The sequence below is a fragment of the Miscanthus floridulus genome, chromosome 3 (genome assembly GCF_019320115.1).
Source record: "Miscanthus floridulus cultivar M001 chromosome 3, ASM1932011v1, whole genome shotgun sequence".
Taxonomy (NCBI): Eukaryota; Viridiplantae; Streptophyta; class Magnoliopsida; order Poales; family Poaceae; genus Miscanthus; species Miscanthus floridulus.
In genome coordinates, this window is record NC_089582.1 from 131892558 (window position 1) to 131962378 (window position 69821).

At 45.7% G+C, this 69821-nt stretch overlaps 6 protein-coding genes and 1 pseudogene across 38 annotated transcripts; 5 read left to right on the forward strand and 2 right to left on the reverse strand.

Moving 5' to 3' along the window:
• Positions 1-9412: 9412 nt before the first annotated feature.
• On the forward strand, positions 9413-13616 carry LOC136542461 (protein FAR1-RELATED SEQUENCE 5-like). 23 transcript variants are annotated; one of them, XM_066534900.1, is made up of 6 exons: positions 9414-9648; positions 9764-10104; positions 10200-12624; positions 12704-12865; positions 12957-13059; positions 13174-13616. In XM_066534900.1, exons 2-4 carry the CDS (start codon positions 9889-9891, stop codon positions 12754-12756), a joined length of 2694 nt encoding a protein of 897 aa, XP_066390997.1. In that variant the 5' UTR covers positions 9414-9648; positions 9764-9888; the 3' UTR covers positions 12757-12865; positions 12957-13059; positions 13174-13616. The 23 variants fall into 23 exon arrangements, with proteins under 23 accessions (XP_066391015.1, XP_066390997.1, XP_066391002.1 ...); XM_066534905.1 differs by having other exon boundaries at positions 12957-13051; XM_066534899.1 differs by having other exon boundaries at positions 12961-13059.
• A 360-nt stretch (positions 13617-13976) lies between these two features.
• On the reverse strand, positions 13977-18806 carry LOC136546978 (ADP-ribosylation factor GTPase-activating protein AGD5-like). The gene is made up of 11 exons (XM_066538936.1): positions 18484-18806; positions 17619-17677; positions 17080-17170; positions 16452-16506; positions 16263-16353; positions 15956-16151; positions 15507-15744; positions 15176-15354; positions 14836-15072; positions 14678-14733; positions 13977-14544 (listed from the first exon to the last, which is right to left on the reverse strand). Exons 1-11 carry the CDS (start codon positions 18532-18534, stop codon positions 14385-14387), a joined length of 1413 nt encoding a protein of 470 aa, XP_066395033.1. The 5' UTR covers positions 18535-18806; the 3' UTR covers positions 13977-14384.
• Positions 18807-23659: 4853 nt separating this feature from the next.
• Positions 23660-27665, forward strand: LOC136546979 (uncharacterized). 2 transcript variants are annotated; one of them, XM_066538938.1, is made up of 8 exons: positions 23660-23887; positions 24128-24292; positions 24783-24974; positions 25703-25781; positions 25883-26007; positions 26183-26264; positions 26460-26533; positions 27087-27665. In XM_066538938.1, exons 1-8 carry the CDS (start codon positions 23783-23785, stop codon positions 27393-27395), a joined length of 1131 nt encoding a protein of 376 aa, XP_066395035.1. In that variant the 5' UTR covers positions 23660-23782; the 3' UTR covers positions 27396-27665. The 2 variants fall into 2 exon arrangements, with proteins under 2 accessions (XP_066395035.1, XP_066395034.1); XM_066538937.1 differs by lacking the exon at positions 23660-23887 and having other exon boundaries at positions 24140-24302; positions 25883-26106.
• A 637-nt stretch (positions 27666-28302) lies between these two features.
• On the forward strand, positions 28303-54108 carry LOC136544455 (wall-associated receptor kinase-like 8; annotated as a pseudogene).
• Positions 54109-57280: 3172 nt separating this feature from the next.
• On the reverse strand, positions 57281-57976 carry LOC136546980 (uncharacterized). Its single transcript, XM_066538939.1, has one exon. The coding sequence runs from the start codon at positions 57765-57767 to the stop codon at positions 57543-57545; it is 225 nt and encodes a 74-aa protein (XP_066395036.1). The 5' UTR covers positions 57768-57976; the 3' UTR covers positions 57281-57542.
• Positions 57977-64107: 6131 nt separating this feature from the next.
• On the forward strand, positions 64108-67156 carry LOC136546981 (uncharacterized). 10 transcript variants are annotated; one of them, XM_066538941.1, is made up of 4 exons: positions 64108-65750; positions 65890-65994; positions 66269-66397; positions 66624-67155. In XM_066538941.1, exon 1 carries the CDS (start codon positions 64141-64143, stop codon positions 65386-65388), a length of 1248 nt encoding a protein of 415 aa, XP_066395038.1. In that variant the 5' UTR covers positions 64108-64140; the 3' UTR covers positions 65389-65750; positions 65890-65994; positions 66269-66397; positions 66624-67155. The 10 variants fall into 10 exon arrangements, with proteins under 10 accessions (XP_066395038.1, XP_066395043.1, XP_066395040.1 ...); XM_066538946.1 differs by lacking the exon at positions 66269-66397 and having other exon boundaries at positions 66636-67156; XM_066538943.1 differs by lacking the exon at positions 65890-65994.
• A 1125-nt stretch (positions 67157-68281) lies between these two features.
• LOC136546983 (uncharacterized) lies at positions 68282-69286 on the forward strand. The gene is made up of 2 exons (XM_066538951.1): positions 68282-68414; positions 68591-69286. The coding sequence occupies exons 1-2, from the start codon at positions 68403-68405 to the stop codon at positions 69110-69112; spliced, it is 534 nt and encodes a 177-aa protein (XP_066395048.1). The 5' UTR covers positions 68282-68402; the 3' UTR covers positions 69113-69286.
• The last annotated feature ends 535 nt before the right edge of the window (positions 69287-69821 follow it).

Consider the following 69821-nt stretch of genomic DNA (forward strand, 5'->3'; position numbering starts at 1 on the left):
ATGACCTACGGTTACAAGTAGCCAAGCCCTACGGGCCATGCCCAGGCTCTTAAAAAAGCTACAGCCTACGGAACTAACGGGCAGGTACAAAAAAGAAAGGACAAAAAACAAAAGATATGCTAGGATAAAAACAAGGAACAGATAGTGATTTCTATCAAAAAATAGTACTGATGTATTCATTGATATAAGAAACACACTGAGAGACAGGTAGGGAGCGAAGGGATGCCCCCATGTAGGCCATGTCAACTCCGTCACGAACGACAAGCACGAGTCCCGATCAGACATTTTCGACTCGAGCTCTCCAAACCCCATCACTTGGGTCGTCAAGGTAACACTACCAAACCCCCTCTATTTCTTTATAATTATTTTATATATCCATATGCGCATTCATTCCATACGCCCATGACTCCCTGACGATTTGGGCCCTGAACCGCCTGGGGGCTCGAGAACTAAGCATCGCAATGTAGCGAAATACATCACAACGCTCTGTGTTGCATCACGAAGCGGCAGTTGCCTCATTCAACATGAGCAACAACAGAGCTAGGGGAGAAAAATGCAGATAAGCCCCATGCAGCCCTTGCCTAGTCTGGCAGATAGGGTCATCTCAACCTTCTTGTTCGATCCTGAACCTCTTGCTAAGCCCACAGAATCTCCATCGAGGGCAGGTCGTTAGGCCACCTGGGTCGGTCTCCAGAACAACCTAGGTATCTGTTGGGTTGCAGGTAAAGGAGTAGTGGAATGTCACAAGAGGGCTATGCCGACCCCGTCACGAATGATGGACCCGGATTCCACTCAATCATATCCGTTAGCGAACTCACCGAGCGCGTCACTCGAGCTCGAGCGATCGGGACAAGCGACAAAACCCAGCCCCTCTGGTTGTGAGGAACCGAGCACGGGGTAACGCACACAACTCAAACCAAACCCTACTAAAGCCCAACGGGGCTCGGGGGCTCAAGACACAAAACACTTGGGTCTGCGACCCTGAACTCGCCTCATTAGGATCCACAACTCTGACTTTGCCCGATCCCATGGCGCGCGCCGACACCAGGATCAGCGAGCTCTGTCTCACCTGATCCCTAAACTAACTAACAAACTACCTCGGCTACGTGGGCTGCACCGACACCAAGATCCACGAGCACCACCTTGCTGCCTCGTTCGATCCCAAAAAATAACTGCTTCGGCTGCGCAGGCTGCACCGGGGCCAGGATCCATGACTCCGACTCGACCGATCCCACAGCATGCACCGACACCAGGATCCACAAGCTCTACCTCGTTCGATCCCTAAGACTAACTGCCTCGCCCGGTCCCACGGCGCGCATCGACGCCTGGACCCGCAAGCTCCGTCTCACCCAATCCCTCGAAACTAACCGCCTTGGCTGCGCAACAACGACTTAGTTGACGACTCCCTCTCAACTAAAAAACATGCACACACGCCTAGTAAACAAACACCCCCCAGACAGTTCTGCCCGAACCACCCGGGGGCTCGGGGGCTACACCCGCGGGTGCGCTCGCGTGCACCCACCGATGAAACAAAAACCTCCCCCGCTGGCAACACAGAAAACCCCCTAGATGGTTCTGCTAGAACCGCTCAGGGGCTACACCCATGGGTGTGCTCATGCGTACCCACCATCGAGATAAAAAACCCCAGATGATTCTGCCCGAATCGCCTGGGGGCTCCTGTCAGGTTCATAAACCCAGGGTCCCTCACGGACCGGCTTCCCCGCAAAGGCTCAGCCCAAGCAGACAGTGCGCAACTCATGGGCCAGCCCAAGTGTCTAAAACAATAGGCTAGGAGGGCAGTCTAGTCACCGACCAGAAAGTCAGGCCAAGGAGGAACAGCGCCCGCTTGTCGACTCCGGCCCACCTCTCCGACCGGAGCGCTCACTTCGGTCTCTAGCGCCTCCGGACAGTCTCTCCAACCAGAAGGCCTGGCAAAGCACTACCTCCGACTTCGACCCCATGTCTCTGACTAGGGTATGCAAAGACCCTACTCACTGCTCTTCTCCGATTAGCGCAACCAGAGCCAACTGGGACCAACCGACCGGGGATGCCCGCTCGGAAGGGATAAGGGAATGAACAGAGAAAGCAAGGCAAGGCGCTCAAGTCAAACCATGATACCAGGGACCGTACCCTATCACCTACAAGAATAGTACTCTATAACCGCCCTGACACAAACAGTATTGTAGGCGCCGACATTTTCCTCTATAGTATTGTGGGCGCCGTTAACTCCCATACGGTAAGGCCCCCCACATGCCTCTGGGCATCGACAATTTTGCGGGCGCCGGGATTTATCGTACCAAGTGAACATGGTGAGACTCCTCACATGCCTCTAGGCATCAACAGTATATGTAGGTGCCGACATCTGCCATACCCGAAACAAGACGACGTAACCTCCCACATACAACCGACATCCAATAGTGTTATGGGCACCTACCATCCTCTTGTACCCGCCGGCGTGGGCAACAAGACTTAGAAGCATACGAACTCTCTCCCTCTCACTTGTAAGGCCATCCCCTTCATCTATATAAGGGGATGCGCTCTCTCCCAAGAGACTAAGTTGATTCAAGTTCATACAAGTTAATCCAGATCGATCAAGTTCACTAGCTCACAACCATAGAACCGCCAGGTTCGGACCTCAAACACACGCTTGAATACTTAGCTCATAGAGGAGCTCCTGTCGCTCTCGGCCCTTCCGACCAGACCTCTCGTGCACCCTATCTTTCTCCTTCTTGTTTGTAACCCTACTACAAACTTTGAGCACCTGGGCTCAGGAATAAAGTCACCGATCGACTCAAACTGGACGTAGGGCACGTTGCCTGAACCAGTATAAACCCTATGTCATTGAGTGCCAGGCCACCTCCAATCACAACGTACGGTAAAACTACAAATATTTATTTGTTGGTCACTTTCTGCACCGACAAATAGTCTAATGATATTTTATTGGACGGAAGGAAGACAACAGACAAGAGGGAATAATATCTAGTCTCACACTTCGATGTCCTTTTTTTATTGTTTTTGAGCTTAAGTCGCTAGCAATTTCTTTCGTCCCGTTGAGGACGCCATAACAATCTCTAAGTTGATGTTTGTTGCTGATGTTTACTGCTGCTGCTGCTGGAATAGCCTTGTGCACAGTTAATGTGCTGCTGCTATCATCGTTGCGTATATATTAGTCTGAATATATAGTTATGTGCTAGATAAATAGCCTTTTCCATAGTATTTAGATATAGGTTTCAATGCACGTAAACTAATTATGCAGCATCATCTTATGGCTACATTATAGGAATTTGAAGTGCTAACCACTCGAATCAACTTAGAGGACATTAGAGACAAGATTGCCATGTTCATTGTGTCGTAAATCATTGACCAAAAAGGCGAGTTTCATAAAGCAGTTGTTTAAATGCATTGGAATCATATGCACAGGACTTTATATGGGTGTTTGGGAGCTTGATCTGTTTGGTTTGAGCTACTGTGAATCTGTTTAATTTGTTTGTGTGATGAACATAGCGGTAACAGTTTTTGTTCTTATTAAGTGAACAATTTTTAAATGTGATGTCATTTTTGTGAGGTCTGCGGGCCTGATTTATATGTATATTAATTGTGATATCAGTGGTCTACTTTGGGCAGACATGTGTAGGTTGTAGACGCATCTATGGTAAATAAATACTACAGACCCGTGCTAAGTATACACGTCTGTAGTATTCTTCGTAATGCAGTCGAATGTAACGAAAGAGTGTCTATAGTATTCTGAAACTCTGCATACGCATTACGAGAACGAGCGTATGTAGTATTCTGAAAGTCCGCAGACGCGTTTTTAGAAAGCGCGTCTATAGTTTTCTGAGAGTCATGCGTCAGCAGTATTCTTAAACTCTTCAGACGCGTTGTGACATAGCACGTCTATAGTATTTATTGTACTACAGTTGCTCAGACACAACGCGCGTCTGTAGCATTTGAAAATCTACATACGCTTTTCTGCAACACGCATCGGAAATAACTTTCGGTACAGACGCGTGTTCAGTTTATTTCAAACGCACGTCTGTAATAAGATCTTATTATAGATATCTTATTACAGACGCGCTTTTTTGCATCTTTAATGTCTCTTAACGCGTGTATGTGATGTGGTTTTTTTACATAACATAGTGTAAGCTTGATATTAAGGAACATGGAGGTGCAGGTTAGTGCCCGGACGTCTAGATAGAACCAAGAAGGTCACAAGTTTTTTTAAGTGCAAGGTGGAAGAAAGGAGAAAAAAGAAGAAAGAGGGTTGAGGAGAAGACGAGCCCACTCACCAACACCCAACTAATGAGTATGACAAGAAGAACGTCATGCCCTGCCTATTCAAAAAGAAGAAGAATGACAAGATCATGGCTCACAAGGTCGACAAGCAAGACAAGAAAGAAGTGGATCAAGCCAATTTGAGTGTCAAGGAGAGATCATATCAACCATGAAGAGCACAAAAAAGGTTGAGTTTCAAAGAAGAAGTTGAGTCCAGGGGACTAGGATTTTGGAGACTTGGCATAATTGGGATTTATACCATGGGGTGGGTTAGTGAAGATTACGGACCTAAATTCTCCAACCCATGTCGGGTAAGCCTAATCGAAATACATGGAGTCCCGGATAAGTTGGTTTCTATCTATGCATATCTATTCTTTGTCTGCCAAGTCGGTGAAGTATCCAGGTCCATTCCCATCCTCGGCTAATCGGCCCGACCCACCCCTTGATAGGGTCTCGGTGAGGGTACCCGCCTACCCGGGGCCACGTACTCGACGATGAGGGCATTAATATGTATGAAGTCTTTGTCTTGCGTTGCCACCGAACTCTCAGCCCGACGTATAGTTTCATAATCATTGTCGATGGCAAAACACTGGCAATGGGTTATATGTATGTATGTTTTGATTTTTTTTCTTTTTGCAGGTTATAGGTCTCTTCAGGTTTTGGAGCTCTAGAACTGAAACTTAAATCATACCTTGAACTAAACTGCCTTTTGCACCAAACTAAACCCTAAAATCCAAATATACCAACAGTTTGGGTTGTACAGGTTCATTTTGATTATGATTTGAATTTCAAATTGTGTACTCCTACAAATGGTTATCTTTATTATTATCTGGCAAAACCCAGCCAATTTCAGCTTATAGACGACAAAAAGACCTTTTCGCCCTCCCAGCAAACTCAACTGATGTAGCAAGATATATAGGCCCGTTCGGCTGACAGAATTTTGGCTGAAACTGGCTGAAAAATACTGTTCCGGCTGAAAAAAAGAAGCCGAACAAGCCGAATATGAAGTAAGCTAGCCGAATATGGAGTAAGCCGAACGAGGCCAATAGAATGCAACAACCCTAATAAATGCATGTGCGATCACTCCAACCACCTATTCGTTGTTTTGGATCCTCCAAACCGGCAAAAATCTCTAACTAATAGTAGTTAGCAAGTTACTGCAGTAGTTAACTTGTCTAAGTGTATTGCCAGAGCTATGTTTTTTTTTGGAAGAGCTAGCAATAGTCAGTTCGTCTCTTAATTAGCGCAGCTAATAAGATACTGATCTAGCAAACTTGGGAAAGCACGGTAACCTACGTGCATGGTGCAGCGAAGCAGAGGAGGACCCGAACGTCCAAACATCGCCGTCAAGTCGCAGCGATAAGGATCACGCTCCATGCGCATACGGCATGCAAATGCATATCTATCTATCTATCCGCCTACCGCGTGCGGGCGGTGGCCGGTGCGAGTGTGAACATACCTCATTGACCATGGAAACTCCACTAGTAAAGCATACTACTAGCAGCTCTCGGGCGCGTTGCATAAGCGAATCAGCTGTAAAGCATATGGCGCATCTCTATCCAGTCGAATTACTACATGATGCAGATGGATAATCTTATCGACGCTGCTGTCATTGTTTCCTGATCCAGTCCAGGTCGCCGGCGAGCCAAAACCCGCTCGACACATGCGCAAGCGGCCGAGAGCCGGGATCTTGCGCGTCCGGGCACTCCGGAGCCGGCCACCTGGTCGACGACGTCGGGACGATCCGAATACAGCAAAGCCACTAACCAACCAACCCGGGTCTTGCGCGTTTCAGAGGAAATTTCTACACGACCTGTCACGAGAGTGCACCGGCGGCCTGCACGCACTACCAGCACCAGCTCCCAGCTGCATGCACCCCTCTCTCTGTCTCTGTTTGAATAAGGAGCACTGCTTCATCAACTTACTTTTTGTCATATCCCCTACACACGATGTCACGATGAGACATGCACATTGTTACTAGGTTTGTGCCGACTATATATATCTATATTCGTGAATGTAGACTGTAGTAGTAGCCCAACGTGTATGACTCATTGTTCATGTACTGGGAATCTTGGACTGCTGTAGTGCTACTCGCCGGTGCATAGTACGTGTATACAGAGAACAAGCTGTCACGTCAGGGCCGTCAATGCTCACGTCTCGGGATTAAAGAGGGTGCACGTCGCTGAAAAGGATTGCAGCGGTGGACAGAGATCCCTCCTCCATCACCCCTGCCTGGCCAGCGGCGCCTAGCAAATCCAATATCATATCATAACAATGAACTCGTATACGTGCCGCTCACAAATCTAGAGAGATGGTCTATATATTCTTTTGTCTCTAGTCTACGCTACGTAGGAATCACGTATAATTGGTAAGAGAATACTAGTATGAAGACAACAATGGCGCCATGGAGTCAGGGACGACGACTTTCATGCAAAGCTGACGCCATATATAGCTCCATATGCCTCCAAAACGATAAGGCAGTGTGGCTTTATTAGCCAGGTCCATACCTATCTATTCACAACGCCGTACATGACCCGTTGACCATGGAAATGATCGAACCTTATTATTATGACCTTAACTAATTAAATTTCACCTGAGAGCACTTAACTTGCATCAGCAAATCAAGCGTACGTAGCGCACACAGCAGGCTTATCCGAATCTCACATGGATTCTTAATCTTACCGACATGGACACTTGCTAGTTGCTAGAATTGCCACCTAACTTCCCGGCTAACCACCACGTCGCCAGCGAGCTAAACCCTGCTCGACACTTGCGCATGCCGCCGGCCATGCACCGGTTGACCGCGACCGGAGGCGCCTGGACACATCCAACGACCAACCAACGCGAGGGCGCAAGGCTTTGCGCGTTGCAACGACTCGTCAAGTCGCCGGTCACTAGCTATCTAGCTTGTCAGAGGTCAGGTCAGTCGGCAGAGTACACCTGCAGTATCTGATCCTGATCCCTGCAGCAGCGAATGGTGCCCCAACCCCACAAGAGACACGAACGATCAGACGACTGGCAGTGGCCGTGTCGGTTGTACTGCCACAGTAAAAAAACAATTTTAGCTCACGTTTTCCTACCTTAAGTTTAATCAATTATAAATAAAAAAATATCCATGTTAATGATATCAAATAAGTACTATCAGATTAATTATAAAATATATTTTGATAATAAATTAATTTAAAGACATAACTGTAAATATTATCTATTAAAAATTTGGTGAACCACTTTTCGTGACACGCAACTCATAGTTGCATTCTTTTCACCACGAAGGTAGTATACTACTGTAGTAGGTTTGTACCGACTACTGTACAGATGCATGTATGGTACAGTGGTCGGGCCAGTGCCCTCTGAATCTCCTGTGCACAAGAACTGTCATTGTTCATGGAAACGCATGGAGTGTCCTGTAGTACTCCTCTTCAGAGAGTATGTACAGAAAGTAACTGCCATGTTAGCGTGCCTCGATCGTTAGGAAAACACTGTTTTGGCTTATTTGTTGTGAGAGAAAAACACTGTTCCCGCTAAAAAAATAAGCTGAAAAGACGGATTATAAGATAAGCGAACAGGGCCAAAGGATTGAAGTCGACGCAGTATTAAAGCCGGCTGATAAGCCGGCTGATTTGTTGTGAGAGAAAAATACTGTAGATTCTAGCTGATAAGCCGGCTAATAAGTTCAAGCGAACAGGCCGTGGGACATAGACCGGATAAACAAGGATATATGACAATACAAGGACAACTAACATGGTGCCTTTGACAAAATCAGAATCAGAATATGGTTAAAGATCTAACAATGTCTCAAAGTGCTATAAAAATGTAGTGAAAGGAGGAAGTTGCTAGTTTTTTTTTTTTTTTTTTTTTGCTTCCAAAATTATATTAGTTTCCTCTATAAGTTGTGAACTTCGTCTCTCTAGGAATATTCGTGTAGAGAAAGTGATTGTGTGAGGCTTCAGGCTTGTAGTGTTCTAACGAAAATGTTGTACACACCGACACACGCGGTTTCACATATACATGCATGCTGATGAATCTGAGTGACGCGTTTGCTGGAAATAAACCTGCGAGGCGCTTTTAATTTGCATGAGCACATCAAGTGTGTAAAAAATTGTCTTCGTTCAAGTGCTCCGCAGAGTATGCACAGGACGAAGCAACCGTCATGTCAGCATCGGCGAGAAGGATTGAAGTCGACATAGAGATAATCTTAGGATGGAGACTGTCTAACAAGAAGTCAAGGATGACAGGATAAGTATAAGCTACTAGCTAGCTAGGTAGCTTGGCGCTCAATGTCAGGTCATGGCCAAATAATAACTTCGCAAGTGTTAAGACTTCAGGCTTTCAGCTTTTGGGGGCATCGTCTCTTAGTTCTGAATTTATTTCCTGCAGAACTAGCGTTTGTAAGAGTGATTGTAATAAAGTGGCACATGCTCTTGCCACAGTTGGGTGTAGCCTTCCTAGTGGCATAAAAACCACTTGGGATCATGTACCTCAGGAGTTTGAGGGGTTGGTGACCACCGATTTGGCTGTGTCCGATGAGTAGTAGATTTGCTCTAAATTCAAAAAAAAAATGTATTAGTAAGAAAATTGAAAGTAACTTCCGAAAACTGTTTTCCACTCCATATTTAGCAAATGTTACCTTTGTTAGCACTACACGCTAATTTCCCCAATAGGTAACACAAAGTGACTCCCATTATATATATCATCTCTAGAATTTTTCTTAGAACTTTTAGAAGCTTGGAGATATTTTTTGATGGTTTAAAAATCTTATTTGGCTTTTACCATTTTTTTAATAAAAATGATGAGACCACCTTAAGGACCATTTTAAACCGAGGTAAAGAGGTAATTTAAACAATTTTAATAGTTGGAGGAGGTACTTCCTTCGTTCCAAATTGTAAGACATATATTGCTTTTACTATGCTACATATAGTGTATATCAAGTGCATAGTAAAATCTATGTATCTAAAAACTCAAAAGTTTTATAATGTAGAATGAAGGGAGTAACATGTTTAATTTAAAAATTCAAAAAATAAAATCAAAGACACTTTTTCCAACCGGTCTGGCAAAATGGGCCGAAAGTGGCCGGGTCCACTTCCCGTGCGCAGACGCGGCTGGTCTATGCAAATGCAATGCCGGCGCAGCCCATCGACTTTTTTTTCTAGCCTTGTTTTTTTCCGTCAGTCTAGCTCATCGACGGGGGCTGGTCCAATCCATCAGAGTATGACACCATCATCGCCGTCTTCTTCTTCGCCGTCGCCCGACGCCGCCGCTGACACCAGCCTCCCCGAGTGAGCTCTTCCAGTCGTAGTTGTAAATCGCCCCACTATTCCGCTACTGGTATTAGGTTCGTGTTGACTGGAGATTCTAAATTCATTTTTTTTTTCGTTGGTAAGGAACCCTAACTTGCTTGTTCCCCGATGAGCAATCACATCCGATTTTCCACTCCTCCATCAGTGGCGTGGTACTAATCCAATCGAGCGTCCGTTTTCTTTTCTGGGTTCAGTGACAGCGGGTGCTTCGCGTGCTCTAGGTTCGGTCTCGGACTCTCAATTGGCCCCGGAGGACTTGGGTTCCGTGTTGAGGGCGTTCAAATTACTCCCAAAAGATTGGGAGTTCAAGACACCCCCGATGCCGTCAGAACCTGGGGAGAAGGATCCACAAGTTACTCCGAGGCCTGCGACGGGGCCTCCTCTGGCTCTCACGCGTGTTAATGCCACAGGAAGTCCTGCCATAGACCCGAGGTTGGCGCAGCAGTCTTGGCCCGGCCATGTAGTACTCCTGCGACCTTGTGCACCTTGGCCTCCTCATGTGCCAGTCCCGCTGCTGCTTCCGCAGCAAAATGTGGTTCGCTCTCTGACGTTGCCGATTTCAACTCCTTTCTGTTAGTGAGGAACAATGCCTTGTTGCAGACTGTCCTTATGCTGTTTCTTGATGGGCAGGATGCTATGGCAGATGTGGCTGCAGCAGATGTTAATCCTGCGATCGATAGCTGTGATGAGAAGATGTTGCCCAAGGTGAATATGTTGTTCGATGGTGAAAGCGATGCGTATGAGTTCTACAATGCATATGCGGAAAAGGTGGGCTTCTTTGTCCGAAGGTCAACGCTCTGGACGACGTCAAAGAATATAATCACTAGGAGAACTTTTGTGTGCTCGAGAGAGGGTTTCCGGGAGAAGAAGAAGGGAGCAAAGGAAGCAAAGTGTCCACGTCCTGAAACACGAATTGGATGCCCAGCAAGCTTGACCATTAGACTCACTGCTAATGGAAAGTACCGTTTGACAGAGTTTGTGCCGAATCACAACCATCAGCTGGCAACGGCATCTACAGTTCATATGCTGAAAGCAAAGAAAATCAGGCGCAAAGCACGGGCTGCGAGAGAAAATCTGGCAGATGATACTGTGAGTACACCAGAATTTGAGAATGAAGATGAGGCATATGAATTTTACAGCATGTATGCGGGGAAAATTGGGTTTAGTGTGCGTAGGGCTAGCATGACGGTGAATACTGAGAATGTTATAACCAGAAGAATGTTTGTTTGTTCAAAAGAAGGGTTCCGTGAGAAGAAAAGAGGAGCGAAAAGAGTAAAGAACCCTCGACCAGAAACGCGGACTGGCTGTCCGGCATGTATGGTCATCAGGCTTGGAACTAATGGCAAATATCAAGTCACAGAATTTGTTACCTGCCACAATCACCAGCTTGGGGCTGCAGCAGCTTCTGATCTTGTCATGGCATCTGGGAGTACAGAAAATGATCAAGATGATGGAGTTGATCAGGCACATAGATCACCCGATGATTCTGTTCACAAGCAAAATCTGATTAATGGAAGTGGCACTCTAAATTCCCTAGAAGGTAGAAGTTGCAAAAGATACAAGTGTACAAAGACTCCACACTCAGGTGATGTTGGTGCTACACTAGAGTACCTGCAAAAGGTGCAGCATGATAACCCGTCATTCTTCTATGCTGTAAAATCTGATGAGGATGAGAACTTCACGAATTTTTTCTGGGCAGATTCAAAATCTATTGTGGACTTTTCCCATTTTGGTGATGTAGTATGTTTTGATTCAGGATATGCATTGCAAGGCTATGATAGGCCATTTGCTTTGTTTACAGGTGTGAATCATCATAAGCAGACAGTTATCTTTGGTGCTGCAATTATGTATGATGAAAGTAAAGAAGCTTTCAAATGGTTATTAGATACTTTCAAGATGGCAATGAATGGAACACATCCCAAGACATTGTTAACTGATAGATCTGTTGCCTTAAGTGAAGCTGTTGCAGCCACGTTGCCTGCTACGGCCCATCGTTATTGTGTGTGGCAAATTTACCAAAATGCTCTGCAGCAGCTGAGTCAAGCTTTCCATGGTTCGAAAACTCTAGAATGCAACTTCAAGAGATGCCTATTTGATTGTGAGGATGAGGATGAGTTTGTGACAGCATGGAAGGAAATGTTGGAAAAGTATGACCTAGAAGATAATCAATGGCTAGAAGATTTGTTCTCAATAAAGGAGAAATGGGCACTGGCATATGGCCGTGATGCATTTTATGCTGATATGAAAAGTGTCCAGCAAAAGGAAAGTTTGACAAGTGAGCTGAAGAAACATCTATCCTTGGAATGTGACCTTTTGAACTTCTTTGAGCAGTTTGAAAGACTGTTATGTGATCGTCGATCTGCAGAGATGGAGGCTGATGTGAATGCTAATCAGAGTACAAAGAAGCCACCTTCTATGCGAATGTTAAGGCAAGCTGCCAATGTATATACACCTTCTGCCTTTAAAATGTTTGAGAGGGAATTTGAATTATACATGGATTGCATGCTCTACATCTGTGGTGAGATGGGCACAATTTTCGAGTACAGAATAAGTGTCGAGGACAAACCAAGAGATCACTTTGTTAAATTTGATTCACTCAATTCCATGATGAATTGTACTTGTAAGACGTTTGAATTTATTGGCATCCCATGTCGCCATATGCTGAAGGTACTTGACACGAGGAATATCAAGGACCTTCCTATTCAGTATATCGTGAAAAGGTGGAGGAAGGATGCCAAATCAGGATCCTCAAATGGTGGTGGTGCTTTCTCATTTGATGGTGATCCCGATTCTGCTCACATAAAACGTTATAATTTTTTGTGTCGTATGTTCAGTATAGCAGCGGCTAGGGCTGCAACTTCAGCTGAATCATTTGCATATATGGAAAACCAGTCAAACATACTGATGGATCAAATAGAGCAAGTTATTCAAACCAGGCCCCCTGACATAGCTGATCTTATTGGTCCTAATTGTGACAGAACTCAAAATTCAGTTGACAATATTGTCGCTGAAGGCATTCACAGTCATACTAATTTTCCTAATGGCTGCACTGATGGTATGTGCTGAAGTATTGGTTTTCTTTCCATTTAAATACTTCTTGTTGCCACCCAATAAGGGCATTATGTGCATTGCAGGCTCTCTAACATTTCCGTTCACATTGGGTGCTGGCACATTGGATTACCGCTGACTGGTACCTACTACTGTTAGGATGGTACTGCAGTACAGGACAAAGTATTTCTGTCTCGCTATGCACAACATGATGTGTCATTTTAATATTTCACAATGAAACCATGCTTGTATGGCTGCATCATTTACTCGCTACTCTTTTACTTGACCTTCTGCCAGAAGATATTTTGTTTAATTCATTTGCTGACCAAGTCTTTTTAGGCAGGCAGAATGACATAATGGATGTTCTACTAATCTGTTGGTGACTTCACATTAACTGCAGAGCTGCAAATAACAATGACACGCCTATATCACAGGTTGGCAGGTAGACTTTACAATTGCTGGAGATCCGTTTAGTTGTCCTTAGGAAGTAATCTCAGAGATTATTACTTATACACAACAAAAGCTTACCTCCCTGCGAAACTACTCAACATTGCAGGCCTTATATTTTACCCAAAGAAGAAGTCATTTTCCCTCCTTCGCCAGCACTAATTGTATATACTTGCTGGGAAAGGATCTTTCATGAGGTCACATCACATCACCTGGTTTTCCAGCCTGGTTATTGTGCATAGGATGTTCCTGGTAATTTGAGGGACTACGTGTGTGTTGCCAGTTAACAAGGTGATGCTGCTGTGCTTTAACCAAGCGAGCCCATCTGAGCTGTTTTTAACCCGTGTTGTGCTGTGCATGCTGGTTCAGTAGCCTTGTCATCCCAGCTCTGTAATGTACAGGTTTTTGTAACTCATTACGTTAATATAATAGCTTGTACGTGAGAGTGGCACATGAATTCGGGAAATAAGAATGAGGATGTGAGGCAATCTGTATACTTAGAAATGTAGGCTTATCAGCCTACGAGCCTACTTATCAGCCTGTTCGCTTGAACTTATCAGTCGGGTTTATCAGACATGCACAGTGTTTTTCTCTTACAACAAATCAGCGAACAGTATAAATTCAGCTTCTAACTTTTTTTAGAATAGAATTGTTTATAAAATTCCAACGTAATTTGTTCTAAATCCACTAGAATCTTTTGAAATAGTCGAATACCCCATGGAACCATTTCTATGGGGTACCTGTTGAATCCTTTCAACAAATCAGTTCAAAACTTTTTAACAAAAAATTAAAAAAATGAACTCTGAAGTTTTCCGAGAGATGCCTGATAAAAATTGTTTCAATGGTGACAAGTGTATATGAAATGTTGGAAGAGTATGATCGGTTCAATGCCATGAAGAGGTCGCCTCAGTCTCTCAACAATACACAAATGTGGAAATAAATAAAAATCCAATCGTCGTTTACAGTACAATAAAAATAATCGGTAATCAGTATCGGCATCGCAGCTAAGTCACGACCATGATAATGAAAAGGCTGCATTAGACTTGTATAACTGACAAGGTGTAGTCCTCGAGTAAAAGCCGTTGACATAACCGGCAAGGAATCCTTCACTTGTAGAAACAACATGAGCTATTTTGCGGCATATTTTCACTCTTATTTTCCGACAGCTACAAGGTCATGTAATAACTATATAATATATATCCACCGGAAGAAAAGCTGCCTCAAAATAAGCATGTGCAAGCCCCTTGTGCTCCGTAAATGAATATATGCCTCGTCCAACATGACCCGGTGGTCTGTTTGGTTTCCAAGCTCACTAGGCACTCATCGTTTGGTGAAAAATCCTTGAGTTAACGAGGAAAAATCGTAATCTTTGCCAGATTGTGAAGGGAGAGTAGAAGATGCAGTTGATGCAGTGCCGTTGTTGCTAGCACCTGCTGCCGTGGCCCCATTTGCTGGGACAGCTGAACTAGTGTTGTACACCCTGCAATCAACAAAATGGACATATGATCAATTACTGAGTTCAATACACATCTAAATTTTGTTTACAACTCCAATTTGGTGCAGCATGAAATTCCAACGACCGCAATCTGCAACTAGCAGACAGTATAGCTTACCCAGGTGTGCCAAAACCAAAGGTACCAGAAGAAAAGTCCTGATTGTTGTTCGCAACCTGTCAAATAGAAAAACAAAGAAAGATATAACACGTGGTAAAATATTATCCTGATATTATTGTGCCAAAAAAATTACATATAACATCTTCAAGTCTCTTTACCTTGGTGGCACCATTCTGTGCTGCTGCTGGAGTCAACCCAGGATTTTGATAACCAAGATTTGTCCAGTTTTGGAAAGGCAAGGTTCCAAGAGGGGGATTAGAACCATTAGCATTGGCATTCCCTGGAATCATCTGTGGTGCATTTCCAGCTTTAAGAGCAGCCATTAGAAGAGCTTGCTGCTGAGACATAAACGCCAGCTGCTGCTGATGGGCAGCAAATGGAGATACCATATTGGACTGCAAAACATAACTATTTCTTAGATAGACCATAGATGTGCCCTTTCTTTTAGGTAGAGCCATTTTTCAAGAACAGTGTTTTAAAAGGACTGTTGGTGCTCACCTTCTCAAACAAACTCATGATATCATTCTTCGCATTTACTTGGGAAACAGCTGGAGCTGAGGATATTGACACAGCTGGTGAGTCTTTAAATAAGTCTTCTATTCCAGATGTTGACTGGGTCTTGCTTTCTGCTGGTTTGGCAGAATCTTTTTTCTCTGAGCTAGGTACTGGTTGTGCAGCTGAACAATTTTGAATATTCCATGAGCAACAGTAAAAAAAGTGACATGGAAATCCATAAATATTGTACTAAGATCCAAGAAAGTGAGGAAGGCACAATAAAGTTCCCATGTAAATAGAATAACTCATCAGTCGAATAGTCACAAGAACTCACACTGGAAGCCATCCCAGGCATTATCATCGTTTGAAGATGATTCTGACTCTCTCTCTGTTGTTCCATCCATTGATAACATGTTAAAGAGATCAGTAGCATAATCAACTTTAGGAGGTGGCGCAACAGATGGCTTCTCAACTCTAGGGGGTGTTGCCTCAACTTTGGCAGGAGATTTCTGTGGCTGAGGTGAAACCACCTTAGGAACTGGTGGTTCTACCTTTGGGGGCTGAGGTGATGCCTGCTTCCCATGCAATCATGCCAGATTAGAAGGGGTTACATTGATGTGTTAAAGTGATTGATAACTAAGAATTATACAATGTGGATTACTCAGTCTGACTTAAAAGAACAAGAGCTAAAATTTCAAAAGAACTATGTCTAAAGACACATCCGCCAGTTTCACATTGACAGATTGATTGTTGTTTAGGAAAGTTTTGGTAGTGAAGGATTACCTGAGAGGGTATCCTTGAAGCTACAGGTGCAACTTTGCTCAGAAGAGCTGGTGAACCACGGTTTTGCTCGAATGAAGATCTATGACCATGTCCACTCCTATTAGCACTAGCCGGAGACTCTTGGCTCTTCTCATCTCGAACACCGGAGGAAGGTTGTGATGTTCCATTCCTCGGTACCCATCTCTTGTCCTCGTATCTACATTTCAGACATAATATGTCACGTGTTGACATTAGTGTTTGAAGAGCAGGAGGATAAGAATAAAGAATGATATATTCAAGGTACTGAAAGATCTGGAAAGAAACATACTTTGCACGGATGAAATTCTCTATCCCAACCCTATCATAGTTAGGAGGCAGCTCTGCTTCCCAATAGCTATTTGCTTTTTCGTTTCCCATTGCTGCAAGAAGATGAATACAATCAATCATGAGAAATGCCATCGTGGTTTTATACAACTAAAAATGTCCTTCAAGTTTCACACCAGATAGTAATTCATACATTGAATAAATGCAACTTGCTCTGGCAGCCATGTATCCAGGGTGGCAGATCTTACCTGTGTAAGAAAATGCTTTAGTAAAATAGTAAACGTGGTGGATTATTTGGTAACACGGTATGTATAATAGCCAATACAAAATGAAAGAAAGCAAAAACATGTTTTGTTAAGGCATCAAAAGGATTGTTGTCTTCTATCTGGCTTTCACAAGCAATTTGTTATCCACAAAATTAAACAAACTCGAATGCAATAAGATAATGATAGAAGCAATGTAACCCAAAAAAAAAAAAAAACATAAGCACAACTAGATGCTAAGGTTCTTGCATGATAAGTATAGTTAAGCATTTAAGCTGATACTCCAAGATCGGATAGTGCTGTAGTGATTCATGATTGCTGTGATGTCAGCGAGTTAATGTAGGCAACATAGTACACAATTAAAGCGTAAACATTTGACGCTGTAAACAACAGGTCAACAGCTAAATTGTCCACAAATGCAGATCACCCTATGTCAGAAATCAGCGTTGCGGCTTCAAATCAATTCAGTGAGAACATCTATGCATAATAAAATGTCTCTAGTGGCGGTGATGCTGAGTTCGAAAAAACGGTGAAGCTCAGCCAGGGCCAGTCACTGACCTTAGATATGTGCACCCCCAGGCTTCTATGAATTCCAGAACATGTCATACATATAAAGATCCCTAGATTCACACTTGCCCATCGAGGACCCCTGCAATATGGTCACAGATAGGAGTGTCAGCATGAACAAGAGTTGTAAGAAGTATCTACCCATAGTCATGGAATGGAAAGCAGTCAAGGAGGCTTTCCTACATTCACTAGGGGCCTAGGATAAAACCAAAACTACAAACCACCAACTCCATTAAACTCCTTTGAGCTGACATAAAAATTTCATTTTAGGCCCTTCTCCTGAAAGCAAAGGTCTGTACATGTAACATATATGCCTAAACAAATGGTAGATGTTTTGAGATGTAAAATAGTGCTCCTCTATATAAATGGTAGATGTTTTGAGACGTAAAATAGTGCTCCCTCTATATAAAATATCAAAATGCCATGTCCTCAAGCGGCAACTGGTGACACTTGTAACACAGCTATTTGACATCTAGCTATGCCTAATGTACCATTTTCTTGGAACAACCAAATGGCACAGTTCCACTCACTTCGACTTGCAGTCCGCGCATTCTCTATTCTCAGGCAGCCGAAGAAGACTTTCCAATATCTGGAACAAGAAAATACAATTAGTTTTAAAAAAGGATAAAGGTCTCAGATAAGGCCAACATGCATACGTGAATGATGCAAAACAACATAAACACCGCATGGTACCACTAAGCGTGTCGACAAAATGGCGAATTTTAGGCTTGACATCAAAGACAGCTAGTGAGTTTACTTGTTCTGTGAACTAAACAAAAGTGAGCCACAAATCATTTTCCTTTTCTTATGTACTCCCTCCGTTCCAAATTATAAGTTGCTTTGACTTTTTTTTTTATACATCCATTTTGCTATGCATCTAGATATAATAATATATCTAGATACATAGCAAAATAGATGAAAAGCGACTTATAATTTGGAACCGAGGGAGTACACAACAAGAGAAAGGTAATACAATCTGTAAAAATCCGAGACCATACTGGTTAGAAAATTCGGGAATCAGACCGCTGAATCGTAACTCGTATAGGTTGGATGAATTCAGCAAAGCACTAAACATCACCAACAGTAAGCGTCGGCTCCTTGGTTCCCACATGGCCCTTAGCAAAACGGAACGGAGCAGAGCTCGGATCTGCCACCTCGCATCAACTCACTAGCGGAACCACAAAGCAATCACAGAGGTCAGCGCAACGGCGCATGGGAAATCAAGGGCCGGCACAACCGCAGATCCCGAATCTCCGACTCAGGACAGGACAATTAACCGCACAACAAGAAACGGCTTGCCCCTCATTCCTCCTACCAATTGAGGCAGCAGCAGCGCGCGGTCCCGATCTAAGAAAAACTCGGAGAAGGACAAGGAGCAGGAATCAACAACCGGACCTTCTTGTGCTTGGCGTTGAGCTCCTTGGAGACGGACGCCTTCCCGTTCATGGCTGCGCCCGCCGAATCCTCCGACCTGAACAGCCCTAGGATCCCCTGATTGAGAGATTATTGGGCAAGGATTTGGGGGAGGGGGAGGGGATTTCGGCCTCCTCCTCTTTCCTTTCTCCCTCCTCTCCTCTCCTCCCTGTGTTTTTGCTTTGCCGCGTCGGGAGGGTCGAGGAGAGAGAAAGGGAGAAACAGGGGGAGAGGGATCTGTGCCGTGCGTCTCTTCTCTTCGCGGCTTGACCTTCTTCTCGCTCGCTTTCACTCTCTCTCTCCCTCTGAATTCCCTTGTTTTATTTATCTAATTTTTCTCGTTCTGTCTATGAGCGGAGTAATTTATTTCTGTGGTTTGACAATGATGTGTGGCGCGAGGGTTTGCTGGCCTAACCACGGTTAAGGGGGTGTTAGGTTCCCGGAACTAAATTTTAGTGCATGTCCCATCGGATGTTTGACACATGTATAGAGTATTAAATATAGACGAAAAAATAACTAATTACACAGATTGCGACTAATTTGCAAGACGAAAAATTTTTAAGCCAGTCCATGATTTGACAATGTGGTGCTACAGTAAATGTGTGCTAATGATGGATTAATTAGGCTTAATAAATTCATCTTGTAAATTAGTCTCCATCTGTGTAATTAGTTTTATAATTAACTCATGTTTAGTCCTCCTAAATAGCATCCGAACGTCCGATGTGATATGGACTAAAATTTAGTCCGTGGAACCAAACACCCCCTAAGCCCGGATATATTTGCTCCGCTCACACTAGCTAGAGTATATCGTTTGGAGCCAAAATCTCAGTAAAGGCTTGTTCGGTTGCTTAGGAACGAGGGTCTAGAATAATTTCTAGTTAGAATAGTTCACTAATTTGTATAATTATTGAGAAGCTGGAATTGTTCCTAGGTCCATTCCTAAGCAACCGAAGTGACCCTAAATCATCAACACTTTCACAGACATTGATCTTTTCTTTACTAAGCAGCAAAGAAAAAAATGCTCTATTTTGATAGGGTTTTTATAAGCAAGTCTAATTACATAGGGCAACGACATATACTCGTCGAGTAGCGTCATCTCATTCCACTCCATATGTCATCATTTTCATAATACCAGTAATCTAGGCGAGATTATCCCATAGGATTCGTAGGGTCCCATATACATGATTCTATTTTTGAATATGTGAACATCTTTAACCATATATTTATCTATTTTCTATCATAATACAATAGTATCAAAAGAAGCCACCATATTCTCCAAGAGGGTTTACAAATTATCACATTCATTAACTGAGAAAAAGAAAATAACTTACACCATTATATTTTATGGTAATTTAACGTCTTAAATTAAACCAAAGAACACATATCTACTAAAATTAAGAAAAGTAGACTCTGACTAAAAATAACAATTTGATCCATAAGACACAATTAGTAAATGGCAAATTTGAACAAAAATAGTTTGATCGCCAAGTGATTTGGGAAGGAAAAATACCCAAATAAAGTATCATTAGAAAATATATAACTTCAACATTAAAAATAGAAAAGAAAGTAGTAATTTGATTGCCGTCTGTTGGAAAACACATAAATAAAAATGTCAAAGTATTACTATAAATGAAGTTAAAAAGTCATCTCTTTCACTCTCAAATGATAAAAGCTAAGATCATATTTGATACGGCTCCAGCTCCAGCTCAATCAGCAATTTTTGTGGAGGAACCGGAGGAGCCATACCAAATATTTTGGGAGGAGTCATTTTCTGGTGAATAGTAAAGGAGACAAAGCCGTTTTGAGGCCTAGAGGAGGAGATGCAATTTGTACTTGTGCTTCGATTTCTTCAGAGGGGCACTTGAGGAGGAGCCCATGCCAAACATTCCATAACACATTGATCCTATATATCTAGATTGTAATAGTCTATAACTATTAAAAATAAAGATTCAATACATATTCAAGTATAGAAATAGATGATGGTGTTAAATTCAAATAGAATTACAACTGAATTTTGTCATGGTAATAAAAACAAGAAAACCACACGGAATGTCTATGGAAGGTATTACACTAATGTACATACAAGAGCTATCTGAACCGAGCAATAATGTCATGCTCATAAAAATCATAAAATACTCCTGATACCCATGCCACTCCTTCCCTCGCCATGCTCTACACATCAAGATCTTAGCTTATTCTTCTCATCCCAAAGCTCACCAAGACATTCATTCCTTGTAGCCATGACCGAAATGTTTTGGCATCGTCACAAGATAGGAGTGAGCAATGGCTTTAAGCCATTAAGTTGTTGGCGGTAGTATGCAAAATTTATGCCGATCGATGGATATGGTGTAGGAGCAGAAGAGAAGACAATTACATACAATAAATCAAATAAACAAACTATTTAAAAATCAATTAAAGACATCTGGATGAAAGCTAGCTACATCCTATACATGTGCTATTTGCGGGATCACTTTACTAGTTGGTTAAAACTTAACATATATGAGATATTATTAAGTTTTAGCGATTTGTAGTTTGACAGATGTTTGTGTTGCGATGTATTAAGTATTTTAATAAATATTATATTGGATATTTTAAATGATTAGTTATGTTTTAAAATCAGATTAGATTGGAAATAAAAAGGATTTACAGAAGTAAATAATTTATCAAAACCAGTGTTCAAGACTTCAACTATTTAGTACACGTCAACTGTTAAATTAAAAAGCATACTTAAATAAATCTTAGAGCGTATGGTTCTTATATCCGGCCACTTTAGTAAAAAACGATCAAACACATAGCATCCTTGTTCTAAGAATTCTACGCCAAAGCACAGGTATAAGGTCCGGCCCTGTCATGGTTGTTCTTACATGGGCTACACTACTGATGTATATAGGTGGGGCAGATGTTTGGGGTTTTCTCGACCTGGATGAGGTATTCTTCTTAATGCAATGTCCTAGGACTATCTTGCCTCCTACTTGAGTTTTTTTTTTTTTGCATAACATCCTCATCCTAAGAATATTGCTCTTGGTATGTACAACTCACCCAAAGAAACTATAATAATCCTACATTTTACAAAATATTTTTTCATCCAAATTATAAGGCTTTTAGATATTTTTTTAGATATATTATTTTGAGTATATATCTAGATAGTGTTATCTAAGTGCATAATAAAAATCTATGTATCTAAAAAATCAAAACCTATAATTTAGAATTGAGGGAGCAGAATACAGGCCAACACATCTATATCTTTTAGCCGCGGTGGTACTGGTGGTACCCACTTGCAAACGGGGGAAAAGATACCATGAGCGAAGACGTGGCTAAATTAAATTGCAAAAATGACAGGAGGATGCAGATTGTGTGGCTGGCTAGAATGGGCACTCCGCCTGGCGCCTCACACTGATTATGTTACCACGGTTAGCATCGTCGTAATGATGTATGCTGGTGGTAAGCCGGTGCTATTGTATTGACAGCCTTTTGATCAACCCCTCAAGTCAACCATTCCTTTTAGTATTAAAAAGAATAGCACGATGATAATTGCAACGTGGCCGTCTGAATGTATCGACCCCAATCTCCGATGCAGATCGCAGTTATCGTTGACCTTAGGAGGCAATAGCCCACATAGAGTGATAAAGAGATCATAGAGAGAGACGTATACTAGGTCTGTGACCGTACGTGGTAATAAGAAAAACATATAATTAAAAAAAGGGGTATCCAGTGCAGAGAGCTCTCGCTCTATGCGGGTCTGGGAAAGGGTGTTAGTGGCGAGCCTTACCCTCGCCTGTGCAATGTGAGGAGACCGCGACTCGAATCCGGGGCCTTCTGGTCACAGACGGTAAGACTCTACCGCTTACACCAGACCCGTCCTTCTAGAAAAACATATAATAAAGATAACAAAAATTTACACGTGTACTATAGCATGAAGAAAACATGCCAAATGTAGTTTCGAGTTGGACCTTCGCACCATGACAAGCGTTAAATAGGCCGTCTTCATGGGTTCACATGGCAAAAGGTTTGGCAAAAGAGTACCATAGAATGTCACAGGAGTTACTGTTGGCTCTCTGCATGCATGATTTCTTCATCTCTTCATCGGTTGACATGGCAAACGGGAAGAAACAACAATCGGACTTCAGTGCGTGGTCTTCTTTGCCATGCCAACTGATGAAGACATGTGACTAAACTTTAGGCTACTTCATCTCTTGAGACTTTAAATAGGTACTCTAGCTAACATCATAAAAAAGACCATTAGATTATTAGACCACACAAATAAGCTAAAATGATCTTAAATTTGGCTCTAACTTTAGTCAACTAAACCTTAGACCATAAGATCTAAACAGAGAATAAGTATTCCCCGACCCGTTTGGGCCCTTTGGTGCTAAATCCGTTTGATGGGATCCTATTGTTGGCATGCTGACTCAGTGGCTCTGCTCTGCATGCATGATTAGTGGGTGAAGTGTGACAGTTGTTTCTTTCCATTTTGGCCCCGTTCGCTGGTCTGAAACTTGGCTAAAACTGGCTGAAAAATACTGTTCCTGCTGAATTATTGTGAGGGAAAAACACTGTTCCGGCTGAAAAAAGAAGTCGAACAAGCCATTTTTAAGACAAGCGAACGGAACGTTTGTTCTGGTTTACCGAACACAGGGCTTATTGGCCAATTCGGGGATGCATTGTTCCTTCTATCTGGCACTCGTCGGAATGGATTCCACTGTGTATACAGTCGAATTCTTCGTGTACGCGACGGAGACACGAGGCAGCTAGCCAGTCCCCCGTCCCCGGCTGGTAGCAACTCTTTGTCCGTTTGCTTTTGTATACCACGCTGAAATTGGTAGATGCCACGAGCCCACGAGTTACTATGAACCTGAACGCGTAGTCCCTTCATGCATACTCTGACAGAATGTTTTTGCAGCATTTTCGTCCGCCGACTCGAGCAAAACAGAACTCGGAACGCATTTCAGATCTCATCAAAGGAAGAAAAGAAAAGGACATGGACATCCATGCAAGCTGAGGCATGCTGGACTCAGGCCCTCTGGACCACTCTAACTCTAGCACGGGCCGAGTTAGGCCCAGGTACTTTGCTCCATCTCGGGTCCAATCTCCGAGCCAGCGGAGGCGTTTTTTGAGCCCAAGACGCTTCTCATCTAACAAAGCGGGCACGCAAATCACAACCGCAAAAGCGCTTCCAGGCTGCGAGCCTGCGAAGTCCGCTGGAGCGTGTGGCGACTGGCGAGGGCGAGAGGAAGAAGAGCGTGGTGCGCTGGGAGAGGGAGGGCCGGAGGGGCATGCTCGTATGGAGGCGCAGGGTGGCCACCGCTGGGCAGGAGAAACCCGCCGCGATGGCGTTGGCGTCGGCGGCTCTAACTACATCGCGAAGCACGTCGGAATCCAAAACCAGGTACCTGTCTAATCACGCCCTGCTCTTGCGATTCTTGCCGCCGCCGCCGACCGCCGACCGCCGACCGCCGAGGCCGATCCCTGCGTCCACTCGCTCGAATCAACAGCAAAACCGCCCATCACCGTTTCAACCGCTGAGATCTTCTTGTTCAGGCTCGAGAATCGAGGACCAAACCCCACCCCGATGCCCTCGTCCTGCTCGAAGTAACGTGTGGTGTGCTTTTCTCTTCTCACATTGCAGGTGTTGAAGTGGCTGCAGCATTTCTCTGACAGGGTGGAGGAGAGAGCTAAAGAGGCTGCCGCGGAGGTGAATGGGCTGCTGGAGGAGGCCGGGGCGCTGGAGCTGGACATGAAGACGGCTGTGCTCGCCTTCGACAATCTCACCAGGCAAAGGTTCACTGAACATGCAAGTGGAGGTTCCAATCTGTTGTGCATGCCATTATCTGGATTGCTCTTTTTAGTACAATTATGGTTGCTGCACAATTGATTGTTGTCTGCTGACTTGAGGCGATGAAAGGATTTGGTTTTGGATGAACATATGATTGGTTTGTTCATTTCAAGTGGCGGATCTAGAAATTGAGTTCACTGGTGTCACCATATAAACATTGGGGTGACCATAAACATGAATTACCGAAAATACTTCACAATACCTCATAAGCAGTGAATTTCTTCATAGGTTTAGCTTGATGGCATCGCCGCATCGGTCTCACTTGACACCAGTCCATATATGCTGGATCCGCCGCTGGTTTCATGCTGTCTGACTGTGCTTGATCTCGCACACCCTTCCTAGGCCAGCTGTTACTTATTATATAGTTTCAGCAAGCAATGTATTTACTTCTCATCAAGTAACAAAATAACCATCATTGCTGAGTGGTCATTCATGGCTTCAACTGCAGAAAGTTTCTGATGAAGATCATATAAACTTGAAAACAAGAGACAGTATACGAAGTTCTACTCAGTCGCAAGTGCGAGCTCAGGATTATGAACGTGATATTTTACCAAGATACAAAGAAGCATTACATATAGGACTTGCTTCCTGTAAGGATCACTTTCAAAAGAAAGGCCGTTCGACCACCTCTGTTTTCAGGGTAAGATCTGGTTGTATGGTCATTGATTTCTGCAAAGTCTAGATTCATTGGAGAGATGTTGTCCAATAGTATTGGTGATTTTACTTACAAAAGGAATGTTGACAGCTGTTTATTTTGTACCAACATTTGGGATAGTAAAATTTTGTCATGAATTTGTGCTTGTTTGATTTGAAGCCAAAGGAGCAAGAGCCACTTGTTGGTTACCTGAATTGGTGCATGTGGACCGGGTTTCACATCCATTTAGTTTTTTGCCAAATTTTGACAAGATCCCATTTCCCTTGGCATGTTAGTTCACTTTCTTGCCAATTCATGGGTGTGGTCAATTTCATGACCAAATTTTGGAAAACATACATAGGGAACTGACCCTTTCATTACCATGGATTTGGCATGAAAATGGAACTGTTTGGTATTTTGAACTGAATTTTGCTATAATTTTGACAGGATGTAAATGCATGCAAATCTAGTCCACACAACCAAAATTTGGCAACTCTTATATGATAATGGGATTGTTTAGGTATGCCAATTGGTTTCCTAGGCCTGTAGATCGCCTCCTGCCTTGAAACTAATAACCTCCTCACCAGCCCAGATGTCCAACTAGGCAGTACCCCACTGTCCATCTAGCATCTAGTGCCTTTTCCTAAGTTCCTCAAGTTCAATTTCCCTGAAATTCCTCAGGATTTGATTTTTGTTTAATATTTTGACTTGGGTTCACTTCTTGACTCTTGAAGGCTATGTCCACATACAGTCCTCTCCCACATATTATTGGTTCTGAAGAGTATAATCATGATAATAGTTGTGGCTTGGCAGGTAATACTGATTTTTTTCTTCTTTATTTCTTCAGAAAAAGTCTCCCTCTTTCCATGAACAGATTAATTTGAGTCTATTTATTTATTTATTTGTTCAAACAGATGATGCACAAACTATGACTGATGACTTCAGCTGGTTGCGAGAGTTTCAAGGGGAGTCTTCAGACTCTGGTCCTGATGATCTATTTGGATCTCAAATGCTTGGAGTGCAGCAAGGTTTTGAAAAGGTAGTTGATTTATTACATGGAAATATTTGGATCACATTGAAACTGCCGGTTATTATATTATTCGTTCACGGAGCCATCCGATATTTTACATGTTCTAAGGTATCTAATCTCTTAGTTAGATATGGAAATATGTGTATTTCTACAGAGCATTAAACCTGTTGGTTTTGTAATCTAGGGGGAAACGGACTCTCTAGTATCTGCGTCACGAGAATTCAGAGCAATGTTGGAAGCTGCACTTGTTAATCCTTACAAGTTCTGTATGTGTCTCCTCCTTTTCTGTTTCTGCCAATGCTTGGCTTTCGTTTGGCTAATTGAGTAATTATATCACCATAGCCTTGCTTTTTATTCTTGCAATTTTGGTATTGTTACAAAGTTTGTTCCATTTAATAATTTTGTTCAGATAAGTGATGAGTTTTCTTCTTTATTATTCTACCTTATCATACTCCTTGCAGATGATGATGCGAGTACTACAGCACGAGGTGCTTCCATAGAGAATACAAGCACAAATGAAGTACACCATAACACAGTTAATGTCCTTCTATTTTCATGCTACTGTTCTGTGTAGCTTTGTTTTCTGCACCTTTTTATATTTCTCTGTGTGGATGCAAAAGGATTTTTTTTTATTAAATCCAAGGCAAACTCTTGCAGTAACACTCATGTCTTCATCAGTTGACATGGCAAAGCTGACTGAGTCTTTCCTCATGTAGAATTGTGTACCTAAATTTGTATTTAAAACTGTAGTAGCCATAAATATTCGTTACATTTTTTTTTCCATTTCCTCAACGATAGCTATGGCAACTTTTGGAGTCCAGTCCAGGTCCTAAAATATGGCCATTCTTACTATTTACTTCTTCGGTTCTTTGCTAACTAAAATTTAAATGCGCCTTTACTTGAATATGGCCATTATTACCTTTTGCATCGTTTGATTCATACCAAGGCCGCAGCTTACTTTTGCAGTTGTTGCTTTAGAATGTTCACTCTGATAGATGTTCTGTTGGTCCTTGCTTACAGTCCATGTCAATTTGATGAACATTAGTATGAACAATCCCCTGACAATGCTACCTTAATGATGACTTCAGGACCCAGCTTTGGCAACCAGGATGGGTGGAGCAGCGGGTGAAAGAACAAAAGCAGATAATGCTGAAGAGGCTGAACTTCTGGCAAGCTTACAAAACCCAGACATCCATGTTCATGACATCTATTCTGCCTTGGTTAGAGAGGGCCTGTTTGATGCAGGCGATGAGATACTAGCCGTGGACTCAGCATCAGGATCGGACAATCCTGCAGTTGCTGATTCAGATGAAAGTCCCTCCCTGGTGAATGAAACTGTTCTAAATGAGGACGACGAAAAATTGATTGAAGACGAAAATGCTGCATCTCCCGTCTGAGAAAGATGAAAGTTTCTGAATCATCCTAGGCCTGGCTTTGCTGATATTGGTTAATTCTGTTAGGGTGTGTTTTTGCCTTTTTTTTCTTCTTCTCCCTTCCCGCCCAATTTTTTTTCTAGAAGATAACGAAGTGACGAGGTCTCCTTGACAGAGACGCGGTGAACTCTTGTCTGTCATTTCTGTCCGGATTTTGTTACTTCTGGAGATTTGGTGTAGACTACAAGACCCTTCAGCAGTACACTTGAATATACAAAAGAACATATTGTGTAACACTCCCGCCATGAATAACTATGCATCATTGAAAACAAACTGTGCTTTATCGCTCACCAGTCGTGCGAATGTGATTCCAGCTGGCTAATTTTTTACTTTTATATGAAGACACCAACAAGGCCACGAACAAGCGTTAACTCGAGAGGCCCAAGGCAGCTCTCGTCGTGCTTGGTCCCAATCCCAACTATACGCACAGGATTACCCGGCTGGCCGATCGATCAGAGGTATGCGTCTGTACTATGGTGCCTACCTTCACCGATTTTTAGCTTCCGTTCTCTCTTTAACTTCTTTCATCCCGATTTCGTGTGGATCAAATTTGACAAGAAAATTTGAGGGTACACACCGTTCTTCTAGTTGCAGTACATCAGGCTTTTTTGCTTCCCTACAGTACATCAGGTTAAATGTTCATGTCCATGATTGTATATGCCGCTGCATGAAAACACATCAATAGCATGGTAGTAGGTCCTATTCCTATTGGGGAAGCAACTGGCCAGGGTTCAAATCCTGGTTCGCATAAAAAATGCCCCTTGTTGTCTTACTGACCGGACCCTGCAGTTCGAGTTTTACTGCATCTGTTGTTGTTCATAGATGAATGATGCACCTCTCGAACTTTACGTGCTGCAGGCTTTCAAGACCTTTTCTCGACCCTACGGTTCGAGTTTTGCTGCATTAATATTCCTACTCATAGCACTAACTCTGGATATCTGTTGTAACAGAGCGCACGGTAAGAAAAATATTTCCATCATCTTATTATTATGCTTGAATATTCAACGAAATTGCACTACACATCAGGTCTGATTACTCATTCAAATTGTGAAAGCTAATAGCAGCATGCTTTTGCTGTAATTATGCAAAGTTCGTGTAGATCTCCTGTATCTTTAAATTGACTTCAGCATTGTGAATGGACATCTCTGTGGTGACAGGTGATCAGTATTTTGCTCCGTGCGTAATCTTTCTTACATCTGTTAAATGGAAATGGATCTTCCGGAGAACAAGCTGGCAGACTTCATTAAAGACAATGAAAAGGCCAAGTGGAGACCAGTCAACAATCACTATATAACTCAATTCACTCAATGTGACATCCAAAGGATCACAAAGAATTATGCCACACCCATTGGGAAAGGGGCTTTTGGAGAAGTTTACATAGGGCTTCTTGATAATGGTAGTCTAGTTGCAGTGAAGAAATATATCTTCACTGTAATGAAGAACTGTAATGAAGAGTTTGCCAAAGAGTTAATTGTCCATTCTCAGATAAACCATAAGAGTGTAGTCAGGCTATTGGGCTACTGCAGAGAAGAAAATGCTTTGATGATTGTCACAGAGTTTATCTCCCGTGGAAACCTCAGTAAACTTCTTCATATCTCTCATGATCCCATTCCATTAGCTACCCGGCTTAGTATTGCTATGGAATGCGCAGAGGCATTGAACTACATGCACTCAATGTATCAACCCATCATTCATGGTGACATCAAGCCTGAAAACATACTTCTAGATGATAAATTGGGTGCAAAATTATCTGATTTTGGAATATCAAGGTTATTATCAATGGACAGAACTCAGTACACCATTAATGTCATTGGGAGCATTGGCTATGTGGATCCTGAATTCATTCTGAAAGCATCTAGGTCCCTAGTTGAATTTCGGTGATTAATGTCAATACAAGATTACTATGACTAACGTGTGTTTTGCAGAGACAATTAAGTTAGGTCATGGTAATAGAGATCGATTGGGCAATCAAGGTTGTCATGCCCCTACGATGGAAATCGTTTCGGTTTTCAAAGGATGGACGACAAGGTTAAGGATAACTAGTTGTAAGTGTCGATTGAAGTTGGAGAGACACTTAGAGTAGTTTAGGACTTTGTTTTTCCTTTGGCCGTACTATGAAGGGGGGTATGAACGGGTAGCTTGACCTAGTTGAGTCTAGTGAGTTAGGTGTGGTGCACACTTGTTAAAACTAGCTCTAGGTAGCTCCTATGAATGCCTAAGATCTTTTGGAGCAAACTTCATTCACATATGTTCGGAAGTTGGAAGTGAATGGAGGGTCAAAACACTGACCGGACGCTGGCTCCGGTGCGACCGGACGCTGGCCGCAGGGTCCGGTCAGTTCATTTGACCAAGGGGATCAAGTCTGGTTTGACCGGACGCTGGGAGGTCATGTGACCGGACGCTGAGGGCCAGCGTCCGGTCGACTCCAGTAAGGGTCCAGACTTGGAAAAGAGTGACCGGACGCGTCCGGTCAGTGTGACCGGACCCTGAGTATCCAGCGTCCGGTCGTTTACAGTAAGCATCCAAGAGCGACCGGACGCGTCCGGTCGGTACTGACCGGACCCTGACAGCGTCCGGTCATCACTTGAAAACTGTTTCGCGGGTTGAACTGACCGGAGCGTCCGGTCATCACGACCGGAGCGTCCGGTCATCCCGCAGAAGCTCATAACGGTTCGTTTTTCAGGCTGGCTTATAAATAGAAGCTCCACTCGTGAGTGGAGTATCTTTTGCTCATTCCAACAGCTGAGAAACACGTTTGTGAGTGCCAAGAAGAGCAAGGTCCTAGTGAGGTGTTTGTGATTCGAGAATCCAAGAGAGTAGCCTCACTAGCAAATCAAGAGTAGCAAAGTGTGCATCCATCTTCTCATTAGGCTTCGCGTGGTCAAGTGAGAGTTCGTGCTTGTTACTCTTGGTGATCGCCATCACCTAGACGGCTTGGTGGTGATTGGGAGTTTGGTGTTCACCCGGCGGAGCTTGTGGGTGACCCAACTCAAGTTGTGAGCGGTTTTGGGTGATTCGCCGTGACGGAGTGTCGAAGAATCAACCCGTAGAGAGCACTTGATCCTTGCGCGGATCAAGGGGGAGCTACACCCTTGCGCGGGTGCTCCAACGAGGACTAGTGGGGAGTGGCGACTCTCCGATACCTCGGCAAAACATCGCCGCGTTCCTCTCTCTCTCTATTTACTTTGAGCACTTACTTTGAGCATTTACTTTGAGCAATTCAATACTTGTTTTCATTTCCATAAGAATTGCTTGCTAGAGTAAGTTTGGAACTTAGGTTGAGAGGTTGTTGTGCATTAGTTTGATATAAACACTTTTCTAGGCACAAGGGGTTAATTGGGCTATCCGTAGGATTTGATTATTGCAAGAAAATTTAGAATTAGCCCAATTCACCCCCCCTCTTGGGCATCTTGATCCTTTCAATTGGTATCAGAGCCTCGTGCTCACGTTTTTAAGCTTAATCGCTTAGAGCAAGATGTCTCATGGGGATGGTCCTCCTCCTATCTTTGAGGGAGATGATTTTCCATATTGGAAAATCCGCATGGAGGCTTACTTAGAAGCTCTAGATGTTGGAATTCTTAGAGCCGCCTCTCAAGGGTTCCCCGCACCTAGGAATGCCGCACAACTTCAAGGCGATGAAGTAAATTATGAAAAATGGAATGCAAAGGCTCGCAACACCATCTTTAGAGGCCTTTGCAAAGATGTGTTCAATCGTGTAAGGAACCACAAAGACGCCCATGCACTATGGTCGGATGTTTGTGCGCTCCATGAGGGAACCAAGAGTGAGCGTGAGGAACGCTATCATCTTGTGATTAAAAAGCTAAATTCTTTTGAGATGTTTCCCAAAGAAAGTGCTAATGAGATGTATTCTCGATTAAATGTTCTTGTAGAGGAAGTCAATGGGCTTGGACTCACTCAAATGTCACCATCCGACGTTGTGAGAAAAATCTTGAGTGTCCTCCCCATTGACAAATATGGGCACATTGTGACCGTGCTACATCAAGGTGATCTTTCCGCCGCTACACCGACACAAATCTTGGGAAAGATCAATGCTCATGAGATGTACATGCACATCACACCACAAGATGGCTCATCCTCTACAAAGAAGAAAGAGAAAGACTTAGCATTCAAAGCTAGCCAAGACAAGGGCAAAGCAAGACTTGAGTATGAGAGCTCAAGTGATGAAGATGATGAAGAAAGCCTTGCCCTCATGGTGAAAAAGACCACCAAGATGCTAAAAAGGCTAAACAAGAGTGGCATCAAGTTTGATGGCAAAAAGAAGAAGTTCTTCACTAGCTCAAGAAGAAAGCCAATCTCCGAGATGGATTGCTACAATTGTGGCGAACTTGGTCATCTAGCTCATCAATGCACAAAGCCCAAGAAAGACAAGTTCAAGAACAAGGGCAAGAAAGATGATTCAAGTGATGAAGATGAAAAGAAGAAGAACAAGCCATACAAGAAGAGAGATGGCAAAAAGAGGGAGTTCTACAAGAAGAAGAAGAGTGGCAAGGCCTATATTGTCGGTGATTGGCTCACGGACATTGATTCATCAAGTGGATCATCCGATGATGATAGTGACGATGAAAAGGTGGCCGCCATTGCTATTGATCTTGCATCTTCACCACCACCATCGCCATCATCCTCTACACACCTATGCCTTATGGCCAAAGGTGAACGCAAGGTAACTAAGAGTGATGATAGTAGTGATGATGAACATGCTAGTGATGATAGTGATAGCGATGATGATGGCTCACCTACTTATGATGATCTTGTCAAAATACTTAGAAAATATACTAAGATCATTAGAAAGAGTAGAGCTACAAATGAAAAGCTTGATGCTAAAAATGATTCACTCTTAGCTAAGTGTGATACATTAGAAAAGGCTAATGATGAGCTCAAGGAAACAAATGATTCTATATCATCCAAACTCAAGGAGCTCAAATCTTCTAAGAAAGAGCTTAAAGATAAAAATGATAAACTTGAGTGGGTACACAATGAGCTTATCACTAGTCACAATAAGCTAAAAGATGAATATGCAACTCTAAAGATCAATTATGATACCCTTATTATTGCACAAGAATTCTTACCAAATGAGCCACATGATGCTACTAACCATGTTGTTAAGATTGATATAGCTACCTCATGTGATGATTTAATTGATGAAAGCATTGAGCATGGATCTAGTAGCAAGGGCAAGCAAGTGGTTGAATGCAATGACTATAATGAGTATGTCAAGCTCAAGAGTAACAATGAGAAGCTCATGAAAGATCTTGAAGAGATGAAAAGTCACAACACCATTGTGCTAGAAACTCTTGATCATGACAAAGAGGTGATCCTTGAGAATGAGAAGTTAAAAGAAGAAATCAAGAAACTCAAGGAGGAGAAGAACAATGATATTCTCAAGGAAGAGAACAAGAAGCTCAAGATGGAGAAAGAGCATCTCAAGGTGGGATTGAGCAAGTTTGCTAGAGGCAAGCATCTCCAAAGTGAGCTACTCATGAATACCGTCATGAAGATGGATAGAAGTGGCATTGGATATATGGCAAGTGTAGAGAAGAAGAAGGCTCAAGCTCAACACCAACAATCAAAGCCAAAACCAAAGCCAAAGAGATGTTTTGAATGTGGACAAGAAGGCCATTTTGCTCATGAGTGTCAAACTCCACCACCACAACCCTTGCCCAAGCATGCTAGACCCTTTGCTTTCAATGCTCACTACATGCTTAGAAAAGATTCGAGTGGAAAGATGAAAGTCATGTTCTTAGGTCCCCCCAACAAGAGTAGGCCTAAGAAAATTTGGGTGGCTAAGTCACTTGTTGAGAAGGTGAAGGGCCCTCAACAAGCTTGGATCCCTAAAGCTTGAATCTCTTGTGTGTAGGTGAACTACAAGACCGGTGGAAGTCATTGGGTTATTGATAGTGGTTGCACTCAACATATGACCGGTGATCCTCGTATGTTCACCTCACTAGATGAAGAGGTAGATGGACAAGAGAAAATAACATTTGGAGATAATTCAAAGGGCAAGGTCAAAGGATTGGGCAAAGTGGCAATATCAAATGATCATTCCATCTCAAATGTGCTCTATGTTGCTTCATTGAGTTTCAACTTGCTATCCGTTGGTCAATTGTGTGATCTTGGCTTCCAATGCTTGTTCACCGAGAAGGAGGTGGTTGTATCTAAGGTAGATGACAATCAAGTGATATTCAATGGATTTAGATACAACAACTTATATCTAGTTGACTTCACCTCCGAAGATGCAAACTTGAAGACTTGCCTATTCACCAAAACAACACTTGGGTGGCTATGGCATAGAAGGCTTGCTCATGTTGGGATGAGCTCACTCAAGAAGCTTATGAAGAATGATTTGGTGAGAGGGTTGAAGGATGTGAAGTTTGAGAAGGACAAGCTTTGTAGTGCATGTCAAGCCGGCAAGCAAGTTGCAAACACTCATCCAACCAAAGCTTTCATGTCAACCACAAGAGTGCTAGAACTCCTACACATGGATTTATTCGGACCAACAACATACAAGAGTTTGGGAGGAAATCTCTATTGTCTTGTGATTGTGGATGACTATTCAAGATATACATGGGTGTTCTTCCTTCATGATAAATCCGAAGTTGCATCTTGTTTCAAGAAGTTTGCCAAGAGAGCACAAAATGAATTTGAAGTGAAGCTCAAGAAGATAAGAAGTGACAATGGCAAAGAGTTTGACAACACAAACATAGAAGCTTATTGTGATGAAGTTGGAATCAAACATGAAGTCTCCGCAACCTATACTCCTCAACAAAATGGTGTAGTTGAGAGGAAGAATCCGGACTTTGATCACTCTTGCAAGGACAATGCTAGATGAGTACAACACCCCGAAGCTCTATGGGCGGAAGCAATCAACACCGCATGTTATGCATCCAACCGCCTATTTCTTCAAAAGTTCCTTGTCAAGACACCATATGAGTTGCTCAATGGGAAGAAGCCGGACGTCTCCTTCTTTAGGGTGTTTGGTTGCAAGTGCTACATCTACAAGAAGCGGCAACACCTAGGGAAGTTTCAAAGGCGTTGTGATATAGGTTTTCTTGTTGGTTACTCATCGAAGTCCAAAGCATATAGAGTATTTAATCATGCCACCGGCTTGGTTGAAGAAACATATGATGTGGAATTTGATGAATCTAACGGCTCCCAAGGAGCACATGAGAATCTTGATGATGTAGGTGATGAACCATTGAGGGAGGCTATGAAGAATATTCCGGTGGGAGACATCAAGCCAAAAGATGATGAAGATGATGTACAAGTCATTAACCAACCCTCTTCATCAAATGTACCACAAGATGGTGATAAAGTTGGGAGAGTAGAAAATGAAGATACTCACATCTCCCATGAGCAAATGGTGGTACAAGCACAAGATGTTGATGCTCCACAACCTCCTCCTCAAGTGGTCAATAGAAGAAATACACCTCTCCTACAAGATCATCCACAAGATCTCATCATAGGGAGTCCAACAAAGGGGGTGATGACTAGATCTCAAAAACTTACCTCATTTATTGCTCATCACTCTTTTGTCTCTTGCTATGAGCCTACCAAGGTAGAAGAAGCTCTAAAAGATCCGGATTGGATCAATGCCATGCATGAAGAGTTGAACAACTTCACTCGCAATGAAGTATGGAATCTTGAAGAGCGACCAAAAGGTGCAAGAGTGATTGGAACAAAGTGGGTGTTCCGCAACAAGCAAGATGATCAAGGTGTTGTTGTGAGGAACAAGGCAAGACTAGTGGCAAAGGGGTTCTCTCAAGTTGAAGGTTTAGATTTTGGAGAAACCTTTGCACCGGTTGCAAGATTAGAAGCCATCCGTATCCTTCTTGCATATGCATCACATCATGAAATGAAACTATATCAAATGGATGTGAAAAGTGCATTCTTAAATGGCTTTATTAATGAACTAGTCTATGTTGATCAACCTCCCGGGTTTGAAGACCCTAGATATCCTAATCATGTTTATAGGTTGTCCAAGGCACTATATGGGCTTAAGCAAGCCCCAAGAGCTTGGTATGAGCGCCTTCGGGATTTCCTTATTGAGAAGGGCTTCACCATTGGGAAGGTCGACACCACACTATTCACCAAGAAGCTTGATGGGCATATCTTCATTTGTCAAGTATATGTTGATGATATTATCTTTGGATCATCAAATGAAGACTCATGCAAAGAATTTGGTGAATTGATGTCTAAGGAGTTCGAGATGTCAATGATTGGTGAGCTTACATTCTTTCTTGGTTTTCAAGTCAAGCAAATGAAAGAAGGCATCTTCATCTCTCAAGAGAAATACACAAAAGACCTTCTCAAGAGATTCAAGATGGATGAATGTAAGCCAATCAAGACCCCAATGCCTACCAATGGACATCTCGACCTAGATGAGGGAGGTAACTCGGTTGATCAAACTCTCTACCGCTCTATGATTGGTAGCTTGTTATATTTAACCGCATCTAGGCCCGACATCATGTTTAGTGTGTGTATGTGTGCTAGGTTTCAAGCTAGTCCTAAGGAAACACATTTAATTGCCGTAAAAAGAATCCTTAGGTATCTTAAGCACACTCCAAGCATTGGCCTTTGGTATCCCAAAGGAGCTTTATTTGAATTAATTGGCTATTCCGATTCGGATTACGCCGGATGCAAAGTTGATAGAAAGAGCACATCCGGAGGGTGCCATTTGCTTGGTAGATCACTTGTGTCTTGGTCCTCCAAGAAACAAAATAGTGTGGCTTTGTCCACCGCCGAAGCGGAATACATTGCCGCGGGTGCTTGTTGTGCTACAAATATTATACATGAAACAAACTTTACTAGACTATGGAGTAGTTCTAGAGAAAGTACCTCTTTTGTGTGACAATGAAAGTGCGGTGAAACTTGCAAATAATCCGGTTCAACACTCTCGCACCAAGCATATAGATATCCGCCATCACTTTCTAAGAGATCATGTAGCTAAAAATGATATATCACTAGAAGGTGTAAGATCCGAAGATCAATTAGCGGATATCTTCACTAAACCGCTAGATGAAGCTACATTTTGTAGATTGCGGAACGAGCTCAATGTACTTGATTTTAGTAACTTCACAAAAAATTGAGCGTGTGTTGTCCCTTGCATTCATTGTAATATACAACATGTTTAATTTGTGGAAATGCATATAGGGCTTGTCTAACATGGTTAAGATAACCGCCGAAAAGCGTGTGAAGAAGCTTAACCTTGGATCAAACTTGACAAGCAACTAGATTTACTTACAAGCATTACATATGCATGAATGTTGTTTTGTTCCATTTGCCCTCTTGTTGCTTATTTTCTTAAAAAGAATTATAGCCTAAGGCAAAATACTTTAAAAAATATGAGGGTTTGAGAGAGGTCACTCACATCAGTCCCAATTGGTGTTTATTTGGATCTTATTTAAGTTGGGACTTGATTGGGAACAGGCAGCGCGAAGGAAGTTTGAAGATTTGCTGGAAAAGATGCACCGGACGCTGCACCGGACGCTGCTGTCCAGCGTCCGGTCAGTTCACAGGAGGTGAACTGCTGTTGAAGGAGTGACCGGACGCTGCGTCTGTGCGTCCGGTCAGAAAGGGTTCAGCGTCCGGTCGATTGGAGGAAGATCAAATTGTACTGACCGGACCCTGCCTGCGTCCGATCATGGACCACCGGACGCGTCCGGTCCCGATTCCAGAGGATTTGGACCCCTCTGGAATCGACCGGACGCTGGGTGGTAGCGTCCGGTCGCTACCACCGGAGCATCCGGTCAGTGGATCTCGCGTGGCTTCAAGACTCTTTTCCGTTTCCTTTTCTGTCGCGTTTTGGGGGCTATTTATCCGAACCGTGTTTTTCTTCTTCCTTGATCTAAGCCTGAACCGCAGCCGTGCCCTAGCCCACGCGCCACCAAGCCACGCCGCCGCTGCCTCACCAAGCCGCCGCTGCCTCGCCGGGCCACCGCAGCCTCGCTCGCCAGCCCTAGCCCGAGCAGCCGTGTCGCCGCCTCCTCGCGCCTCTCCTCGTGCTCGCGCCTCCGTGCACCTGCCCAGCCGCGCCCGCGCCTCCATGCCCCTGCCCAGCCGCGCCGCAGCCTCCTCGTGCCCTGCAGCCGAGCCACCGCGCCAGCTCGACTCTGTAGCACCGCGCCGGCCACCTCGCGCCGAAGTTCGCCGCTCCACCGTTGCCAGGCTGCTCGTCTTCACGCCAAGTGCTCTTGCCCTATCCTCCCATTGGTTGGTAAGGCGAGTTCTGCGTTTCAATCTTGATCTCCAATTGTGATCTAGATCAATTCTAAATGCACTGATTTCCAATTGCATTCAGGGCGTTTGACCTAACCCTAGCCCGGTTCCGAGGATCCCCCGCGTGACATCTTATCTCTTCTCGGTTCACTGTTTGTCAGGTAGAAAGCCACTCGATTCAATTTCGCATCTACATTGCTTTCTCTATTAGGATTTCGCATCTATTAGATATATGGTATTTATTTGTATATCCATCTATTCTATCGTGCAGCGAGTCGGTTCCGTTGTGTTTCGTCTGGCAGTTGGTAGTTAACTCGGAGCCAAGCTCGCGAGTAAGGATCGAGGCCAAGCCTCGAAAGCGACAGTTTGACAGTTGATCTTCATCAGCGTCAGTTCACCATCTTGTCAGTTCAGATGGCTCGCACCAAGAATGTTGGTGGTGGCCCAGGTGATGATGATAGGAGGCCCCCGCCTCGCCAGCCAGCCAGATCTAAAGGTAAGTCAACCAAGCAGGTAACATCCAAGAAGCAGAAGTACCCCGACGCAGAGACAGCTAGAGCAGCAGCTGTTGCAGAGGCCGCAGAGCGTGCCGAGAGAGGTGGCACCCGCAGCAGAGTTGTCATTGCAGATCAGCCAGTTTCACCCGCAGTCAGAGCTGCGATTGAGGAGGTTGAGCGTCGTCACGGTAGTCCAGCTGGGACTGCCACGCTTGCAGGACGACGGGTTGCCATTGAGGAGGGTCCGTCAGCACAGCAGCTGCCTCCACCAGCAGAGCCTCAGCCAGCCCAGGAGACTCAGGAGAGTCAGGAGACCGAGCCAGCACCTCAGCTACGCCGCTCGAGTCGTACCAGTGCTGCAGTTCCACCGAGGCCAGCTACACAGCGCAGGGGTTCACGCCCTCCGCCCAGACCACAGGGTCCGCCTCCAGTGGTTCACCTCGACTTGAGGGCCGCTACAGCCAGGCAGGTTCAGCAGCTGCGGTTTGTTGAGTTTGAGGTCTGGTTTCCTCCGAGGAGGGATGAGAGAGCAGCTGAGGGGTTCTACACGCCACTGCAGGAGGATTTCTACAATGCATATCTAAACAGTGGGGCAGTGTTTAGATCACAGAGGGTCTGTCCGATAGAGTCCATTGTGGCAGCAGCCGGAGAGGGCATTCGGCAATACTTGTCATATTTGCCAGGACTGTCAGATCTGATTGGACGGACAGGGATATATGTACCTTCTTGGGTTCGTCAGTTTTATGCCTCGCTCTACATTGATCCTCATCACAGATTCATTCACTTTGCCTTCAACGGCAAAGACTATAGAGTGACGAGTAGCAGGGCCAGAGAGATACTGAGACTACAGGAGCAGCCTGTAAGGATGCATGAGGTTTGCTATGGACATCAGGAGCCTCCCAGGCGTCCTCATGGAGGGTTGGTGCCCCCTACAGACTTAGTGCGCCATTGCTTCAAGGAGCCGTTTGGTGAGGGGTCGAGCAGGAACCCCAGTGACTTGACTCCTACAGCGAGGATACTAGAGGCCATCATCAGGAGGACATTGCTTCCCAGGTTGGGATACAGGGAGGGCCTGACTCGCTTACAGCTTTGGCTTCTCAATGCCATTATGCAGATGACAGTGTTTGACATCTGGGACCTCCTTCTTTCAGAGATGGAGGATACTATAGCTGAGGGATTCAAGGGTCATAGGCAGCTTCCCTATGCTCACTAGATCACGTTTCTCATCCGTAGAGTTGTGATTGATAAGCCCTCTGGCATGATGGATGAGTATACAGGTGCCACTATGGAGTTCCCAGCTTACAACCTGTCACAGAGGATCAGACACGCCACTCCTCCGGCACCCAGACAGCCTAGCCGTCGTCCCGACGTGCCAGAGTCCGCAGCTCAGCAGGACGAGATCATTAGAGGGATTGCAACCACTGAGGAGGCGGAGCTAGAGGCACAGCAGGAGGTGAGTGAGTACAGTGATAGCTCCGACGATGACTACCAGCCTATACCTCAGATGCCTCCACGCAGACACGATGCAGAGGCAGGTAGCTCCAGTTCTGCTCCACCTGCTCCACAGACAGACCCCGCTCTCATCGCTATTCTTGAGCGGATGCAGCAGGATCAGACACGACAGGCACAGGAGACAGCTACGAAACTTCGCACAGTTTCAGGCTCGTCAGGACGAGTTTCAGCGGCAGCAGCAGCTCCTTCAGCACCTAGCAGTTACTTATGCAGCAGCAGCTCATGGGATTCATGCAGCATGTAGTGACAGCCATTGGGATCCCACTGCCACAGACTTCGCCCCAGCTTGCACAGCCTCCTACCACTTCGACGACTCCAGCAGTACAGCCTATCGGGCTTCAGAGTCAGGGACAGCCTCCAGCTCAGTTTCCTTCACCTCCTGTACAGGTGTCCCAGTGGTTAGCCTCACCTGGTGTAGCCCCACAGTTCACTCCTTATCACACGGGTTTCTCACCAGAGCAGACGTCCTCACTATTCGTGCCTGAGTCGTCAGTCTCCAGGAGTCTTAGGAGCATCATTCAGTGAGTTGACCGGCATGCCTACTCCGCCTCACATGCATACTGCCGGTCCGTCTACAGCAGCTCCAGCTATCATGACTACTCAGCGGCTCCCCTCGTCTGTCGCCTCGTCAGATCCTACGATAGACATACATGCAGCTTCACAGGCAGCACCAGCTCAGACCCAGACCACTTTAGCGACACTTCCTGCTTCAGAGGGTCAGTCAGTTCAGAGCTCAGGGTCAGATGATGATGGCGCCCAGTTCCATCTTGCTCCACGTACTTCAGCGCCCGACTCGTCCGCTGTAGCCCCGCCGTCCGACCTCTAGGTTTTGGTGTTTGACGCCAAAGGGGGAGAGGGTTTGAGTATGTAGACTTAGGGGGAGCGAGTTTCAGGGGGAGCTAGTTATCTAGTATTAGCTTATTATACACTTTTGGAGTTTTATTTGTGTGATACACTATTACTTATGCCTTCGTGTGTTTACTTTCATGCATACTCTTATTTATATGTGATAGTGCTATCTATGTGGTTGTGATATTTGACATGTGTGACTTCTACTTTGCTTTATCTCTATGTCATATCACTTGTGGAATGCTCATTTGCTTTTGCTTCTGCGTTTACACTTCGAAGCAAATGAGCTTTGTTATTGGTACTCATGCTCAATTCATATCCTTTGAGTACATTGTTTTGGCTTGGGTCATATAAGCTTGACTAACTCTTTTGTTCTTATTGACAAAAGCTTATATGAACCAAGCCCGTCAAAAACCTCACTCCATAACATACTCGAGGTGGTATTGTCATCAATCACCAAAAAGGGGGAGATTGAAAGCATCTAGGCCCCTAGTTAGGATTTCGGTGATTAATGTCAATACAAGATTACTATGACTAACGTGTGTTTTGCAGAGACAATTAAGTTAGGTCATGGTAATAGAGATCGATTGGGCAATCAAGGTTGTCATGCCCCTACGATGGAAATCGTTTTGGTTTTCAAAGGATGGACGACAAGGTTAAGGATAACTAGTTCTAAGTGTCGATTGAAGCTGGAGAGACACTTAGAGTAGTTTAGGACTTTGTTTTTCCTTTGGCCGTACTATGAAGGGGGGTATGAATGGGTAGCTTGACCTAGTTGAGTCTAGTGAGTTAGGTGTGGTGCACACTTGTTAAAACTAGCTCTAGGTAGCTCCTATGAATGCCTAAGATCTTTTGGAGCAAACTTCATTCACATAAGTTCGGAAGTTGGAAGTGAATGGAGGGTCAAAACACTGACCGGACGCTGGCTCCGGTGCGACCGGACGCTGGCCGCAGGGTCCGGTCAGTTCATTTGACCAAGGGGATCAAGTCTGGTTTGACCGGACGCTGGGAGGTCATGTGACCGGACGCTGAGGGCCAGTGTCCGGTCGACTCCAGTAAGGGTTCAGACTTGGAAAAGAGTGACCGGACGCGTCCGGTCAGTGTGACCGGACCCTGAGTATCCAGCGTCCGATCGTTTACAGTAAGCATCCAAGAGCGACTGGACGCGTCCGGTCGGTACTGACCGGACCCTAACAGCGTCCGGTCATCACTTGAAAACTGTTTCGCGGGTTGAACTGACCGGAGCGTCCGGTCATCACGACCGGAGCGTCCGGTCATCCCACAGAAGCTCATAACGGTTCGTTTTTTAGGCTGGCTTATAAATAGAAGCTCCACTCGTGAGTGGAGTATCTTTTGCTCATTCCAACAGCTGAGAAACACGTTTGTGAGTGCCAAGAAGAGCAAGGTCCTAGTGAGGTGTTTGTGATTCGAGAATCCAAGAGAGTAGCCTCACTAGCAAATCAAGAGTAGCAAAGTGTGCATCCATCTTCTCATTAGGCTTCGCGTGGTCAAGTGAGAGTTCATGCTTGTTACTCTTGGTGATCGCCATCACCTAGACGGCTTGGTGGTGATTGGGAGTTTGGTGTTCACCCGACAGAGCTTGTGGGTGACCCAACTCAAGTTGTGAGCGGTTTTGGGTGATTCGCCGCGACAGAGTGTCGAAGAATCAACCCGTAGAGAGCACTTGATCCTTGCGCGGATCAAGGGGAGCTACACCCTTGCGCGGGTGCTCCAACGAGGACTAGTGGGGAGTGGCGACTCTTCGATACCTCGGCAAAACATCGCCGCGTTCCTCTCTCTCTCTCTACTTACTTTGAGCAATTCAATACTTGTTTTCATTTCCATAAGAATTGCTTGCTAGAGTAAGTTTAGAACTTAGGTTGAGAGGTTGTTGTGCATTAGTTTGATATAAACACTTTTCTAGGCACAAGGGGTTAATTGGGCTATCCGTATGATTTGATTATTGCAAGAAAATTTAGAATTAGCCCAATTCACCCCCCCCTCTTGGGCATCTTGATCCTTTCACATTCTTAAGGGGCACATTAATCCAAAGAATGATGTTTAAAGTTTTGGAGTTGTTCTTCTAGAATTAATAACTAGGTGAAGGACCGGAAACGGCGACCAGAGGGGGGGGGGTTTGAATGGGAGCCTCAAATTTCTTTCGACATCTTCGACCACTGTCCCAACATCAATCCCCAAAAAGCATGCACGAAAGACTTGATGACCACGACCCTAGAGAAGGGTGGATGCTCCCTCAGAACACAGCGGGTCACCACAGAGCAAACGGAACACAGATCGAAGCCCAAACGAGCAAACTCCCAAAAGAAAACAGCACTGCTCCTGCAAATATCGGACACATCCGGTATTATATCGGACACGTCCGGTATTTTCGAACACGTCCGGTATTTTTGGACACGTCCGGTATCATCTCGAACACGTCCGGTATTTTCAGCAGCAAGCTGACCAAAAGAGAAAAATCCAAAACCCCGTCAAATGGTGTCCAAAAATCATGAAATTTTAACCATAGCTCTTTAGACACCAAGGGAAGGTCTCCACCAAATTTCAGCTCAAAACTCCAAAGTGAGAAATATCGGACACGTCCTAGATCATATCGGACACGTCCGGTATGAACGAGTAGTTTCTCGGGAAAAATCAAATCAAGCCATAACTTGATCAAATCAACTCCAAATGACTTGAAACTTTGCACAAGGGTTCACAAGCGAGTAGAAAGGCAACCTCTAAAGGATCATGGCCCGAAACAAACTCTAACTCCGTGAATCGAAGGAATTGAAGAATCCCCCAAAAAATAGGTCAAGAACTTAAATTGCTCGGATCTGCGATTTCGTGAGGAATTAGTGGATTTCCTTCGGTGGAAAGCTTCTACTCATGTCATTGATCGATCCAAGGCAACAAGAACGAACCAAAACCATCCCAAAACGAAGAAACTAGAGGGGAAACAAGAGGGGACAAAAGGAGCTCGTGAAGAACACCAAAATCACATCAAGAACACAACTAAATCATGAATCCCGGAGGGCATACGGTGGTTACGGCCACCGATTCCTTCAAAACCAAGTCACAATTTGAGTTGTGGACCTCTCTCATACATGGAAGCAAACTAGAGGAAGAAACCCTAAAGGAGAAAATGAAAACTGGAGGAGGTGAGGGAGATGGGGGCTCCCTCATTCTATTTAACAGGGCTATTACACATTCTCAGTTTTGCCCCTGGATACAAATGAGTTGAACCGCTAAGCCCAAGGGCGTTGTTGTCCAACCCGGTGTAATCTTGATCCGACGGCCACCGCGCCTTCTCATCGGTAGCTTCGCCTCGACGCGAACTCCCCGATGCCACCACGTGCCGTCCGTCCCTCCTCGGAACCTCCGCCCGGGTTTTGAGGCCCAAACCCGTAAACCGTCCATCCGATGGTTTTGAGGTCCAAACCATCAAACCGTCCGCGAGTAGCGTACTCCATACGCGTCCCCCGCCATCCGACGCGTGTCACCGCCGTCCTCGACCGGCCGGCCCGCCAAGTCCTCCTAAGCCTCGCTCGACTCAAGCATCCGCCGTCTTGACCCGGTCAACACTGTCACTCTATGTCTTCTTGCACTTGTCGATGTCCCAAGTGTCAGCCACCGTGGCTAGTCACCCGGCCTCTGGGTCCCTCGGTCCAAGCCTCACGTCCGTCCTTCACCGCTCCCGGTCTGTCGGCACGTCCTCCTTGACCTTCACCTCGCCATCGACCACCGCATCCAAGCTCCACACCTGCACAACACAAGCCAAAAGACATGTCGCACACATAGCTTTCGCCATGGTAGGGTTAGTCACCACTTAACCTACTTCGTGGATCACATTGACAATCACTCATCATAAAATGAACACACAAGGGTACTTGTCAACCTTGTGTTCGCAATCTCCCCCTTGATGAGTGCATTGTCAACACCAATACACGAACAGCTTGAGCAAAAGAAAAAGAAGAAGAAGAGAGAAAAAAGAACTCACCCAAATAACCAAAAGCCAAAGAAAAGCCAAGAACCGGGTCATTTGAAAATGAGCAAAACTTAGTCCCCAAAGACATGGGCAACGACTCGACGCAACCAAGTGAAACAAAGCTAGCCCTCAAGAAGAGGCAACGGGCTCAACACCACTAGCAAAGCTCAAAAAACCGAAAACTGCTAGACCCTCCAGAAGAGGCAAAGGCTCAACACATCTAGCAAAACACCTCAAATGCAACTCCCCCTGAACAAGTGCAATCTCTCTCAAATGAATGCATATCTCTCAACTTTAAGTGAAATTGGAAGTTTCTTCCCCTTTTCTGAATATTTCTCCCCTTGTGTCATTGTGAGTATGGAAAACTTCTCCCCCTTGTTGACACATGCACTTATCAAGCTAGAGCCCAAAGATTGCATCTCCCCCTCAAATCATGCTATGAATGCAGAAATGCACGAACGCAGAAGCTTCAAGATTATAGTAAGTAGATTGAAAAGAGGCTCTAGTTGATGCTGTCATGTATATATAGCAACACATACAAGTGCTAGCAAATGCTCAAAGTGACCAAATGAAACGAAATATGACATTTAAGCAAGTTTGATCAAGTTTGAGCAATTTTAAAAGGGGATTCACCACCAAAGGAGCACATAGCAAAAATAGACAGGAGATCGACCTTGTGCTACACATGTATGCAAAGTGAACTACCCCAAACAAAGTTCACACATCATGTCATGAAACAAACTTGTGGTTTGATCAAATTTTAGACACCAATTGAAATTTATCGGAGTTATGCAGCTTATTACCAAAGTTTGTCAGACAAATGTGTGCGGGAGGTTATCTGTGCCATCAAAACCTGACTTAGCGACCATGTCAAGCCTATGCCAAAGGCAATCAGAAGCTTAAGACAATGATCTCGGTATCCATTACAGAGCTCAAGTTCACCCATGAGTGCAATTTGGAGCTGTCTCGATACTCTGACATAGGATAGTACAGACCCATCCCGATCTTTTCAAATCACTTAGTTTGATTTTCAAGTTTTCGCACAAATTCAAGTTTCTCAAGCAAGTGTGTAACTCAAGGTATGAGCCGTAGCAACTAAGCATATATATGAAGCAAGAAAAAGATCTCGACACATTCTACACATGCTAGTGCCACAAGTAGTGGTGAACACATTTCATGTTTCAATAAGTTTTAATCAAGTTCACAGTTTGGAAAACAAGCTTAGCTCATAACATGCATCAATTGATCAAGAGGAGCCTAAGCCAAAAGCACATCATGTATATCCATAACATCCCCAACAAGAGCATAGTGTCAATCTAGCTACTATAAGGATGAAGCTCAGGATGCAATATGATACATGATGATATGATATGCAAGTATGATATAAAAACAAAAACAAAGGCTAAACTACAAAGAAAAGCAAAACTAGAATACAACAACCAAAGTTCCCCTCCTCTAAAAAGGGAAACGAACTCTAAGCTCCCCTCGCAAGCAAGCAAACTGGGCTTGGTCAAGTGGTTTGGTGAAGATATCTGCGAGCTGGTTTTGGGTATCAATGTGGTGCAGATCGATATCACCTTTCTCATAGTGGTCACACAAGAAGTGAAAGCGAACTTCTATGTGCTTTGTCTTTGAGTGAAGGACTGGGTTTTTGGCTACACTTATGGCACTGGTGCTGTCACAAAACAAAGGCACTCGCCTAAACTCTAACCCAAAGTCTCTCAGAGTAGCTATCATCTAAAGCAACTGGGAACAACAAGCAGCAGCAGCAACATACTCAGCTTCTGTGGTGGATTAGGCGACGCTAGACTGCTTGCGAGAAGACCAAGACACAAGAGAAGATCCAAGAAACTGACAAGTCCCCGAAGTGGACTTCCTCTCAACACGACAACCAGCATCATCCGCATCAGAATACCCGCAAAGAGAAAGAAAGGAGGAGGCTGAAAACCAAAGACCAAACTCGGGTGTGAAACGAAGGTACCTGAGGATCTGCTTGATGGCTTGACGATGAGACGTGCACGGAGAAGACTGAAAACGCGCACACAAGCAGACTGCGAATTGGATGTCTGGTCTCGTCGCCGTTAGGTACAGCAGGGACCCGATCATGCTTCGGTATTCCTTCTGGTCCACGGCTTCTCCCTCCTTGTCCTCATCCAGGGCCGTCGTGGTTGACATGGGCGTTGAAAGAGGCTTGGCCTCACCCATATCAAATTTCTTGAGCACGTCCTTGGTGTACTTGCCTTGGTGCATGAATGTCCCCTCACGAGTTTGCTTGATTTGCAGCCCAAGGAAGAAAGTCAATTCACCCATCATGCTCATCTCAAATTCCCTGCTCATAGTATCTGAAAACTTGGCAACAAGAGCATGAGAAGAGCCACCAAAGATTATATCATCCACATATATCTGAACCAAAAGGATGTCTGTGCCTTGCTTGAGGAGGAACAAAGTCTTATCTACGGAACCCATCCTAAAACCCTTATCAAGCAAGAAAGCTTTTAAACGCTCATACCAGGCTCTCGGGGCTTGTTTCAAACCATACAAGGCTTTGTGGAGTTTAAAAACATGGTTGGGGTACTTTGGATTTTCAAAGCCAGGGGGTTGCCTCACATAAACCTCTTCCTCTATGTACCCATTCAAGAAGGCACTCTTTACATCCATCTGATACAGCTTGAACTCTTTCGAAGCTGCAAATGCTAAAAGAATCCTAATGGCTTCTAGACGGGCAACAGGAGCAAAGGTTTCTTCATAGTCTATTCCCTCTTTTTGGTAAAAACCCTGAGCCACTAATCTCGCCTTGTTTCTCACCACCACCCCATCCTCACTCTGCTTGTTCTTGTAAACCCACTTTGTACCTATGGGGTGGCACTCTAGTGGAGGTGGAACTAAAACCCACACTTGGTTCCGCTCAAAGTTCTCTAACTCCTCATGCATAGCATTAACCCAATCGGCATTAGATAGTGCGTGTCCAATATCTCGAGGCTCAAAAGAAGCTACGAAAGCAGAATGAGCGAAATGGGAAATATGATAAGACTTGGAACGCATTACCCTTTCGTCAATGTCGCCGATCATGGTCTAAGGAGGATGGCATCGCTGGATATGTCGAGGTGCACCCAAAGACAAAGTCGCCTCCCCCTCATCCACAGCTGGGGCCTCCTCAGTTGATTGAGGAAGCGGCTCGTATGGACCCCATGAAGTAGAGGTGGAGGGCTCGGGGCCGTGAGCCGAAGTGGTCGAAGCTGGCTCGATCGGGGCAGCTGGTTGAGATGGCTTGGGATCATCCCAATCGATGTCATCGTCATCCTCAACGAAAATGCTGTCGCCCATCTCTTCATCACCTACACGTTCAAAGACCGAAATAGAAGAGGGCATGGTTTTGTCGAAGGTGACTTCACAAGTCTCCACGACATGGTTAGTCTCAAGATTAAGCACACGGTATGCATGTGAATGAGAAGCGTAACCGAGAAATATACCGTCCAAAAATCTAGATTCAAACTTGTTAAGATTACCTTGCTTAAGAATGAAGCACATGCAACCGAAGACTCGAAAATGGCTCACCTTGGGTGGACGCCCAAACCACAACTCGTAGGATGTCTTCTTCAAGAAAGCACGAAGAAAAATGCGGTTTGAAATATGGCAGGCGGTGTTGATGGCTTTGGCCCAGTAACGCCTAGGAGTCCTATGCTCATCGAGCATCGTCCTGGCCATTTCAACCAAAGTCCGATTTTTGCGCTCAACAACACCATTCTGCTGAGGAACATAGGGTGAAGAAAACTGATGTTCAAGACCCAAGGAAGCACAAAAGGTGTCAAACTGAGAGTTTTTGAACTCAGTGCCATTGTCACTGCAGATAGCTCATATGGCATTCTTTGGTAACTCAGTTTGCAACCTCAAGATCAAATCACGAGCATGAGAAAATGCTTCGTCCTTGCCCTCCATGAAAAACACCCAAGAATAACGAGAAAAATCATCCACGATCACAAGAACGTACCACTTCCCTCCCTCTGACCGAACCCAAGCTGGACCAACAGTGTCCATATGGAGTAGCTCATCGGGTCTCGTGGTCACAACCTGAGTCACTGGAGGATGGGAAGCAGCCACCATCTTTCCGTGGCGACAGGGATGGCATACCAGATCCTTCTCAAACTTAAGTTTGGGCAATCCTCGGATCATGTCAAGAGAACTCAACCTCACTAGGAGATCGAAGCTCAAGTGACCAAGTCTCCTATGCCACTTCCACAAATCAGAAGAAGATTCGGCAACCAAACAGCGAGAAGAACCAAAAGACTGAGAGAAATCAGCTCTGAAAACTTGGCCAAAAGGAACGATCTGACAAACTAGATGTCCCTGAGAATCGAGCACACGAGAAAGTCCAGTCTTAAAGCGCACCTCAAACCCATCTTGAAGGAGTTGCGAAATAGAGAGCAAATTGAAATGTAGGCTTGAAACCAAAGCAACGTCCTTCAAGATAAAAGACTCATTGACCCGAATGGTCCCACGAGACAGCACTTTACCTTTGCTATTGTCCCCAAATGTGATGTACTCCTTATATTGTATGGGGTCGAGGCTGGAGAACCATTTGGAACTTCCGGTCATGTGGCGCGAACAGCCAGAATCAACAAGCCACGTGTTCTCCAGGCCTCCGCTCTGCATCAATAGAAAGACAGGGGGTGAGCAAATGGCACAACACTGGGGTTAGTGAAATGAGGAGAATACCAGTGTTGAGTCATTTGCCCTGGAAAAGTGTTAGGAAAAACACCATACATGCCATGTCCCATTGGAGAGAAGCGATCACCACATGGGGGAAAACGTGGTCCGCTAGGAGTGTGGGACTGAAAGCCACCGTCGCGAGGTCCAGAGTCATATAGATCATGACTTGGGCCACGTCGGGCATGACCACCACGTGGTCTCGCCACCTAAGGCCTAGCACCTTGAGGCATTGCACCTCTAGGCCTAACACTGTGCCTCTGAACAGGCGGTACATGTATGCCATGGGGAGGATGGTACATGTTCCGGTTGTTCAACTCGTACTCGCACCGCTCATCTCTCTTCCTCCTAAAGCAAAACTCAGCCAAATGACCATCTCTATGGCAATAGTCACAGTGGTACCTCACCTCTCTCTTGGATGGTGGTTGACTCACTCTCTTGTGGATGTGGTTCACTCTCTAAGGCTTTTTGGCTTTAGGAAGGGGTGCACTAGAGATGTTGGGTAGAGTATCGAGTGAGTTCCGGAAGTGGTTCGGTTTGGGAACCCAAACTTGCTTGGATGGTGGAGCTTTTGGTGGTTCTTCAAACACACCATCTTTGATCATAGGCTTGGTAGACTCTGGTGAAGGGATCTTGATCAATTTGGGAGTGTTGGTGGGTTTCTCACTTGGGTTCAAACCACTATGTTCACCAACCTTGCCATAGACATGCTCACCCTTCCCACCTATAGCAAAGCCTACTCCCAATGAGTCAGTTCCCCACCTAAACTGGCTCACCATCATGCCCAACTGAGGCTCACTGCACGACACCCAGCTCAAGATGGACTGAAGTTGTGTGTTTTCTTCCTCGGTTCCCATCTTGTTGTGCCTGCAGGACTCAAGCTCCAACACCAAAGCTTCACATCGAACACATGTAGTGGTGGTGCTATCTGAGTTGGCCTTCTCAAACTCAGTAAGTTTGGCAACCTTCTCTGCAAACTCAGATTGCAAGCCTGAGCAGGACTTGCATGCACCGAGCAACCCAGAACGAGACTTCAGCTCATCACATTCATCAAGCAAAACAGCATACTTGGATTGCAAGTCAGAGAGGTTAGACATGTGTATAGCGCACTCATCGCACTTCTCCTCTGACACCACTACACCACTCTTGGCAAGCTCCAACTCCTTCAAAGCAACCTCTAGCTGGTCCTTAAACTCTTTTCTCTCGCGGGCAGCACGCTTAAGCAACTTATCTTGACTCATCAATGTATCATTCATAGTATCAAGTTCAAACATAAGTGAGTCAAGTGTGGGCGGTACCTCATTTTCGTCGTCGTCGACGTCGACGTCCTTTTTGAGCTTTGCTCTACCGTCAACCGCCATAGTGCAAAACCCACCACGGTTTGCACCGGTAACAAAGCAGAGACCGTTGAGCTTGTCCTCGCGCTTCTTCTCGGACTCATCGTCGGTCGAGGGAGAAGAAGAGTGATCATCGTCGGAGTCATCATCGAGGTCGCTGAGGGAGGCGAGGAAGGCGCGTTCTTGAGCTTTGGCCTTCCTGCGGTATGCCTTCTTGATCGCCTCCTTGTCGAAGCCGCCCTTGGCCTTGTGCTTGCCGGAGGTGTAGTCACGCTTATCCTTGCGCTTACCGGAGTCGTACTTGTTGGTGAAGGGCTTCTTCTTGGGGCAGTGCACGACAAAGTGGTCCGGATCTCCACATCCATAGCATCCCTCCTTCGGGCCACCACTGCGTCGGCGGTTCAAACGGTTTTTGTGAAACCGAGAGAACCGACTGATGACGAGTGCCAACTCATCATCCCCAAGAGACTCCAGCTGCTCCTCTGTGACTGACATCAAGCACGACAAAGAGAAAGAAGCTTGTGAAGGGTTAGTCAATGAACTTGAACCACTACCTGAGACCAAAGCCATGGTTGGTGCAGAAGGATTCTTGAGCTTGGCTTGGGTTTGGTAGTCGATCTCTGTGGACTTGAGCTTGCTGAAAAGCTCGTCGATGGTGAGGGTGTCGTAGTTGGCCGACTCGATGATCGCCGACACCTTCACATTCCATACCTTTCGATCAAGGGCATAGAGAAGCTTGAGCGCCCTCTCATGATCACTATAAGGTAGGTTGGCCTTGTTCGTTTTCATTTTGTTGACGATAGTCTGAAAGCGGGAAAACATGGCATCGATGGACTCGCCATCAAACTGAGAGAAGTTCTCGTACTCGCGCTTGTACGTCTCGTAGAGTCTGATCTTGACCTGTGCGGTCCCCTCGTGATAGCTCTGAAGCCTCACCCAGATCTCTCGAGCTGTAGTACAATCGGAGACACGCTCAAACTCAGAAAGCGAAAGACTCGAGAAAAGCACACTGCGAGCTTTGCTATTTGCATTGTGCCGATCCTTGTGATCCTGGGTGGTACGGGCCGCAACAGGGAGCACAACGTAAGTAGCATCCTCGCAAATTTCTCAGACGAGCCAATCAATCCCCTGGAGATGCGCAGACATGCGGATCTTCCAATAAGGATAGTTGGACCCATCAAAGTGCGGTGGTTTGCCGGAACCACGCTCCATGTCGTCTTCGTGGATCACGGACCGATTAAGGTGGAATGATCCTTAACCGGCTCTGATACCAATTGAAGGACCAGAAACGGCGACCAGAGAGGGGGTGAATGGGAGCCTCAAATTTCTTTCAAAATCTTCGACCACTGTCCCAACATCAATCCCCAAAAAGCATACACGAAAGACTTGATGACCACGACCCTAGAGAAGGGTGGACGCTCCCTCAGAACACAGCGGATCACCACAGAGCAAACGGAACACAGATCGAAGCCCAAACGAGTAAACTCCCAAAAGAAAACAGCACTGCTCCTGCAAATATCGGACACGTCCGGTATTATATCAGACACGTCCGGTATTTTCGAACACGTCCGGTATTTTCAGACACGTCCGGTATCATCTCGGACACGTCCGGTATTTTCAGCAGCAAGCTGACCAAAAGAGAAAAATCCAAAACCCTATCAAATGGTGTCCAAAAATTATGAAATTTTAACCATAGCTCTTTAGACACCAAGGGAAGGTCTCCACCAAATTTCAGCTCAAAACTCCAAAGTGAGAAATATCGAACACGTCCTAGATCATATCGGACACGTCCGGTATGAACGAGCAGTTTCTCGGGAAAAATCAAATCAAGCCATAACTTGATCAAATCAACTCCAAATGACTTGAAACTTTGCACAAGGGTTCACAAGCGAGTAGAAAGGCAACCTCTAAAGGATCATGGCCCGAAACAAACTCTAACTCCGTGAATCGAAGGAATTGAAGAATCCCCCAAAAAATAGGTCAAGAACTTAAATTGCTCGGATCTGCGATCTCGTGAGGAATTAGTGGATTTCCTTCGGTGGAAAGCTTCTACTCATGTCATTGATCGATCCAAGGCAACAAGAACGAACCAAAACCATCCCAAAACAAAGAAACGAGAGGGGAAACAAGAGGGGACAAAAGGAGCTCGTGAAGAACACCAAAATCACATCAAGAACACAACTAAATCATGAATCCCGGAGGGCATACGATGGTTACGGCCACCGATTCCTTCAAAACCAAGTCACAATTTGAGTTGTGGACCTCTCTCATACATGGAAGCAAACTAGAGGAAGAAACCCTAAAGGAGAAAATGAAAACTGGAGGAGGTGAGGGAGATGGGGGCTCCCTCATCCTATTTAACAGGGCTATTACACATTCCCAGTTTTGCCCCTGGATACAAATGAGTTGAACCGCTAAGCCCAAGGGCGTTGTTGTCCAACCCGGTGTAATCTTGATCCGACGGCCACCGCGCCTTCTCATCGGTAGCTTCGCCTCGACGCAAACTCCCCGATGCCGCCATGTGTCGTCCGTCCCTCCTCGGAACCTCCGCCCAGGTTTTGAGGCCCAAACCCATAAACCGTCCATCCGATGGTTTTGAGGTCCAAACCATCAAACCGTCCGCGAGTAGCGTACTCCATACGCGTCCCCCGCCATCCGACGCGTGTCACCGCCGTCCTCGACCGGCCGGCCCACCAAGTCCTCCTGAGCCTCGCTCGACTCACGCGTCCGCCGTCTTGACCCGGTCAACACCGTCACTCCATGTCTTCTTGCACTTGTCGATGTCCCAAGTGTCAGCCACCGTGGCTAGTCACCCGGCCTCTGGGTCCCTCGGTCCAAGCCTCACGTTCGTCCTTCACCGCTCCTGGTCTGTCGGCACGGCACGTCCTCCTTGACCTTCACCTCGCCGTTGACCACCGCATCCGAGCTCCACACCTACACAACACAAGCCAAAAGACATGTCGCACACATAGCTTTCGCCATGGTAGGGTTAGTCACCACTCAACCTACTTCGTGGATCACATTGACAATCACTCATCATAAAACGAACACACAAGGGTACTTGTCAACCTTGTGTTCACACTAGGAAGAAAATATGTGAAAACGGGACGTGTAGTGATCTCACAGAAAACTTCATGAAGGCTGTTGAAAAGGGTAAAAAGATAAGAGAGATGCTTGATACTGAAATTTTGAATGCTGATTGGAAAACTTTGAATAAAGTTGGAAAGCTTGTAGCTGATTGCCTCAAAAGGAACCTCAATGAACGCCCTGATATGAAAGATATTGTACAGCGTCTTCACAAGCTTCATGATCAAGGGAAGGGAAAAACTACTCAATGGTCATTATGGGGAGAACAGAAAGTCAACCAGGACAATATAACCACTGCCAACTCAAACTCTGCATTGCTTTACAAGGTAGGCAGTTTGGACATCTTCAATTGGACTGCACGCAGCAAAGCCACCAGGAATGTCTCTCCAACACTAACATCATTTCACGGTTACTTGCTCAAGTGTCGAGCAAGGATTGATAAAAATCAAAGAGGGGCGTTCCACCAAAAATAGATCATAATATCATCGAACCCTGGAAGGATCACTTCACAGGTACTGAGAACTTCACAACAGCGCCACCTGTATCGGCTGCAACGTCTTGTTAGCGAAATACAAGACGTTGCAGGCGATACAGGTGGCGCTGTTGTGCAAGGAAGATTTGGAACAATACAAGTTGGCGACAAGAACAAATGTCGGAAGTCAGCAAGTTTAGTTTTAGTTTTAGTTTAAGCTTTTGGCCTCCACCGGGGAACCCCGGCCAGGCTTCCCTACATGTGTCGTTTTTAAGTTTGTTTCTCAGTTGTTTTCTCGCTTTTAAGTTAGTTCTCAGTTGTTTTTCTTTGCCCAGGAAGGCATCTAGTCGGGTAGGTGGCCTTAGCGCCACAGTCGTGGGGGCTTTTGGCCTCCAACATTTGTTTTTTAATCCGCTTTCGTTTTTCTTTTTCTCGTCTAATAAAATTCCGGCAAATCTCTTGTCGCCTTTCTAAAAAAAACACTAACAGCGCCAAATCTAGAAACACTAACGCTACTCAAAATGGAGGAGCTGGGGCCAACTTTTAGGAGTGGCAATATTATTAGTAGAGGCAACTATTTTGAAACTTACAGGGGTATATTCACTATCTTGGCGATGATAAATGTCCAGTTGCAGTTACGAGATCAATAACAAAGAGTGTTGGACATGATTCTGTAATTGTAAAAGAACTTTACTTTCAAGCTCAACTCTGTCACGTGAACATTCTCAGGCTCATTGGTTATCACTTAGATAATGATATCCTTGTTCTGGTCTTTTACTTTGCGTCGTCCAAGGGTAGCCTCGATGGCATTCTTCATGGCATCAACAGGATGCCTCTCAGTTTGGATGTACGTCTAAATATTGCTGCAGGAATAGCAAGTGGTCTAGCTTATATGCATTCAATGAACCCATTGGCGGGTCTGCATGGTGATCATCTAGAAGTATATTTCCCAAGATGCTGCCCATGTCATTGGTGATAGGAGATTTATAGATCCAGTGTATCTGCAGACTGGCCGGTTAACCATTAGATCTGATGTTTTCAGTTTCGGGATTGTGCCGTTAGAACTCCTTACAAGGAGAAAACACTCGGTTCCCGACGGTAATTGGTTGCTCCAGGATTTTCTTGATGCTTACAGAAATAAGAAAGTGATCCAGCTTGTTGATCCAGAAATTGCAATAGCAGAAAACATGGAGCTTCTTTACAGTATCATAGAAATAGTTATGCAATGCCTAAATCCTGATATTGATCAAAGTCCATTGATGATATATGTGGCAAAGTGTCTCCCGGACACGTTGAAGAGACCTCAGGGCAAACAAATAGAGTGTGATTCACTGCTGAGCAGGGGCGGAGGCAAGCATTTGGCAAGGCTTGGCCTCCGCCATTTCTAAAACATGTATAAAATACTGAATATGTGTATTATATATAGCAGTAAATATATGAGCCGTGTACTAACTGTAAACACCACTCTGAATATAACTATCCGTCCCTCGCAAAAAAAAAAAAGGAATATAACTATCCGTTTTTTGAGGCGAATATAACTATCCGTTTGCTTCTGAACACTGTACATTCTTATACATCATCCAACCCTTTTCTATGTCAGTGTCGTTACTGAATCGGTGTGGCAACCTCTGAAAAGAACAGCGTCGGTATGGTGTCTGGCAGAACCGCAGAAGATGCGCACCCATGCATCAGTCCTCTGCCATGCATGATGCATCATTGAAAACAGTCTGTCCGTTACTGCTCACCAGTCACCACCAGTACGCATTTTGGCACACATGGTTTGCCCCGCAAAATCTTCCATATTCTGCAACCTTTTCTCTGGCGATATTGAGTTGCCGAGCCAAGAAGCTCTCCAGCCGGCCGACGGTTTCAGCTCACTCGCTCGCTCGCTGCTGACCAGTGACACCAGCACTGCCAGGTGCCCAGGTCCCCGTGAGCGGTGTGCCCATCAACGGCTCGCCCAACCGCCCTCCTCCTCACGTCCCGGTGATGACCTATCCACTTCATGCCCGCGCTCGAACTTGGCAAAGCGCCGACACCTTAACCGACCATGCTTGCCGTTGCCGACCGTCATGCCCACGCCGGCAGGGATGACTCCGCCGTGCAAGCGAGGCCACTGGATGGCGCACCTGAAACCAGCATGCAACTTGCAACGGAGCGCCTTGGCCTGCCAACCGCACGGGTCTGCCTCTGAAACGCCACCAACTAACTGACCAACAAGTCCAATTCGGCGTTCGGCAAATCGGCAGCCGTTTCTGTGTGCCGCCAAGTCAAAACCGACCAGAGAGACCCGCGCGCCGGCCGGCTCGGTTGTTCAGAGCCCCAGCTCCCAACTGTCCGTCGCCCGGCCGTCGCGCTGGCGCGCGCGCTTCGGCCTGCCGCCGTGCCGTGCCTCCTGATTCGTCCGCCCGCCCACGGCAGCGGTGGCCGGGCACCACCACCTCGCGCGGCGCGGGGTCATCGTTCGCGGCTAGCGGTACCGGCCGTCCGGCAGGCTGGGCTGGCTGTGTTCACTGCGTGCCAGGGCGCACCGCCGTAGTAGCATTGACCTTGCAGTTGTGCAGCAGCAGCAGCGGATCCTCCTGTAGTCCTGTTGGAGGGCCGATGTACTAAAGTTGTTTGGTAGCGGACGCCGGCCGGCGCCCGCGTCAATTTAAATGATCTCGCATGGGGTAGTTATTGCTGATCAATTGGGCGGTCGGGGACGCAGTTAGCAAAAACCCTTGCCTTTTAGTAGTAATTTCCTTGCTGATGAATGTCTGAAACTTTCAGGAGTTCAGATTCAGTGAAATAAATAAAAGGTCTGAAACTTACAGAAATCTGTACTTGTTTGTTTATTGATAATGCCATTTCGAAATAAAGTATCTGCCAAGGTTGTTCATTCAGGTATAGTAGACTAGGAGTAACGTTCATGGCTTCATGGTATGGGGAGAGAGTGAGAGACCAGAAACGTGTGATCGCTGAACGCTGACCAAGCGGAGAAATGTGTGATCGCTGAACGCTGATCAAGCGGAGAAAAGCATCTCCCCCATATCATCTCAAAGACGTGTCCTACTACTATTCTACTAGGAGTAGAATGCAATTCGTGTGCAAGATTATTTCAGAAGAAGAATCATTCTATGCTCCACGACGACGAGGAGGATGATCACTAGGTGCTGGTGGTCAGATCAGACGATGACACAGAATTAATTCACTTCATGTTCATGACTCCCATCCCATATTTACACGCATGAACCGGCAAGCTGCCATTACAATACTCTGCAAACCCCAGCACAATGAAGCAGGAACAAAAACAAAAATCTAATAGTCGCGAGCAAGATCACCCAATCAAGAAACAACAACAGATCGCTAGCTCATCACTACACCTCGCAAGCCGCGGAAGAAGGCGCTCGATCCGGTAGTACCACCATACCATTACCAGTGCTGGATCGGGAATCAGTAGAGCCTGTAGTGGCGGTAGGACTTGAGCATGGCGCCGCAGAAGGTGCAGATGATGGCGCGCCAGGTGCGGCGGTGCACGGTGAGCAGGTAGCAGACCCTGGTGGCGGTCTCCATGTCCGCCACGCTGGCGCACCCGCCGCAGCGCGAGCAGATCCCCGCCGCCGGCTTGCTGCTCCGCACCGTCCGCCGCTGGTCCACCAGGAAGCAGAAGAACACCATCGCTCCTTGGCCGGCTAGCTAGATCGCTCTCCTACAACCACTGGTCTGCTTGCGTGTTGCGCCGCGCGCGCTTGTATGTATATATATATAGCGGCAGGTGGCAATAGTGCGGCGCGAGGCTTGCAAGCAACGGGTTACCTTTCGGTGGCGAACTAGGGACTAGGGAGGCTGGTGTGAGTGAGGCCAGCAATGGCGAGCAGCAGCCAGCAGGCGGGGGCGAACTGGCGAAGGAGGGTGGTAGGGGATTTAAGGCGAGGCATATGGACCGCATTGATGGCGGGCAGGAGGGTGGGGTGGGGCGGGGGTACGTGGTAGAGGGGTAGGGGAGGAGGCGTTAATGGCTTGCCGAGTGCCGGCCGGCCGACCATGGCGCGTACAGTACGCTTGTACACTTGTTTCCGCAACGGGTAGTGCTCTGCTGCCCTGCTGTGCACAGCAAGGCTGGGCACCAGTAGTTACCAGTGTCCGTGTGAGCAAGGCCGAACTGCCGAGTGCCGAGAGCTCGTGTGCGCGGGAGAGGGAGTCAGGGAGACGGAGTGTAGTTTTCCAGTGAACGCGACGCCAAGACTCTCGCCGCTGAAGAGGGAAAAAAATTCCATGCATACAGGATGCACTCAGCTTCCGTGCATACACGCTATTATCGACTCCCACGTGTCCATCCAATGGAAATCGACGTCTGTCCTCATCCGCTCACCCGTGCGTCGGCACACTCGGCTCCCTGCTTCGGCGGTTCGGCCCACTCGGCTCCCACGCAATCAGCTGCTGAAAACACCTGCCATCGGATGCAAACAGCGCCCACGCGGCAGCCATTAGGTGCGCATGGTGCATACTGTATGCGTGGGAGGGAAAAAAAATTTCGCTGCGTAGCATCTGTAGAGTCCATCTCCTACCGACGTATCCTCAGCGCTCAGCGTGCGACACGTGGACAGCGACGAATCAGACGCTGGCGAAGACGCCGCCTTCTCCCGGAAATCTTTCGGACCGGGGCCTTGTGTTTTTCACTCTCTCTCCGTCGCATAAAATCTTTGACACATGCATAGAGTATTAAATATAGATAAAAAAATAACTAATTATATAGTTTAATTGTAAATTACGAGACGAATCTTTTAAACCTAATTAGACCATAATTAAACAATAATTATCAAATACTAGTGTCCAATACTGATTCCTCGTCCCAATCTAAACAAGGCCCGGAAGAGCGAGCCGATGATTTCGCGCGCTCCCGTCCGCCGAGCACCAGTTACCGCGTTCCCATCCGCGCGAGCACGGCACGTGCAGTTGAGCCTTCTTTGACTTTTTCTTTGGGTCCAGTAACACCAACATGCGGAGCAAGTAGTGCATGTGTCTAGAACCCAGGTACGTTTCTTTCTTTTCTTATATTTCTTTTTTATTTTGTTACGTTGCCTTTTTATCTTTATCTTTATTTTTCTTTCTTTTATTTCTTTTTTCTTTTACTCTAATTTTTCTTTGATTCCATTTTTGTTTTTCCTGTGTTCACCCCATAGGTTGGTATGTTTTTTTTTTTTCTCTTTCCTTCCTCATAGGACTATTTCTTTTTCTTTTCTTTCTCATGTGGTTTCATCTTCTTCTCATTTTCTTAATTTTTTGTTTTTTCTATTTCTATATTTTTTTTCTTTTTTCTACTATTTTTATAATTACTATATGAACTATTTTATTTTTTATTTTAAAGTTTTTTCATTTCATGTGTTCATATGACACATATATCATATAATTTTTTAAGTTTTCTTTTTTTCTTTCTTATTTAAGTTATTCATTGATTTTATTTTCTATATATTTTCATTTGTTATTCATGTTTCTATGTGAAATTTTTACTTAGTTATTTACTCTAATTAATCACTTTAATATTTTTATTTTATTTTTATGTTTTATTATTTATATTATATGAGATACATTTAATGTTCACGTACTATATATACGATGTTCTATGATGTATTCTGCAATGTTCGCGTAGTATACATATGATGTTCTATGACGTATTATGTGATGTTCACATTGTATACATACAATGTTCTATGATATGTTTGTAATGTTTACATAGTATACATTTGATGTTCTATGATGTATTTCATGATGTTTCATGTAGCATACATATAATATTCCTTGTTGTATTTTTGTGATGTCCATGTTATATATATATATATATGTGATGTTTACATAGTATACATGTGATGTTCTATGATATGTTTTATAATGTTGGAATAGTATACATGTGATGTTTTATTTTGCTTCGCTTTTGCTTTGCTCTAAATTTTATTATTTTTTATATTATGGTATTTATTTATTTATTTTATGTATTGTTGTTATTGTTTCTATATAGTTATAGTTTTTGTTATTACTTTTTATTTTCATGGTTATTATAATACCAATTCAATGAACCTGTAACTAGAATATTGTTCTCGTAAATCGAGAACATTTTTCTTATAAAGGCGGAACATTGTTTTTTCTAAACTTAGAACATTGCTTCTACTCAATAAAAAAATATTCTATCTTCACAAGATAAATGTCCGTTATAAAATTTTATCAGAGTATATCCACATGAGATCATGTTTTGAAGGATTTATTGCCAGGAACATGATGATGTAATCGGAATTTAATTTGGATATTTAGTTTAACAGTTATGGCTTTTTAAAACTTGTGCAGATGCTTACGCAGGTATTTTCTGGTACGTGGAATAGCATACGTAATTATGACTTTTCATAGCATGCATGCATGTGGAGGAGCAGTTTTCATTAAATTAATTTTTTTGTGGCAACGGTGCTACCACGTAATCTACCCACTGCAAATAAAGAAGACTAGAGCACGCACTGTAGCCTCGGCACGGCACGGACCGGAACGACGCGGGAATTATCGGCACGCGAACAGGAACAGATGAAAGCGCAGGAAAAATTATCGGCGCCGGGTTAGGGTCCGGTCCGCGACCGGACCCTTACACGCCGCGGGACCGGACCCTTACACGCCCCTTCCCCGTATGCTGAGCGAGGCACTTCTCTCTCGCCTTTTCACCACTCACCAGCCCTTCAGCCCGTATGCTGAACAAGGCACGCTACACGCTCGGCTCAGGCTCTCCGCTCTCCTACCGCGAGCGTCCGAATCGTCGCTGTTCCACGCGTCGCACGCGGAGGATATGGCTGACTGGCTGTACCGGGTGGACTCACTCTACAGACAAGATGCAGCGAATTCTTTTCCGCTTTGCCGCCCAGCGACAACCTCAGGCCAACAAAATCTGAAGTCTACAAATTTTTGTCTAAGATGAAGGTACGAAGCAGGTTTTTAGACCCGTTCGGCTTGCTGAATCTGGGCTGAAACTGGCTGAAAAATACTGTTCTGGCTGAATTGTTGTGAGAGAAAAATATTGTTCCGGCTGAAAAAACAAGCCGAATATAAGGTAAGCCGAACGGAGCCTTAGAAGCAAACGACACAGGTCGTTCCACACCGGAAATCATTCCGCTGCTATATAAATTAATGAATGAAATTATTCCCACGTAACCCAATGAGCTCTTAAAAGTGCCTCGTTTTGATAGGTTGGATTCGCATAAATTCATATGTGTTAGGGTGAATTGGAGTAGAACTTAAATTAAATTTCATCCAAAATCCACACTCATATGGATCGAAGTGAATCCGATAATGTTCAAACAAAACCGAAATAGGACTAGAAACAACATGGACGAACATGTTGTGCTCGCTTCCGAGAAGGATATGCTGCAGCAGGAATAGCCGGGTGCTGGGATCTTCCACTGTCAAGGCCTTTAATGGCCATCCTAATCCCGCCTCCATTTCGCACAACCGTCACACGGACCATATGCAGTTATGAGCGTGGAAGTAGGGAAAAGGAAGACTTCCTTGCGAAGCAAGCGACGCGAGAGTCAGCGGCATTTAACTGATGTCGATTACAGTTGGTTCTCTTACAAAATGTGACGGAGCTGCCGCCTAATTAATCCCCTCCAATGAAAAAATTAGAAACATCATGACTTCCATATACCACCATCATCACTGAATTTGTGCGGGTGCTTTATTCCTTTTGGAACCAGTTATCTGTGTAGTTTTCCACCTTCTAATAAGGGTGTCCGCAGTGGTGCCGTCGATTTCGACAGCTGAGATGGACCTGATCAGCTGTGGGCTAAACATCAGAATTAATTAATCAGAGCATTTTTCTCCACCAACAGCTTCCAGTTCGCCATGAGAGTAAAAAAGCTGCATGCGCCCATCACATATTCACTTTTTGCCTGTTCATAACCTATTCAGTCGACAATGGAGATGACCGGTGGGGACACCCTAAGTAGCCCCTGACCATATTCCCATGGTGTGCCGTCTCCAAGTTATGCATATAATACCAAGTGTGCAGTCTGCTGTTCAAAACCAGTTGTGAAAGAAAAGAAAATAATTTGCATCGTGGGCGTGTCCATGGTTTCCGGATAAGATTTCAGTAGTTTTTTTTAAACCAGATTTCAGTAGCTTGTGCTTATGTTATCGTCGGATTGTGTCTTATGTTGATTTGGTTGTGTACTTTTAAGAGATATCTAATGTCCAAACAATCCTGTCTTCGCCCTCATCTTTTGGGTTTTGACTTTTGAGACCTCTAACATATATACACGGGTGCTCGTATTTTTCTGAATTTATTTCAGGATTTAACGGCGCTATTCTTTTAGTGATAGGCGATGTGCTCGTCGACAGCGAGACACATGTTATGACTTCGTCAATCTCAAGATTTGCTGATCCAACTCAGTTCTTTATAGGTGCTCAAAGAGGTAGGGTGGATATGTGTGTGCGTTCGTAAGAGTGACCGTACATGTAATCGTCCGTGTCTGTAATTGGGCCTCATAAAAATAAATAAATAAATATGTGGTAGAAAGAGGAAAATGTGAACGAGGAAAACAAATAGGGTGGATCGTCCATGATTGAGGATGGGTAGACGTACACTCTGTACTCATCAACAAGACTAGATTACTAGATCCTGCGTCGCATGAGAAATTGGGAATGTTGCCCGACACGACACGAATCGGTGCCTCCCTATCCCTAACTGGTCCACGTGATGTGTCACGCCGGCCATTGATTGCAAGTTTACAACACGTAACCATCCCACCTTAATTCGGCCATCATAAGCAAACAAAAGCCCTAAAAATAATAAAATAAGTAATGGACCGATCGATCCATCAATCCGTGGTTGGATCGAGTGGCCCAGGCTTTCTCAGACCCCGCTCGTTCGTTCATTCCCTCGGCCAGAAGGAATGTATCAATCGACTGGCCGTCACGTCCTAGTCGCGCCATCATATTTCGTACTGGTTCTAAATTATAAGTCGTTTTAATTTTTTTATACATCTATTTTACTATAGATAGTAAAATAAATAAACAAAAAAAAATCAAAACGACTTATAATTTAGAACAGAATGAGTATATAAGTATAGATACATACTCCCTCCGTCTCAAAATATCCGTAGTTTCCGCTTCCCGATAAACAACTTTGGTAAAATATATATTAAAAATATTAATATTTATGGTACATAATTGATATCAGTAGAAAGATCTTTGAATCTAGTTATTTATTAAATTTATTTAGGGATATAAATGTTGCACGTATTTTCTACAAATTGAGTCATTTTTGTGACACGGAAAAATAAATGACAGATAATTTGGGATAGAGAGAGCAGTGTTGTTTATACGGTCAGGACCACCGTTGATGTTTACATGGATAGCGAATATGTACATCTGCAATAGCACTTGAAACTCGAGATCATTGTATCGCGGCTAACAGTAGCAATGGGCTAACAGCGGGTGGCATAGCATGACAACACTTGTGCCGTACATGCCCATGCAGAAAATGAAGGAATGGCCGTATCGAGGAACTCCTGTGCGCAGCAGCACGCTCAAACACATGAACACCAGCCAGGAGTTTTGATCTCTAAGTATTATGCCTAGTCTTACTCATGTTATGTTGCCTTGTATTCCCGTCAGACGAGCTTGTTCTTATTTCGGTGGCTCATGTTGCCCAAGAGCTCTGAATCTGCATACATCTTGATACCTGCATTTTCTGAATGCCTGAATGTTTGCATACAACTTGATATCTGCATTTTCTGAATGCTTGAATGACTGCATAATCAGGATATATGATTGTTCTTCTGCACCCTGTGGCTATGCGCAAACTATACTGTATAATTGCCTGCTGATGAATCGTGTGAACACTGAATGCCAACGATTTAGAGCTACCACAAAAATAACAAATGACTAGACTACACAATAATATGACACCCAGTAGTTAGGGCGTCAGTGAGCCATTCACGATGGTTCCTTGCCACCGTGGGGGATTACTTTTGTAATGGCTACTCTAAGTTCCACTTCTTAAAAAAAAACGGGCCGAATGGTCCGATCGAGAAAAAAGAAAAAAACTAGACTACACAATTATTCAGACAACTCTGGCCACCGCGGGGTCACAGAACGGCCCATCCTACACGGAAGAGCACGCCAGCCCGGCCCATGTATTCCAAAGCCCACTCATCTATCTCGACGCACGTTGCGGCAGCAATGCCCCCAACTAACCCAAGAAGGCACAATTCCGCACTGTCCCTTTCTCCGCTCGCTCGCTCGCTCTTCCTTCGCTTTCCCCGCCGACCAAAACCCTCGCTCCGCCCGCTCGCCGGCACCGCCGCACCGGGCTCCGGCGAAGCAGGCACCAAGCAGCATGGTGCTGCTGGAGGAGCTCGTGGAGGAGGTCCTCCTCCGCCTCCCTCCGGCGGATCCCGCGAACCTCTTCCGCGCCGCCCTCGTCTGCAAGCCCTGGTGCCGCATCATCTCCGACCGCCGCTTCCGCCGACGATTCTCTGAGTTCCACTGCTCGCCCCCCATGCTCGGTATCCTCTGCAATTTCAGAGACCAAGACGGCGACTATGTCTCGCGCCTCCTCCCCACCTCCTCCGCCTGCCCGCTCCGCGCCGACCACAACTGGCGCGCGCTCGACGGCCGCCACGGCCGGGTCCTCCTCAGCTTGCTCTTGGGTATCTACCTCAGCGTCTGGGACCCCATCACGGACGGGTGGCACCAACTACCCCCGGTGTCAGACGTTTGGCAACCGGAGTGCTGGAACGCGGCCGTGCTCTGTGCTTCCACAGCCAGCGGCGCCTGCGACCACATCGACTGCCGCAGCGGACCCTTCATCGTCGTTGCCGTGGGATGCAGCTCCCATGAGATGTGCTTGTGCGTTTACTCATCGGACTCCAGCTCCTGGAGTGAGCTAACCTATGTCCCTGGGACACACTGGGTCCATTTGGTGCCCACTGCCCTTGTGGGGACCGCACTCTACTTTGTGATTGATGCCAGCAGTAGGACTCTTAGGTATGATTTGGCTACACGGGAAACATCTGTAATTCCCCTGCCAACCAGGTCAATTTGGCACAATACTATGCTCATGACGATGGAGGATGGTGGGCTGGGAGCTGCAACAGGGCACGGTGTAGCCAGACTGTCCCTCTGGTCAATGGAGGCGAATCCCAATGGAGACATTGGATGGACACAAATCCGAGTCATTGAGCTTGGGAACCTGTTCACTGTTAATCCCCTCTCCATCTCTTCGAACTTTGTTGGCTTCGCTGATGGAGTCCTGTTAGGTTGATCTCCTCCCGGCTCGGTCCAACGACCGAGTTGGGGCCTTGATCCGCGCCGTGACCGGGGGCGCCCAACCGTTCCATGGTTGGTGGGCCCCCGTCGCGCAACGCAATATAAAGGAGGTGGGAGGCCGGGGCTTGCGTCACGAGGTTCACCTGAGCCGTCTTTCTCCCACCTACAGTCATAACCCTAATCCGATCTAAGAGGGAGGTGCTGAAGCAACGGGAAGCTCCACTGACGTCTTCACCGCCGCCTCTGCGCCACCACTACACTGCGACCGACCTCAACGCCGTGACCGCGACTCCGCCGACCCGGACCGCATCACCTTCGCCATGGCTACGTCGAACTCTTCCTCCAAGCCCGCGGATGGTCGGTGACATCTCATCTCACTTCCTCTCTCTCTCTAGATCATGTTCTAGGAAGTTTTCATCCCCTATGTAAGGTTGTACCCGCTAGATCTATGTCTAGGTGATCCACTAAGTCTATCAAGTCCTTCTTGTGGAGGCAGATGGTAGATTATTCAGTATTGAGCTGAAGACAGGCCAGGTGAAAATGTTATGTGAGGGTAATGGCTTCCACAACATTGTTCCTTACAGCAGCTGGTGCACTCTAGGTACAGTTTTTGCTTGGTTTATGATTTGCCAATGTTAATGATCTGGTCTAGCTGTTATATATTTGATAGCATAGAGATATGGGTGATGATATTTAACCTTGGAGAGCTGTTAATGATCTGGTCTAGTTGTTACCCAGTAAGGCACCCAGCAGGAAAGAGATTTTATTTCTCTTCGAAAGTCATAACATGCATGTCCTTCTGCACTGCATATATTAGCATCCATGTTCTGTCATTGTCACTTATAGAGATCGTTGTACTTGTGTTAAATAAAAAGGGCGTACCCAGTGCAGAGAGCTCCCGCTCTATGCGGGGTCTGGGGAAGGGTGTCAGTGGCAAGCCCTACCCTCGCCTGTGCGATGCGAGGAGACCGCGACTCGAACCTGGGACCTTCCGGTCACAGGCGGTAAGACTCTACCGCTTGCACCTGTGTTAAATAGAGATAGGTATTTCTTTTTCGAGTTTTTAGTCATGTGGCTGTTACTTGACAGACTGTGGATAATAAACTAGTGTTGTTTGCCTGTTTCTTTAGCCAATAATTCGTATGTTTTGTGTCTGGCGAAGCAATTATTCACTGAGGGGAACTTGGTTCTCAAAATGCTGATGTTATCAATTTTTCTGCATTTCTGCAGCATTGGAAGCAGCAGCCGCCTCTACAAGTGAGGAACCAACTACAGGTGCTTCAAGTGCATCAGAAGCTTAAAGTGATGATCTATGGGTTTCTTGCTCAAGTGGAAATTGGGTATTGGTAACCATAACGAGTGTAAGCTTTATGATGGCACAATTATCACCTAAATTTGTTTGCCTGTTAGGGGTTCTGTGTTTTGTTGAAGGGGCCACGTCACTTATGTTTGTTACCTTTTGCTGTCATGTTCCTTTGGACCTATCATAGACATAGTACATGTTCACTCCTGAACTTATAGCATGTAATGGAAGCCTGCAATGAATGTGTTGGGAAGTCTGCAGTGAATGTGTTTGTTCTGTTAAAAAGGTACGCATTTGTTTCGTTCAGAAAAGGTGCTGTATGCATTTGAAACTAGAACACTTTCATGTGCCATGTTACTGCTGGCTAATTTCAGAATAGTTAGTATCTTTTTGCTCGATCATGAGAACTGAGGTGTAGGTGTAGCCAGACTTCAGTTTTTTCGCCTGCATCGCCTAGCAACAATGCTGGTGTCGGTCGCGCAGGACTGAGGGGTGCCCGGCGCATCTGGGAGGGCTTCGGAGACTCGGCGGCATTCGCAGTGCCAGTGGGTGTGTAGCGGTCGCAGTGCTAGCCGGGGGTGGCGGTGTTCGTGGCAGGGGCAGGGGCTGCTGTGGGTACTTGTTCGACGCGCTGGTGCAATATGCGGCGGCGGGCGGGAACTCAACGCAGAGCATGCCGAGCGGGAACCTGACGTCACGGTCGGATCCCAACGGCTCTAGTGCTCTACTGCTGCGGGGTTTGCTCGGCCTGAAGGCGCGGGCTGACCGCGGCATGCGGACCCGTGCACGGCGTGGGCTAGCTGCCGCGCCGGGCGCGTTGTCTCACTCAACATCGTCGGACTGAGGCGCTCGCGACTAGGCTGCGTATCACCGCACTTCGCCGTCGACAGGGCTATGCAACATCACGCGGTTCATGGCCTTCAACGCTCCCCGGCTCCACCCCGGAGTGGCTAGGCGCCGGGATAGAGCCGACTTTCCAGTCCCTCGGGCACCTGCGGTGGGCGGCGTGGGGGACGCCGATGCAGCAATGGGGACGTGGTCACCGTGGCCAGGGTCCGCAGGCGGCGAGGACGAACGCGGCGTGCGAGGTTCATCAAGTCAGTGACGAGGAGGAACTCCACGGCGGCGTCCCGGCGGCAGGCCGCCTCCCACTGCTCCAAGGCGTCCAGCGCATCCTTAAGGCCTCCCTACGGCGCGCGGCCCTTCCCTTCACTTTCGTAGAGCGGGAGCGTGGGAGAGCACGATTCTCCGCGCCAAAGAGAACCCGACGCGAATTGCTTCTGTTCCGCGCTGCCTCCCTCACCTCTTGTTTTTCCTCACGATCGCTAAGCGCGTGTTCAGTTCCAAAAATAGTTCCAAAAAAGTGTTACGGTACTCGTCACATCGAATCTTGCGATACGTGCATGGAACAGTAAATGTAGACGAAAAAAAATTAATTACAAAGTTTGGTTGGAAATCGCGAGACGAACGTTTTAAGTCTAATTAGTCCATGATTAAACACTATTTACCAAATAAAAACGAAAGTGCTACCGTAATCAAATTCCTAACTTTCCCTCCGACTAAACACAGCCTAAGAGCCATTGGATCAGATTTGAACGCATCACCGAATCTCCGTCCGGGCGCTACGGACTACGGGCTACGGCTGAAGCCTGAGGGCAGCAGGGAGCAGGCAGGGAGGCGGCGGCGGCGGCGTCCAGACTCCAGACATGGCAAGAGAGGTGAGTCCAGCAGCGTTCCTCCTCTTACGAGCTTGGTACGTCTCGCGCGTGGTTTCCTCCTTCCCGTCGCCATGCGAACCCACGATACCCACAAGGTGCTCGATCAAATGCCATAGTAAGGAGCTTCTATTCCACGGCGACCAACCATCTATAAATCTATAATCCAACTGTTGCAGGCCGACGCGCCGGTCGAGGGCACCGCCGTCTCCAGCGGCAGGATGGTGAAGCTCAAGGACTTGGTCCCGGCCGCGACCAACACGGTGAACACGACGTTCATCGTGCTCGACAAGGCGGCGCCGTCGGCCCGCCCGTCCCACCGCCACCCGCACGCCCAGGCCCGCGACGGCGGCGGCGGCGGCGGCGGCAGGGAGGAGAAGGAGGTGACGTGCCTGGCGCTGGTGGCGGACGAGACCGCGGCGGCGCACTTCCTGCTGTGGGGCGGCGAGTGCGGCGCGTTCGAGCTGGGCGACATCGTGCGGCTCACGGACGGCATCTTCTCGTACCACAGGGGGAACGCCCTGGTGCTGCGGGCGGGCCGCCGCGGGCGCGCCGAGAAGGTGGGCGAGTTCACCATGCTCTTCGTGGAGACGCCCAACATGAGCGAGGTCCAGTGGGGGACCGACCCCAAGGACGGCCGGAGGATGGTGCAGGAGGCCGTCGTCTCGCCTTACTCCCAGATCTTCAAGCCGATGCGGTGATCTTACTTCCAGTTGCGTCCGCCTTGACTCGTGGCCTTGCCGTTGTTTGTCAAAACGGGATGATATTTATCTTGTTCTCAATCCTTTTTCATTTGCGCTCCAATTTCTAAAACATAATATTACTAGGAGTAGGAACTTTCGATCAAGAAGAATGAAACCGAAACGCTTAAGCTCTGTCTGTCTGTGAAAGCGACTATGTTACAACATGTGCAGCCAGGAAAAATCGACTCAATTCTTCCACTGTACAATTATATGTTTCAAAGTTTGATACAAACTCGTGTACGTACACATTGTGGTGGTAGTGCTATATGCTGGAATGGCACCATGGCACCATGTATATTTTTTGAATATTGCTAATTGCTAATCAACACGCGAGTGTTTCGGAGGCCGGTGGCGCGCGATTTTGCACGCAGCGCACGACATGCAAAGCGGGCCCATGACAATTTGTGAATTTTTTTTTCTGAAATTTGTGAACAATTTGTGTCGGTGTTTCGAATAAACACCAACTAGTAAATTTGTATTTGTTGCGCGTTGGGCCCGGATGGTGTGCTAAAAGACACAAGGTTTATACTGGTTCGGGCAGAATGTTCCTACGTCCAGTTTGCTGTTGCTCGTGTTATTAGCACTGAAAGGTTCGTAGTAGGGGTAGAAACAGTTGAGAGGGGGATATGTCACAAGTCTCTGATGAAAAGATCGAACGGGTGCTAAG

Coding starts and splice junctions, on each gene's coding strand:
- LOC136546981 (XM_066538946.1), top strand. CDS start 64,141: ATGGTCCGATCGAGAAAAAAGAAAAAAACTAGACTACACAATTATTCA.
- LOC136546980 (XM_066538939.1), bottom strand. CDS start 57,767: ATGGTGTTCTTCTGCTTCCTGGTGGACCAGCGGCGGACGGTGCGGAGC.
- LOC136546979 (XM_066538938.1), top strand. CDS start 23,783: ATGGAGGCGCAGGGTGGCCACCGCTGGGCAGGAGAAACCCGCCGCGAT. Junction 24,975..25,702: donor CGACCACCTCTGTTTTCAGG/GTAAGATCTGGT, acceptor TGACTCTTGAAG/GCTATGTCCACATACAGTCC. Junction 26,265..26,459: donor TGTTAATCCTTACAAGTTCT/GTATGTGTCTCC, acceptor TACTCCTTGCAG/ATGATGATGCGAGTACTACA.
- LOC136546978 (XM_066538936.1), bottom strand. CDS start 18,534: ATGAACGGGAAGGCGTCCGTCTCCAAGGAGCTCAACGCCAAGCACAAG. Junction 17,171..17,618: donor TGCGCGGACTGCAAGTCGAA/GTGAGTGGAACT, acceptor ACCATATTGCAG/GGGTCCTCGATGGGCAAGTG. Junction 14,545..14,677: donor TTTGGTTTTGGCACACCTGG/GTAAGCTATACT, acceptor TGTTGATTGCAG/GGTGTACAACACTAGTTCAG.
- LOC136542461 (XM_066534894.1), top strand. CDS start 9,889: ATGCCGTCAGAACCTGGGGAGAAGGATCCACAAGTTACTCCGAGGCCT. Junction 10,105..10,199: donor TGCTTCCGCAGCAAAATGTG/GTTCGCTCTCTG, acceptor CTTGATGGGCAG/GATGCTATGGCAGATGTGGC. Junction 12,625..12,703: donor TCCTAATGGCTGCACTGATG/GTATGTGCTGAA, acceptor TGTGCATTGCAG/GCTCTCTAACATTTCCGTTC.